The sequence below is a fragment of the Alosa pseudoharengus genome, unplaced genomic scaffold (assembly GCF_046254945.1).
Source record: "Alosa pseudoharengus isolate Yale_2024_CS ecotype anadromous, Long Island Sound unplaced genomic scaffold, YU_APseudo_1.1 YU_APseudo_1.1_scf_1, whole genome shotgun sequence".
Taxonomy (NCBI): domain Eukaryota; kingdom Metazoa; phylum Chordata; class Actinopteri; order Clupeiformes; family Clupeidae; genus Alosa; species Alosa pseudoharengus.
This window is the reverse complement of record NW_027468564.1, coordinates 46,202,699-46,262,678: the sequence shown is the minus strand read 5'-3', so window position 1 is coordinate 46,262,678 and position 59,980 is coordinate 46,202,699. Positions and strand designations below refer to the sequence as shown.

Here is a 59,980-nt window from a genome sequence, read left to right as displayed (position 1 = left end):
CTCACGAAGACCTGATTGGTCAAAACGTTATAACCTAGCCTACCTTTAAACTGGGAGCATATGAGGCAGTGAGCATCTTTTCTTTTTTACGTTGTTACTAAGATCCAGCACCTGACGAATTTGTATGTGCGCATCTCTGCGCTAGGATAACTTCCATTACCCCATTAAACAGGAAAACCAGCTTTTAGAAGGAATTGGGTGGCTCTTAAAAGAGCCTTTAGGTTTAGACGAAGGAGAGATCTGATCTTTAACCACCAAAACCGTACAGAGTACGTCCCTGGCGTTTCAAAGCATAGACAACATCCATAGCGGTCACGGTCTTTCTCTTGGCGTGTTCGGTGTAGGTGACGGCATCGCGAATCACGTTCTCCAGGAAAACCTTCAACACACCACGAGTCTCCTCGTAGATGAGACCAGAGATACGCTTCACACCACCACGGCGGGCCAGACGCCTGATTGCAGGCTTGGTGATACCCTGGATGTTATCACGAATGACTTTACGGTGACGCTTTGCGCCTCCTTTTCCAAGACCTTTGCCTCCTTTACCTCTGCCAGACATTTCTCAAACTTCCTATGACCGAAAGTTGCAAGAGTATGGATGCAACAATGTATAGCCACTCGTATTACAGTTTTTTTCAACTGCTTACACACAAAATCTTTGCTTGTCACACAATTTTCTAAACATGTCCTCCAAACATCATAACCCGACACCAAATCTGCAAAACCATATACTAATTCTCAGTGTTTGACTCAGTTTTCAATTGACTAAAGCACATTTTGCAAAACACCAAACACAATGTTCTACCTAACACACAAAAATCTAACAGGAAGTAACTTGATTTCGTTCTTCAAACACAACCCATCAAAATGCCACACTAAATCACCAGTGCTTCACTCTTTCTCTTCACATGTGCAAACACTCTTTACTTTACTGAACACCATCCAGTCATTGCCTTAGTACTGTATTAGGTCTATGAATAGATATACTCTCTATATAGGTATAGACCCTTTCAATCTGCTCCTAGAGGATTTCCGGTTGAAATATTCAGAACCAATGCAGATACTTTGAAAATTACAGTAATCGGACTTTAGCTTACAGTAATGTTCTACAAAAAGTTGACTTTATGTAAAATTTGTCTTTTTACTCTATTTTTGTTTGTCCCCATGTTACAGTACCATTAGCTCAATACATTTTTCTGTGCCTCCAGAAATGCCTTAGGAACGCTTACTGTAGAATTGTTTGCTTCTGCAGTTGAAAGGGTCTATAGGCCTATGAATACATACTGTACACGACCCCCCCCCCCCCCCCCCCCACACACACACACACACACACACACACACTTGTCTTTAGAAAAAAACTAAATCAGTGTTTTCAAAACTCCATGTACAGCTGGTGGTCACTGTATTCTTCTTTGCTTTTTTTCTTGTTTGCTGTAAAATACTGTATTCACAACAGCAAATTATTTGGGAAAAATCACTATTTTTGGTTTCAATATTGCTTGCATTTTTACTGTGTATTTCAACTTATCTTTGTTGATTCCATAACTTTCACTCTTGTATGGAAATACATATAGAAAGCCAAAGACAGAAGAGCTTTAGGTTTTGAGCAACAGTGTGTACATGATGTATCCAAAATGTCATATTATGACAAAAGTGTTTGTAATGTGAGGCGAATGTTTGCTTTAAACATGTGTTTTTGACATTTTGAATGTTGTGTGTCATTTTGCTGGAGATTTGGGGCATTTTGCATTTTTTGTGAGCAGTTGTGGGTTTTGTGTGTGGAGTTTTGAAAAATAGACACAGAGTTTTGAAAACGTGTGTAAACAATTGTAAAAAACTGTAACGTCCATAGAGAGGACGTTGGTGAAAACTACGAACCACTGCCCTTTCACGGTCGAAGACTGCGCGGACATGTAGGCGTATCACCAACCTCCCAGGATCACCCCACTTCACAACGAAGAAAAGTAGCACCGACATTGATCAACTTTTTTTTTTCAATAACAATTTTACATGGTTCAAAGGACAGTCACACGTAGCCTATTAACTGCAACTGCTATCCATTTGTTTAGAGTCAGCTACAGCTGTTTTGGAGAGAGTATCCAGATTATTCTGTTTGTTCTAAACTAAAAATATCTAAAAGGGAATTCTTGTGGGCTAGTGTTCCTGATCAACTTCCTAACACCATCAATCTAATGGAAATTGCGAAATGTATAATTATTAGGGGTCCAAACAATTTTGATAATCAATTTGATAATATCATTTTAATCTTTAGGCTACATCCAACTGGATTACTGGCACCTTTTGGAGCTGGCACCATTTTATTCAACCTTCAAGCACTATTTACAAAACCTCTGACTCCTCTTACAAAATCAAACTTATTTTTCCGTCATTGTCTTTTGATGAACGAAAACATTAAGTGCTTTGCTCTTTGCATTTTTTTTTTATCTTCCTCCTTCTACTGCACTTTTTACCCCCCCCCCCCCCCCCTACTTCCTTGTATCCTTGTATTGTTACAGTAGGCCTACCCTTCATCTCACAAACTTGTCCTTTGATTCTTGTTCTTTGTTGATATGAACTTGCACCCAGTCAAAATCTATTGAGCAGTCAGTACTGTAAACAAATGGAAAGCACAACGTTCATGTCATGCACAAATCATCAGACAATCTCCTTACACACCAACTAATTTCTGCACCTTTGCAGAGCTGTAAAGGCATCAGTTATAATTAAATTTCAGGTGTGACACACTCTCTTATTTACAGTTTTCTGAATGCTTAAACACAACTGTGATTCTTATAGCACAATTCCTAAAACTATTAATACTTATAGCAAAACCACTCACTGAGTTTGCAAAACTAAAAGCACAAACACTGCTTTGCACACAGTTTGCAATTTTGTAACACACACTTTGCACAACTGTAGGCACAATTCACTGCACAGCACTCTTTTTGCAGAACTGTAAACACAACTCATGCTTTACACTCAATTTCCAAATGATCGACACACTCCTAGGAAATCTATACACATGTATGGCTATTATTTTCACTATTTTGCCAACTCTCTGGCACACTTTCTCATGTGAAAACTGTTTTAGATAATTAGTTCACTTTGCAATCAGCCTAAGCACTATAAATAAGCCACAGGTAATGTACAATGGGTACAATAGAGGGAGCAGGAAGAGTGAGAAAAGTAAGAATAAGAGGAGGCTGAAGAATAGGACGTGGAGGTGAAGATGTAGGAGGAAGAAGAGGAGGAAGAGGATGCAGAGGTGAAGAAGTGAGAGGGAGAGAATGACAAGGACAAGGCGGGGAAGTTAGAGGAAGAGGACAAGAAGGAGCAAGAGGAGGATGGGGAGGGGGAAGAGGAAGGGTAAGAAGAATAAGAAATAGCCCTTTACAGGCAAAAAAATCAGTCTACATGTGGGGATATTGTCATGTCAGGCCTGGATACGGCATTCCGGAATATATTTTCCCCGGTGCCTTGGACTAGGACATTGCATGTGATGTAGACGAAATTTTGAGAGAGACGACCCGATGTATACTGATTTGTTTTGTCTCAGTGAAATGCTATTTTGTGTTTTGACTTGGAAAAACACACTTGTGTTTGTTTTGATGTGTGTAAATAAACACTAATACTTGAAGTTTGGATCCCTGTATGTTTACAGAACTATGACAAAAGTATGGCCTCAAACTGACATACCTTGTGCACAGAGAAAGCAAAAGCAAGATGTGTTTTTTATTCATATCATCAGTGTGTTGTTGGAACATTGTGTGCTTACTATTGTGATGGCTTGTGTTTACTGTTAGATATAAAAACACAACTTTTACGAAGGTGTGAAGAGTTAAGCAAGGTGTGTTAGCTTTTGCAAGAGAACTACAATGTTTTGCTGATTGGGTGAGAAGTTTTGCCATTTGTGTGTAGAGTTTTGCAAAAAAAGCCATAGTTACAAAAAATGTGCTTAAGCAATCAGAAAAAATGTAATCAGCCTTCAAATATTGCCACATAACTTCCGTTTACCACAACTTGGTCCTGTAACATTTCGACCTATAGCCTGGGTGGCGCATGTTTGTCAATTGTGTTTCGCTGTGTCCACAAACCACCCGTGTGTAAAGTACACATTCGCAAAAACTACATTGGCACTGCTTACACGTCTTATTGAGGCTCATCTCTTGGTCTGTGCCACTTTTTGGTTGATGCATTGCACGGTTTTACTATCATTATGTGCATGTTTTCCTCACAAAAACAAGACTGACTGCAACCTCTCCACCTAGACGTCAAACGTTCCCATTTCTTTGCAAACGGAATAAGGGACAACCATAACACTTCATATATTCAGTTTAAAGTGCATGCTGTGCTCTTCATAACATATATCGTCTTTTTAGTTAATGTCGTATCGCCACTCATATATGTTACAAACAGTGCTAGGAGAAAACACAAGTGATCTCTTCGCCACAGACAGGTCGGGAGAGCTCTCGGTCTACTGAGACTAAATGGTCCTCATGTGTATTATAAGGCCAGACAGTAGGGTACTAACAGCCATTCATTTGTCTCTGGTCTATCGAATACTACGCGCGTGAAAACTTAAACGATACAATGGCAGAAGCTGCTCCAGCCCCTGCTGCGGCCCCAGCAAAGGCCCCCAAGAAGAAGGCGCCCCGACCCAAAAAAACTGGCCCAAGTGTGGGAGAGCTCGTTGTCAAGGCTGTCTCTGCTTCTAAAGAGAAGAAAGGAGTATCGCTGGCTGCCCTGAAGAAGGCTCTAGCGGCTGGTGGATACGATGTGGAGAAGAAAAACGCTCGTGTCAAGGTGGCTATAAAGAGTTTGGTCACAAAGGGAACTTTGGTTCAGATTAAAGGAACCGGCGCTTCTGGCTCCTTCAAGCTGAACAAGGAAAAGGCGGTGGAAAAGAAGCCCGCTAAAAAGACAGCACCTAAAGCGAAGAAGCCAGCAGCGAAAAAACCTGCCGTGGCTAAGAAGCCCAAGAAGGCATTAGCAAAGAAGCCAGCGGCCGCCAAAAAGTCTCCAAAGAAGGCAGCCAAGAAGCCTGCCACACCGAAAAAAGCAACGAAGAGCCCAAAGAAAGCCAAGAAGCCTGCTGCACCCAAGAAGGCAGCGAAGAGCCCCAAGAAAGTCAAGGCAACGAAACCCAAGGTGGCTAAGCCTAAAGCTGCCAAACCCAAAAAGGCTGCAACCAAGAAGAAGTAAATGTGCAGATTTTTCATGTCGATAAACAAAAAGGTTCTTTTAAGAGCCAACCAAAGCTTCTTTGAAAGCATTTATTATTGATTGTGCCTTTCCCAAACATCCACGCCCACAATAATTGATTTGTCTTCTATAACCATAAACTGCCACAAAATATTCCCAAACCTCAGTGGCATTACGCAGTGCGTAGGCAATGAACTAAGGGATCATAATATGAATTTCATTAGGCATATTATCATAAAACGTGCTCTCTTACAATGTAGTTTTTATTTTTTTCAAAATGGAAAAAAGCATTTGCCTCATTCTGTTCACTAGCTTCCAAGCATGTTACAAAGTATCCAGAATCATGCATCACACAAGCACTTCAGTTTGTTACACATATCCAATATAAGTATCCAAAATATTGCAACACAACCATTTTAGTTTGCTACATTGTAACAGTGTTCGGGAAACTATTTGAATCACCACCGGAAGTTTCGTTGCTTTATTGTGACCATTCAAATGAACCTTTCATCCAGAAACGTTATAATTTAATCTGGTATATTACTTCTCTACTATGCCACGCATTTAATTTAATGATTGGAGATAATGTGCTGAGAGAGGTGCTACAATCGCCAAATGGAACTGATATTGACGTATAGCAGCGAACTACACGTTGATTGGCTCTCAGCATTATTTTCTTAGCCACTGGGGCACGGAGTACCCCTGCGCTGGTGTGTGATATTAGGACATGCCTGGCCATTACAGAGCACTAGAGTTAACTCCAAACACGTACTGCAGATATGAGCGGCAGAGGCAAAACCGGTGGACGAATCTGATGAAGAGTCGGAAAGTAGTGATCTTATTGACCTGGAGACTTCTTTGGCGAAGGACAATCAGGTGAATGAAGATCAACAGGGACAGGTGAAAGAAAGCACACCTACAAAAAGCTCACAAGAACAAGTATATGATACGGAGTTCCCTCCTTTACAAATAAGCCCACCAAATAACTCGAAGATCCCTGATAAAGTAAAGAAGAGACAATTATCCCTAACACCACCACAAAGTAAAAAAAAGAAAGATCAAACCAGTCTGGATGATAGGCCAAAGTCTAACTAAAACTTTTTTTGCCTTTTTTTCCCCTCAATGTTTTTATTATCTTACAATGTACGTGGAGTTAAGTCAGTGGAAAACATGAAAAAGAAGATGCAATTACTCAAGCAACAAAACATTGACATTTCCTGTTTACAAGAATTACGAATAACTAATGATAAGGACATTCAGGATATGCAAAATCAATGGTCACATGGACATTGCATCATTTCATATGGCGAAGACAAAGCGGACGGTGTAGGAATTCTTTTAAAATCAAAGAGTTTTGCTGTTTTAAAAGTGAGACAAATCATTCCAGGGAGACTTCTCTTAGTCGATTTTTTTTTTTAAAGGGAAAAAAATTCGAGTGATTAATATATACACTCCACCCGACAGGCATAAAAAAATTTCGATCTTTAGAAAATTGCAAACACTTTGTATGGTGGGCTACAATGTTTTCGTGTGTGGTGATTTTAATACAGTAACAGAAGAAAATGACAGAGTAGCTATAAAACCTTTTAAGTTAACAAGAGAAGGGAAAATCCTTCGAGATATATGTGAACACATGAACCTGAAAGACTGTTATCGTGTAATTTTTCCTACACAGGTAGGTTACACGAGAATGGATTCGAATACTAAAACTCGGATCGACCGAATTTATGTGTCAAGCCATGTTTTTGTTAAGTCTTATGAGACAAAATACATCGTAGATTCGGATCATTTAGCTGTAATCACCCAATGTGAACTTGAGAAACGAAACTCTCAGAGATTATGGAGGTTAAATACTCGATACTTAAAGGATTATTCAGTCGTTGATGCTCTTCAGAAGGAATTTCAAAACCTGGAAAACTTACGTCCTCTCTGGAAATCAGAATGCAATTTTTGGGAATCAGTCAAAACTCGTCTACAGATTTTTTTTCGTTCCAAGTGTAAAGCTTTAAACCAAGAAAAAGAAAGTCAATATCGAGACCTAACAAGAAAATATATTGAACTAAAACTAGCGAAGGATAATGAACATGAACTGGAAAAACTAAAAAAGAAATTGGATGTATTCAATGAAGAATCAAAAACGAACTTGAAACTTTATAGTGGGCACGTTTATGAATCTACACCAACCATTTACTCCTTATTGGATAGTTTTAAAAAGAGAAAAGAAGAAACCTGGATTGAAAAAATTAAAACTGCAAATGGTTATGTCCATCTAATTGACGAAATCAAATCTGAAACAAAGGCCCAGCTAGAAGACATGTACAGCTCAATCACCATCAACAGAGATGAAATTAATCCATTTTTAGGAAGTAGAACCATCAAGAATAACCATCTGCAGGAGCAAATTGCAAACCCGATATCTTCTGGTGAGGTAGAAAATGCAATCAACTGCCTGAATAAAGGTAAGACTCCTGGACCAGATGGGTTTCCGGTAGAATTTTACCAAATGTCTATTTCCACACTGGCAGAAATCCTCAAGAAAGTTTTCAACGAAGGTATCAAATCAGGACTTTTTCACCAATCTTTCTATCATGGCACTATGTCCCTCCTGTATAAGAAAGGAGACAAGTCTGATATTAACAATTATAGGCATTTAACAATTATGAATGTTGATTACAAGATTTTTGCGAAAATATTAATGAAAAGGCTTGAACCCTTATTACAAGAAATTGAAAAAGAACAAACCTGTGCAATTAAGGGCCGAAATATATGGGATAACCTAAGCACCCTGAGAGAACTTTGCGATGGGAGATCAATCATAGGTTTTTATATTGTGGGTTTAGACCAAAAAAAAGCATTTGACTTTATATCAAGAGAATACGTGTGGAAAGTGTTAGAATGGTTTGGTCTTCCTGAGAGTTTTATTAGTCTTATTAAACTTCTGTACCATACATCAATAGTACAAGCTAAAATGAATGGTGAATTGACAGACCCCTTTCTAGTTAATAGAGGAGTGAAACAAGGATGCCCACTTAGCGCAGCTTTGTATATAATTGCAATCAGCCCTCTAATAAGAAACATTAAGCAGGATACCCGGTTAAATGGGGTGAATTTAAATCCGAAAAACAAAATTAAGATATTGGCATATGCTGATGATTTGACTGTTCTAGTTACATCTCGAAATGAAATGGACATAATAAACGAACATTTTAAAAAGTATGAAGAGGTATCAGGAGCTAAATTAAATGATGCTAAAACAGAAGCTGTATGGATTGGTCGACCTGAAGGGAAATTTCCAATAAATGTTATTGTAAAGGAAGAAATAAAGATTTTAGGAATGTTTTTTAGTAATCAAAATAGTGCAGAAAATAATTGGAAGAAGAAAGAGTATGAGATTAAGGAAGAAATAGAAAAATGGACCAACAAAAGTACAACATATAAGACAAGGATTGATCTGATTAAAATATACATTTTATCAAAATTATCTTTTTTAAGCATTATATTCCCACCTATGGATAAGAATATTCAAATGATAGAACGTGAATGTACTAAACTAATATGGTCTTCAACACGAGAAGTAGCAAAAAGAGAATTAATGTACAAACCACGGAAATATGGAGGACTTGGAGCAATATGCATAGGTCTTTATTTAAAAGTCAAATTCTGTGCCTATGTTTGCAGAGCTTTGATGAGGAAAGCACCATGGGCTAATCATGCAGAATGGAACAAAAAGAAAGGAAGACAAAGGACCAATGTTCCATATTATAAACTAATGTTTGGAGACTTTATAAATAAATTTAACAATTTGAATTGGCATAGTCTATCAGCAAAAGCTATATATAATAGTGTCATAGAATCTTTGTACGGAGGCCTTATTAACTATAGAGATCTAAATTTGAAAGAATGTGAAAAATTTGCCAAGTTCCTATGGTCAAAGAATTTACCTGAGAAAATCAGAGACACAACCTGGTTAATTTCTGTAAGGAGGCTCCCTGTTAGAGCAGTGGTGAGGTGGAGCTGTTATGTAACCACCACAGAATGCCCTATGAGAAACTGTAGTGAAGAAGAAACTCTTGAACATTTATTATTAGGTTGTAGAAGATCAAAAGAAATATGGACAAAAATGATCTCAATTGGTGTACAGATAGATTTAGATAGTAAGACAATATTTTTTGGTGAAAGTAAAAGAAATATGTCAAACAAACAAAGGAAATTGTACAAACAAATTATTTTCTTAGTAAATGCACAAATTTGGAAAACTAGATGCCGAATGACAATTGATCATATATATGTCTCCAGCCAGATTGTATGTAAACAATTAATTAAAGAATTAAAGCGGAGGAAAAATATAGATATGAAGAGAGGGTTGGACATACCATGGGATACCTTAAATCTTTGATTTTCTTGTATGTTGTTGATGTTCTTGTATGTCTTGTTCTTATTTCTTGATTTTTTTTTTTTTTTTTTTTTTTTTTTTTTTTTTTTTTTTTTTGGTGATAGTGGGTGAATATTACTCTTCACATATATCTGCATGTACCCATGTATTTTATTGAAAAAAAGGAAAAGAAGAAAGAAAAAAAAGAGAAAAATATGGGGTTCTGAATTTGGTAAAAAAAATATATATATATGTAGCCTATGTATCAAAATGATGAATGGTTTGCTTTGAGATTGTGAATTTATTCTCGCTATGATCCCATTCTGATTGAAAAAAAAAAAAAAAAAAAGAAAGCAAAACCGGTGGCAAGGCCAGAGCGAAGGCCAAAACTCGTTCATCTAGAGCTGGACTGCAGTTCCCCGTAGGCCGTGTGCACAGGCTGCTGCGCAAAGGCAACTATGCTCAGCGTGTTGGCGCTGGTGCTCCGGTTTACTTAGCTGCCGTCCTCGAGTATCTGACGGCTGAGATTCTGGAGTTGGCCGGTAATGCTGCCCGTGACAACAAGAAGACTCGTATCATTCCCCGCCATCTGCAGCTGGCTGTGCGTAATGACGAGGAGTTGAACAAGTTGCTCGGCGGTGTGACTATCGCTCAGGGTGGTGTGTTGCCTAACATTCAGGCTGTACTTCTGCCCAAGAAGACCGAGAAGTCCAAGTAAATCTACTCCTTTTATAAACCTCTGAAACAAAGGCTCTTTTAAGAGCCACCCAAATATCTAGAAAAGTAAATTCCAGGTTGCCCTTGACATTATTTCTTCACTTACGTGTGAAAATTCATTTCGAAATATGAGCCCTTTAACTCGGAATCATTGCTGGCCATCCATCTCCTAAAATGCCAGCCACTAAGTAATTCTTAGTTCAGCTAACTTAAATATTTACTTTCCTTTTAATTAAATTAAACTTATTACTCCAGACCAGAATCAGAATATCTTGTCGTTACGGAGGGTAAAAATACATTGTTTGCCGTCTTAACGGTGCATTCAATAAATAACTTTAAATGTTAATATGTATATATTGACATATTGACACCCAGTCCCACATACAAGAATAAAATCAGGAAGTAGTGAGATGATAAATACATAAATATGAATATGCAGTCTTTCACTCGCATTTCTTTCCTTTCAGTAATATATGTTTAACATATTAATGGTAGTTTGGCTTTTTCATTTAAACACGTAGGTATCTGAATGGGGGGGGGTCGTGGGGTCGTTTTGAATTTTAGGCGCCACTCGGAGGGAACTTGGAAGACCAATCAGCGGAGATCAAAAACCTGACGTAAACAGGGGGCAGGCTTCGGTCGTATGCCTTATATACCCACGTTCCGCAAAAGCATTCATACTCGAAGACTAAGTAAAAATGGCAAGAACTAAGCAGACTGCCCGCAAATCTACCGGAGGTAAGGCTCCGAGGAAGCAGCTCGCCACCAAGGCTGCGCGTAAAAGCGCACCAGCAACTGGTGGAGTGAAGAAGCCTCATCGTTACAGGCCTGGTACTGTGGCTCTGAGAGAAATCCGTCGTTACCAGAAGTCTACTGAGCTGCTGATCCGCAAACTGCCCTTCCAGCGTCTGGTCAGAGAAATTGCTCAGGACTTCAAGACTGATCTGCGTTTCCAGAGTTCTGCTGTCATGGCTCTTCAGGAGGCTAGCGAGGCTTACCTCGTCGGCCTGTTCGAGGACACTAACCTGTGCGCGATCCACGCCAAGAGGGTTACCATCATGCCCAAAGACATCCAGCTGGCTCGTCGTATCCGTGGGGAGCGTGCTTAAATCAATCCAAGTCAGGACCCAATTCAAAGGCTCTTTTAAGAGCCACCCAAATATTTAGAAAAGCTATTTTTCAAACTGCTTTAACGTTTACTGTTTATAACTTAACTTGCCTAAAAGGACTTTGCTCAATGCAAAGTGTGTAATGTTTAGCGTGCTAGCATTACAATCACCGATGTCAGTGTGTAGTCGTGTGTCCAGTTAATGTTTGGGTCTAAGGCCAGACTACTACTCTTGAAAAACTGACATGACAAGGTTCGTAGTTTCTTATTTGTCGACGTTAGTCTCAACCAGCACTACAAACCAGCATTCACCGTTATCATTTTCTCCAATTAGTCCTCTACCAAACACTTATGTAGTTTAATAAAGATCACCTGCCAATCTTTTGTATTGTAACAGTAACACAACAGTAAAGAGTAATTTTTTCGTTTTATATCAAAATCCTACACATATCCTTTTGATCAGATTATATCCATTCTTTATTAGTGAGAATGGCAGGATCACGACCGTTTAGCTATAGCTAGGTTTGACTACATTGGAATTATTTTTTAAAGAGAATGTGAGTGGCTCTTAAAAGAGCCTTTGGGTTGTAAAGCGTTAGATGAACACTTTACTTGGAGCTGGTGTATTTTGTGACGGCCTTGGTTCCCTCGGACACGGCGTGCTTGGCCAGTTCACCGGGCAGAAGCAGACGCACTGCAGTCTGGATCTCCCTGGAAGAGATGGTGGAACGCTTGTTGTAGTGGGCCAAGCGGGAGGACTCTCCAGCGATGCGCTCGAAGATGTCGTTCACAAAGGAGTTCATAATACCCATCGCCTTGGAAGAGATACCAGTGTCGGGGTGGACCTGTTTCAGGACCTTGTACACGTAGATGGCATAGCTCTCCTTCCTGGACTTTCTGCGTTTCTTTCCTCCTTTACCAGCCGTCTTTGTCACGGCTTTCTTGGAACCCTTCTTGGGTGCAGGCTTAGCTGGATCTGGCATGTTGACTTCTCTACAACAATAAATTGAGAATACATGACTATCGAAGTTATCTCGCATATATGCCAGATGATATGCAAATAGAGGACTGCGACACTTCACCCCCAAACCACCAGAATGACTGTAATTTCCCTCCAAAACGAAATACCCAGACACGGTTGGTTATTTTGTATCGATGGGGGCAGTCAGTGATAGGTTAGCACCACCCACAGATCATCGGTTTACACAACCTTTTGTTCTTTTCCCGCACTTTTCTTCTAAAGGAAAGGACTTCTTTGAAATCTGCCAAATAGTTTTTTTTTTTTTTCATTTCGCGTTGCAGTTCATGCTTGGAGTTTTTCTCAGTCATTTTTGTGTGACTTTCACGTTTGAAACGCGACATAACCGTAAAAATCGTTATTTATTGAACTGTTGCCACTGCAATTTGTTGACAGACATTTTCAGTTTGAAGAAAACACGCTTTTACAGCACCGTGCAAAACAGATAGGATAGATTAGTAAAATATAGGAAACACCCTATTGATTTACATTCTTACGCTCCTGTCTGTGAGGCCAAATTTATGCATTTGCTTTATTGATTATATAAGAAGTTATGGCAAAGAAGTTATGGCAAAAAGTGCATGTAATGACTCAAACGATGAAAGAAGGTCTGATTTGATTTATGGGGTAGGACTATTCAGCATGGAACCAGCATACATGTGTTTTTCTTTTTTTTTTTGCTTTATATTTGGTATTGTTGAGTATTGTTTGTATATCTGAACCCTTTTAAGCTCATGGCGTCGGACCTTATTGGAGAAGTTATCATAGGACTTTTCATATCATTAACATTGGCATGTGAATACGTAGCTTACACGGGCTACGTGCATGTTAAGCCTTCCCATTGGCTCGCAACGCCCTAGTCGACCCAAAATTGCCATACTGAATGAAAGTCGGTGTTTATAATTCACATTACCCAATTCATGGGTTTCAGCAGATCCATTTCTACAGGTGTGTAAGTAAACTCAATCACCCAGATTATCAGTACAGACTGCATGGTGCTTGATTAAAACACCTGTGGAACGGGACCTGATGAAAGCCATATAAGTAAGTATAGTATGTAAGTATACTCTTTTGATCCCGTGAGGGAAATTTGACCTCTGCATTTATCCCAATTAGTGAAAAACACTCAGCACACAGTGAGGTGAAACACACTAATCCCGGCGCAGTGAGCTGCCTGCAACAACAGCGGCGCTCGGGGAGCAGTGAGGGGTTAGGTGCCTTGCTCAAGGCAAAGTCCTTTTAGGCAAGTCCCTCCACTCGGCGGCCATATACCAACGTTTTATGGGCACTCATCGGGCACAGTCTTTGGGTCGAACTGCGCGTGCGCAAGGCTTTACGACACCAATCTTGCTCCAGCGGCGAGATCACAACACATGATTGGCACGATGTCTTCACAACACACCATATGATTGGCTCAATGTATTCACATCACACCACATGATTGGCTCAATGTATTCACATGTCGACGTTTTGCCGAGGAAGGGGTGGGATATGTGTACAACGGCCATATTGGCGTGACAAACTAGCCCCATGCATTTCTATGGAGTAGTGCTGTGTCTCCACATTAGAAAGTCTCTGATTGAACCTCTTATCCGGAAACTTTGCTATAATGTACTACTAATGTAATCTACTATGCCACGTGTTAAATGTAATGATTGAAGACGATGTGCTGTTATGGAGGTGGAAGTGCTACAAACCACCACCAAATGAAACTGAAATTGACGTGCAGCAGCGAGCTACACGCTGATTGGCTCTCAGTATTCCTTTCTCAGCCACTGAGGCACTGAGTAGCCCGTGCTGGTGTGGTATAATAAGACATGCCTGGCTATAGCTGACCATCTAAGTCAGTAGACGAGCTCTTAATACTTAAAAAAAAATGAGCGGCAGAGGCAAAACCGGCGGTAAGGCCAGAGCAAAGGCCAAGACTCGTTCATCCAGGGCTGGACTTCAGTTCCCCGTCGGCCGTGTGCACAGGCTGCTGCGGAAAGGTAACTACGCTCAGCGTGTCGGCGCTGGTGCACCAGTGTACTTGGCTGCTGTGCTCGAGTACCTGACTGCTGAGATTCTGGAGTTGGCCGGCAATGCTGCTCGTGACAACAAGAAGACCCGTATCATTCCCCGCCATTTGCAGCTAGCTGTGCGTAACGACGAGGAGTTGAACAAATTGCTCGGCGGTGTAACCATCGCTCAGGGTGGTGTGCTGCCTAACATCCAGGCTGTGCTGCTGCCCAAGAAGACCGAGAAGTCCAAGTAATCCTGCTTTCTTTAAGTCTCTGATACAAAGGCTCTTTTCAGAGCCACCCAAATAACTTGAAACGTACTTTCCAAGTTACCTTTTAGTTCTGTAAAGTCATCGCATACGTCTGGAAAATAATTAATAAATACGACCCCTTTATACTATGGATCAATACCCATTCTTCTCTAATGCAGAATTCAGAAACAATTCCTTTCTTGCCATTGCGTAGGAGTTAAACATTGGTTAGTCTTTCAACGGTGCATTCAATAAATGTAAAGGCAATATATCCAAGCCACAGACATATTCTCACCCACTCCCCACGTGTACACAAACACAAGCATAAAATAAGGAAGTACTGAGGGATGATGCATACAAGTTATTATGCAGGACTGCGGAGCCTCTAATTCAACATAATGTAGTTATCAGTAACTAGTTTCATTTTTTCATTTTATACCTTAGGCAATAATTTGTGTTCATGCTATTAGTTATTTTTTTGAGTTTATATGCACTGGCCGATGGAATGTTTAAGTGAAATTATTTATTTAGATTTTTGAATGGTGAATCAAAGCAACGATAAAGGCATTTAGGGGGTGGGCTTTGTATTTTGAATTTCAGGCGCCACTCGGAGGAAACTTAGAAGACCAATCAGCGGAGACAATAAACCTGACGTAAACAGGGGGGCAGGCTGCTGTCGTAGGCTTTATATACCCAGGTTCCGCATGTGTGTTCATACTCCTCCAACCCGAAGAATAAATAGAAATGGCAAGAACCAAGCAGACAGCCCGTAAGTCTACCGGGGGTAAGGCTCCGAGGAAGCAGCTCGCCACCAAGGCTGCGCGTAAAAGCGCACCAGCAACCGGTGGCGTGAAAAAGCCTCACCGTTACAGGCCTGGTACAGTGGCTCTGAGAGAAATCCGCCGTTACCAGAAGTCTACTGAGCTGCTGATCCGTAAGCTGCCCTTCCAGCGTCTGGTCAGAGAAATTGCTCAGGACTTCAAGACTGATCTGCGTTTCCAGAGCTCTGCTGTTATGGCTCTTCAGGAGGCTAGCGAGGCTTACCTCGTCGGCCTGTTCGAGGACACTAACCTGTGCGCGATCCACGCCAAGAGGGTCACAATCATGCCCAAAGACATCCAGCTGGCTCGTCGTATCCGTGGGGAGCGTGCTTAAATGAATCCAAGTCAGGACCCAATAATTCAAAGGCTCTTTTAAGAGCCACCCAAACATTCAGAAAAGCTATTTTCCAAACTGCCTGCAGAAACCCGCTTAGTGCTCTTTTAGAAACACGTACTGTTATGTTTAACTTGTGTAATGCACGCTAAACATTACACAATCACCGATGCCAGTGTAGACGCAAACAAACTGGACACGACTAAGACCAGACGATAAATGCATGTCAGCTCTTGTGAATAGCTGACATGTGACAATATGCTCTCTTGGACCCTGCAAGTTTTGTAGGTTTTCCCGTTTGTCTTATTTTTCGACGTCAGCGTCTCACCCAGCACTAGAACTGTGTTTGGTCAACTGTTTATTTTCTCCCACTTGCGCGGTTCCTCTACTTTTATTAACCTACATAAAAGGTCACCTGCTAGGCTTTTGTATTGTAACGCAACGCAACAGTAGAGTATTTTTTTACGTTTTATATCAAAATATCCTATATATACACGCACATCCTATTGATTAGATTATATCCATTCTTTATTAGAAAGAATGGCGGCATCACGACTGTTTAGCTGTAGCTAGGCATGTATGACTAAAGTGGAATTACTTTTCAAAGAGAATGTGGGTGGCTCTTAAAAGAGCCTTTGGGTTGTAAAGCGTTAGATTAACTCTTTACTTGGAGCTGGTATACTTGGTGACGGCCTTTGTTCCCTCAGACACGGCGTGCTTGGCCAACTCTCCGGGTAGAAGCAGACGCACTGCAGTCTGGATCTCTCTGGAAGAGATGGTGGAACGCTTGTTGTAGTGGGCCAAGCGGGAGGACTCTCCAGCGATGCGCTCGAAGATGTCGTTCACGAAGGAATTCATGATACCCATCGCCTTGGAAGAGATACCAGTGTCGGGGTGGACCTGCTTCAGGACCTTGTACACATATATAGCATAGCTCTCCTTCCTGGACTTTCTGCGTTTCTTTCCTCCTTTACCAGCCGTCTTGGTCACGGCTTTCTTGGAACCCTTCTTCGGTGCAGGCTTAGCTGGATCGGGCATGATGATTTCTCTACAATAACAAATTGAGAGTACACGACTATCGACGTTATCTAGTATATATTCCAGGTTATATGCAAATAGCGGACTGCGTCAATGCGTCACACCCTCAACGACCAGAATGGCTGTAATTTCCCTCCTAAACCAAATACCCAGACACGGTTGGTCATTTTGTGTCGTAGGGGGCAGTCAGTGAGAGAAGGTTAGCACCACCCACAGATCATCAGTTTACACCATCTTTTGTTATTTTCCCGCACTTTTCTTCTAAAGGAAGAGAATCCTTCAAAATCTATACTTCCCCCGCCATATCGCTCCAAGACATGTAGCCTCAAGCTGCAAATGTCATGCTCTCCATGTCGCTGAAATTAGCTGACATACACACTCATATTGACCTACACTAGACTCAAGCACTGCCCATGGTTAGCCTACATTCGGTCTTGTTCAGTAGTCAGCTGTGCGCGCGGTCTCCTCGTGAGCCTACCAATAGCCTATTCACTTCTAACATTTAACTTAACTACCAAGATAACATAGCCTATGTCAGATAATATTTCCCCCCTTTGTAATTTAGGATATGAATTTCAATGAACAATTCCAAGATGCACGAAACATAAAGGCTTTCAACTTACCAAGAACCTAGACACCCGTTTGATTACTCATGCATTAGCACGGTTACGGTCTCTAACCTGTTGTACAGTCCTCGTGACAGCCTACCAACAAACATCTCATTTAACAACTACCAAGATAACATGACGTGTATTTGTATTTTATATCCATCGGTAATGTAGCCTATGAACCTCTATGTAGGCTACATAATCACCTAAGATGCACGAGAAATAAATAGGTTTCTGCGATCGGTTATAACTCAAACTTGCGATAACACCCGTTTGATTAGACTCATACCCTCGGTTACGGTCTCCTTCAGTAGCCTGGCGCGCGGTCACTTCGTGAACCTACTATGAAGCCAGCAACATTCACCTCTCTAACATTTAACTTTCTAACTACAAAGATAACATGACGTGTATTTGAAGGCTATGTGATGAACTTCCCCATCGATATATGAATGGCCATGAACACAAGCATCTACGATGCACTAAATAAAACAAGGCATGGTTAATAACTTGCCGCGAACCTAGACAACCGTTTTGATTACATAGACTCATAGCCTATACCTCGGTTACGGTCTCGTTTAGTAGGCGAAGTAGCCTGATGCGCGGTCTCTTCGTGAAAAACGAAGCCAGCAACATTTAACTTTATAACTAGGCTACCCAGGTAGCCTATTTGAAGCTTATGTGATGTAGGCTACTTCCCCATCAATAATGTGTAAATTGAACACAATCATCTACGATACTAAGGCTTGGTTAATAACTAACTTGTCGAGAACCTAGACCGTTTGATAACATTAGACTCACCCTCGACTACGGTCTTGCTCAGCCTGGCACGGTCTTCGTGAGGCTAAGCAACATTCACTTCTCTAACATTTAACTTTATAACTTTAAGATAATATGACGTGTAGGCTAATATGAGATGTAGGCCTACTTCCCCATCGATAATGTGTGAATTGCCATGAATAAATAATCTAGGCTACGATGCACTAAGGCTGGTATGAATCAAACTTGCCGAGAACCAGATAAAGGGTACAGCGGTTGTTGCACGGTTACATTCGGTCTCATTCTGTCTCCTCGTGACAGCCTGCAGCCTACAGTCATTCACTTCTAAGCATTTATTTAACATGACTAGGCTACTAAGATAACATTAGGCCTATGTGTATTTGTAGGTATGTGATATAATACTTTCCCATCGATAAAATGTCCATGAACATAAGCATCTAGTTTGCACTAGAAAGGCTTATGTGATCGCTTGATTACAACTTGCCGAGAACTGTTTGACTCGTGTGGCAGCCACGGTTACGAGGCCCGGAGAATCTAGCGAACTGTTTGACTCGTTTGACAGCCACGGTTATGAGGCCCAGAGCCTTACAGGCTCATCATATTTTGACTGATTATACTACCACTCCAGTAGAGGCGCTAATACGCGATACGATGAAAGAGTAGCGACGAGAACACTCGAGCACAGCCAATCAAGCCAGTGTTGCTCTGTATGTGAAAATGGATGTTAGGAACACTGAGTCGGTTTTTGACGTTTGGCACTCGATTCTCCCGGCTCAGTGACACGAACCGGGTTATTTAACCGACACTTCGGTCAGTTCGTCAACACTAATTTCTATGGAGGATTTTTTGGAACCATGGAACCAGCATACATGTGGTTTTTATTCCTTTTGCTTAATATTTGGTATTGTTTGTGTATCTGAACAAAGCTTACGCTCATGGCGTCGGACATTATTAGAGTGATCATGGGATTTTTCATATTATGAATACGTAGTTTACATGGACTACGTGTATGCCTTCCATTGGATCGCAACGCCCTAGTCTCCCTAAAATTGCCATCGAGACCGAGCACAAGTGGGGCTTCTCACACAAATTGTAATACTGCCTTTTAAAAGAAATTGGGTGGCTCTTAGAAGAGCCTTTTGGTTTAGTCGGGAGAGATATCTGATCCTTTATCCACCAAAACCGTACAAAGTACGACCCTGGCGTTTCAGAGCATAGACGACGTCCATGGCGGTCACGGTCTTTCTCTTGGCGTGCTCGGTGTAGGTGACGGCATCACGAATCACGTTCTCCAGGAACACCTTTAGTACACCACGGGTCTCTTCGTAGATGAGACCAGAGATACGCTTCACACCACCACGGCGAGCCAGACGCCTGATTGCAGGCTTGGTGATCCCCTGGATGTTATCACGAAGAACTTTGCGGTGACGCTTTGCGCCCCCTTTTCCAAGACCTTTGCCTCCTTTGCCTCTGCCGGACATTTTCAAACTCCTTACGAAATGCGCGAATGTGTCGAAATTGTGACTCGCAACTCTTAGTAATTTCCACAGAGAGGACGTTGGTGAAAACTAGTAAGAACTGCCCCTTCACAGTCCCTCCTTTAGACTGTCCGGGCATTTAGGCGAATATACGTCACCAAAAACGCCCACAATAGAGCTTCATCCAACTTCACAACAAAACAAAGAAGGACCATTGATAGCCTACTTTTTACAACGCCAGACAAAAAGTCTACATTCTGAATGCTTAAACACAACCGTGATTCTTATAGTACAATTTCTAAAACTATTAATACTTATAGCAAAACCACTCACTGAGTTCGCAAAACTAAAAGCACAAACACTGCTTTGCACTCAGTTTGCAATTTTGTAACACACACTGTAGGCACAATTCACTGCACAGCACTCTTTTTGCGGAACTGTAAACACAACTCATGCTTTACACTCAATTTCCAAATGATCAACACACTCCTAGGAAATCTATACACATGTATGGCTATTATTTACACTATTTTGCCAACTCTCTGGCACACTTTCTCATGTGAAAACTGTTTTAGATAATTAGTTTACTTTGCAATCAGCCTAAGCACTATAGATAAGCCACAGGTAATGTACAATGGGTACAATGGAGGGAGCAGGAAGAGTGAGAAGAGTAAGAATTAGAGGAGGCCTAAGAATAGGACGTGGAGGTGAAGAAGTAGGAGGAAGAAGAGGAGGAAGAGGACGTGGAGGTGAAGAAGTGAGAGGGAGAGGATGACAAGGACAAGGAGGTGAAGTTAGAGGATAAGGACAAGGAGGAGCAAGAGGAGGACGAGGAGGGGGAAGAGGAAGGGTAAGAAGAGAAAGAAATAGCCCTTTTACAGGCAAAAAAAAAATCAGTCTACCTGTGGGGATATTGTCATGTCAGGCCTGGATACGGCATTCCAGAATATATTTTCCCCGGTGCCTTGGACTAGGACATTGCATGTGATGTAGACAAAATTTTGAGAGAGACGACCTGTGGGGTGTACTACGAATCTCGATTAGTGAGTTAGCGAGGTATGTTGCGCTCAAAGCCAGGCTATGCTGTGACACGAAAGTGGATCTGTTTTAGTGTCGCTATATCACCATGGTGTCTTATGCTGTCAACCAAACCTGGTCGGGAGGAGGTTATGTGCTAAGTTATAGCTCAAATCGTGTAATCTACCGCACACTGACCAATCAATTGTCTTAAAAACGAGGTTATCTCACGTGTAGGATTCTGTCATATATCTTACAGGTGGAGCTCCGCCTCTACTAACATTTTGGATCTCGAATGCGCTTTAATAGGGCGGTGCGTGCAAATATCCCACTATGGACGTGCATACCATACAACAACTGATGACAATTGATTTATTTGATGTTATAGGTTAGACACAAAAAATCACCGCAGTGTAGATTAAGCTATCGCTCATGAATGCGGAAGTAATTGTTTTTAAATAGAGGCGGTCTTGTGCGTCTCCACGTTTCACGATTGACCAAAGTCATCCCAACACCGAGAACGCGCACAGATCTGAGCTGAAAGCCTAGTTTGACAAATATATCATATAACGGCAATCGTAGTATCACTTAACGTATACCCCTGAGTCAAGGCTTTGTCAAGCCTCGATATGTCTACATAGCCTAGATATGTCTAACGTGCTTCGTAGTATACCCCACCGATGTAGACTGATTTGTTTTGTCTCAGTGAAATTGCTATTTTGTGTTTTGACTTGGAAAAACACACTTGTGTTTGTTTTGATGTGTGTAAATAAACACCAATACTTGACGTTTGGATCCTTGTATGTTTACAGATCTATGACAAAAGTATGACCAAAGTCCTTTTAGGCAAGTCCCTCCTCTCGGCGGCCATATTGCAACGCTTTTTGGGCACTTGTCGGGCATCCTATTCAGCAGAAATGCGCGTGCACAAGGCTTCACGACACCAATCTTGCTCCAGCAGCGAGTTCACAACACATGATTGGGAAGATGTCTTCACAACACACCTTATGATTGGCTCAATGTATTCACATCACACCACATGATTGGCTCAATGTATTCATATGTCGACGTTTTGCCGAGGAAGGGGTGGGATATGTGTAGACAACGGCCATATTGGCGTTACAAACTACTAACCCCATGCACTTCTATGGAGGATTTTTTGAGTGATGTGTCTCCTCATTAGAAAGTCTCTGGCTATACTGCAATGCTTGTGGGCTATAACACTTTCTTGCCCTCTAGTGGAGGACAAGGGTGAAAATAAGCTTCCAAATATGTTATTGTCTTTCCATACAAAGGTTGGCTACATCACTATCAAATTCGTATTTATTTCCTTGTTAGTTTAGCTAGGTTACAGACCTAGCAAACCAAGGCAGTTTGAATCACTAGGTCTCTAAAACACTCACTCACTCACTTACTCACTCATTCAATAATTTATTAGCTGGATATGGCCAGAGACTTTCTAATGTGGAGACACAGCACTCAAAAAATACTCCATAGAAATGCATGGGGCTAGTTTGTCACGCCAATATGGCCGTTGTGTACACATATCCCACCCCTTCCTCGGCAAAACGTCGACATGTGAATACATTGAGCCAATCATGTGGTGTGATGTGAATACATTGAGCCAATCATGTGTTTTGATCTCGCCGCTGGCTGGAGCAAGATTGGTGTCGTGAAGCCTTGCGCACGCGCAGTTCGACCCAAAGACTGTGCCCGATGAGTGTCCATAAAACGTTGGTATATGGCCGCCGAGTGGAGGGACTTGCCTAAAAGGACTTTGATATGGCTGGCTTGATTGTCTCAGGGAATTGCTTGGTAGAAGCAGGCTTCACTCATTCTCTTTTTTGTCTTTGAGAGTGCTAGGACAAAAAAGCCTAGGCTACTGTTGATTACTGCATTGGGTACTGCACTGGGTACATACGGTACACATCTGTATTGAACCTAACGTCCTAAACAGTTCAGTATGAATGCATGTACCTTTACACCCCTATTATAAACATTTTTGCATGCAGAGTGCGGCCTTGTTCCTCCTTTCTTGCTTGATTGTCTGTTGTGAGTCAGATGAAATACTGACATAACATCAGTGAAAAAGTCAGATTAATATAGTATAGTGTTTTAACACACATAATTACTCCCTTTTTCATGACAGTAAGAAACATAGGAAAATATAGTAAAAATATAGAAAAAAATATCTTCTTTATATACCTGCCTTGCAATTACTAAGGACATTATGTAATTTCCATTTGAAATGTCAGAATGGAATTCTGAAGTCACATTTTAATGAAATATTGTTGTGAGTGTGTAAAGAATCCTTGCCAAAATCTGCCAATTACATTAATACACAGGATTAGATGTTATAATCCCTTGTGCCAAAATCCAAGGTAAAAACACATTCAGAAGCCCCTACCCAAATTAATTTTTAAAAAAGCACGCTAACCACCAAATGACAAATGGCCCATTTAACAGCAGTATACAGTATGCAGCACATCATTGGGGTTATCAAGTAGGCACCCTCATTCACCGATGTTTCGTTAAATTAGGCCCACGACACCTCATGAAGGCTTAACACTGAAACCACTCCCCTCCATGCTGCCACCATATTACCACATTGAAATATCCAATATCCAGGCGCGGCTCGTTCACTTGGGCAGGAGGGGCAGAGCCCTACTAAAGATTCATCCACTAGAAAAGTAGATCCACAAAATATTTTTTTTTAATAAAATGTTGTTTGTTTATTATTGCAATCAGTGGCAAAGTACTCAATCCTGTTACATTTTTGTATGATTTGCAAAGAAATTTTGAAAAGATCGCAAAGATCTCATTGATCATATCCGTAGTTGTTGTAGGCCTACTGTAACATTACATTTCATTTCTGGTAGGGCAGTGACGTCACTGCCCTGAAGAAATTGAACAGCGCCTGCTGTTTGTCTATGTAAATCTGTCAACCGATAATGGAACTTCAGCTAGAGCGTGGTTAGTAGAAGGTCGGGTCGGCAGATCATGCCACTGTCTCTTCAGCTCATTGGCCTCTTCCACTCTGTCTTCCCAAGGAACAGTAAGTTCAATGATATAAACTATCTTCTTGAATCTGACCACACAAGTAAATCGGGTCTTAACCTAGTACTCACTATATGTTGAGGTACCGCCATCTGCTGGCCAAGATCAACCTTCATTTCCCAGCCCGCTCCATTTTCCAACTGCCCGGTTTTATCAGAGACTTTCTAATGAGGAGACACAGCACTCCATAGAAATGCATGGGCTTAGTTTGTAACACCAAAATGGCAGTTGTCTACACCCAGCCCTTCCGCGGCAAAACGTCGACATGTGAATACATTCACAATCATGTGGTGTGTTGTGAATACATTGAGCCAATAATGTGGTGTGCTGTGAAGACATCGTGCCAATCATGTGTTGTGATATCACTGCTGGAGCAAGATTGGTGTCGTGAAGATAGATAGATAGATAGATAGATAGATAGATAGATAGATAGATACTTTATTGATCCCCAGGGAAAATTCAAGGTCTCAGCAGCATACAGACAACACAAACACATTCTTTAACAGCAGAAAGAGTAATTAAAGTATATAATATAAAAACACAACTAAGCAATAAGGACAGTAGAAGATAAAGAATATGCTAAATATACTAAAATACAAATTATACTAACTAACACTTAATCTAAATCAATTGTAAAAACAGTATCCACATAGTGGTGATTAATCAATCAGAGGCGCTTGCAATGACTGAGGCAGGGACTGAGCCTGTGATTCTCTGTGCATAGTAAGGTAGGGTGACCAGATTTGGGTTTGTGAAAAAGAGGACACTTCAGTGGGGGGGGGAGAGGGGGGGGGGCATGTGTCAACAGACATGGTGACTATGTATGATAATGAGCTTGATTGGCCGGCCCAACGCTAACAGAAAAACACTGCCTCAAAAGACTATTTTGAACACTTGAAAGTTTTCAATGTGCAAAAACAATAATTACAATAAAAGTGAGCTCTATACGCGCAAGATATATTTGGATGGCAACCCATCTTTAATGTTGCATATCTCTAAATTTGATCCAAGGTGTTTCTGAAAATACAAACTGAATCTTTTACAGTAGCCTAGCTCTATAATTTTGAACAATCTGTTTTAGAGCTTAATAAGTTGTGTTGATGGGGACTGATATGGATATGTTGTCCATTTTCTTATATCTATTCAATCATGTCTGGTCTATTACAGTTTTTCTCAGTCGCTTTGGTGCTTTTTTCAGATCAGAATGAAAATTCTCATAACTATTAGTTCAACCTCCACAACATTTAGTCATTTGTGCACATCATAGTAGCAATTTCTCCTTCCTCTGAACAAATTGCAAATACTTTTGGACATGTATCAGTTGCTTTCATACAATTCTCTGCTGTTTTTTAACATTATCATTTGCTTATGTCATGTCAGTCAAAATGAACTATACTTATGAATGCTGAATAGTAGTTCCCAATAAAACTAATAGTCTTCATTTCATTGCTTGAGTCATTACATACAAAAATGTTGAACTAGTTATCAAATTCTGTCACAATGCTGTAGAATTGCAAAGAGCATACAGTAAAAATGTACGTATTCAGTGTCTTGTACTCACTTACTCACCTAACTACAGCAATGTGTAACTTTACTGTAGTTTTTCAAATGGCTGTACAAGTACTGTATAGTGCTGTCTTGAGCGTGTTCAGGTAGTGTCACCGAGTTCTGACCTTTTTTTGCATTGGAAAACACTGGGAGAACTGTCATAATGAAAACATGACAAAGCCATTTGACTATCTTGTTCATAAACGATGGTGTCAAGACTTCTCATTTTGATGACACTGACAGTTTCATTGACATGAATACCTGCTTTTGAGAAATGGACTATCCATTTTGAGCAAGTGACGTGCTTTTGCAGGTCATCCACTAGGTTTTGCAGTTTGCACTAATTGTTTTGAAAATTGCACTAACTGCTGTCCAAATGTTAATAGTGATGTGAGAAAAGCACCAAAGCGACTGAGAAAAACTGTATTAGGCCTACCTCTTTTCAATCCATTATTATTAGATTTTTTGTTGTTGTAAAGAAATAGGCCTACATCTATCCCTTATGTTATGCCAACATATTTAATTCACCTGCATATAGGCTACAGTAGCCTAGATAGAGGATTATTGACATCTGCTGTTGTCAGTGTGCAGGCTATCCCTTAAAGGCAGTTTAAAGGGATAACCAAAGTGCAGTTTCCTACCCAAAGCTAGAAAGTTGCTAGGTCGGCAATCGTCCAGAGAAGGCCGCTCAGACAATGGCGGAAGTGTTCGTCATGTTATATTTTTTACAGTCTATGGTTATGAGTTGATGTGCCATCAAAATGTTTTTGGAGACGTAATGTTAAGGTCATGTAAAAACTCTGTCACTTTAGCTGATGAGCTCTCACCCCTCGCTGCCGTTCGATGCTTTGCTGAATATTGTGTAGCCTACCTGTAGGTCGGTCGTTGCCACCTTTATTTGCGACCGACATGTAAGTGCCTGCTTTGCAGGTCAGGCACTCAGCTTCATGTTGATATCGACCGAGACAAAAACATGGAAATTTACGTTTTAATTCGTCAGTGAACTTAAACTACACAAGGAAGTTTGCGCTATTGAGGTGCTGACTGACCATTTAATTGTTTGAGATTACTATCGACCAATGACGGTAGGTCAGGCTCAACACCCTACACTTTCCACTCAATGCAAAGCGAACTGTAGGGGGAGGGCTTGACTAGTATGTGAATGAAAGACATATAGGCTATCCATGAATGAAACATGAATGAAAGAGAGAGCAATGCAAATTCGCTGTCCAAATTCGCTGTACGCGCAAACACGTTTGAGGCTATAAACAAAATCCCGGACGACTTTGAAATTCCGCCCGGACACATTTTTAGGTTTCAAAAAGAGGACATGTCCGGGCAAAAGAGGTAAGGTATGGTAAGGTGCTCTAAGGTGCTCTGTGTGAATGAGTGTCATGGTGGTAGTGCAATGGTGATAGTGGTCATGGTGATAGTGCAAAGTCTTGCGCACGTGCATTTCTGCCGAAATAGATGCCCGACAAGTGCCCAAAAAGCGTTGCAATATGGCCGCCGAGTGGAGGGACTTGCCTAAAAAGACTTTGGACACCTGGCCTTCGCAGAACGAGGTTTATCCCCCTGACGTACAAAGTTCATTTGCCTAACCCCTTTACTAGCTGACTTCTCTCCTTTTATCCTCAATAGCCGCTGCCAAACATTTCAATACCTGGTGGTGACGCCATGTATACCGCCCCTGGGTGAGACTGACCTTGCACCCTGATAGGATATGGTGGAGGCTGCCCACACACAAACAAAGTGTGCATTTATCATCCTCACCAAACCATTGACTTAAGTTCTTGGGAGATGGGAGCACATCATACGTAGCACCTAAAATAAAATCTGATCCTACCAGCTTCCATGCCTCATAGATCTTTCCATTTTATCCATCTTCTTTGCACCCCTTCCCAGTTCACCCACTGGCCTTGTTTTGCCTGCGACACTGCCTTAGTACATTTTACAGTCTCCTCCTGTCTATGCATTTTTCTCTTTTCTCTTGCAGAAGCCTTGCTCCACAAGGGTTTACTTGCATCCAACCCTAGACCCCCCCTAAATGCCATGTGATTGAGAAAAAGAAAGACAAAACTCCCCATTCTCAATAGTGAACCAAGACAGACGTGTGTGGTCAATGTCTGGTCACTAGTAATAGGCGTAATGAGCTGTTAAAGCAACACTGTTTGACTCTCAGAATGAAGATAATGTGATGCTGTCTGATTCCATCCTTCTTTCATGCTACAAATATCCTGTGTTTGTTATTTTTATTGTCATAAATACATATGATAGATGTCAACTTATTTTTCAAAATAGACATAAAAACAAGTGTGAAGGAGATGGATAGAAAGAGAGCGGAAATGAGGATGAACAAGAACATGAGTGAAAGAGAGAGAGACAGAGAGAGAGAGGGGGGGGGACCAAGAAGAAGAGGGGGGAGGCAAAGAGAGTCAGAGACTAAAGTGAGAGAGAGAGAAAGAGGACAAAGAGAGTCAGAGACTAAAGTGAGAGAGAGAGAAAGAGGACAAAGAGAGTCAGAGACTAAAGTAAAAGAGAGAGAGATAGAGAGAGAGGACAAAGAGAGTCAGAGACTAAAGTGAAAGAGAGAGAGAGAGAAATAGAGAGAGAGAGGACAAAGCGAGTCAGAGACTAAAGTAAAAGGGAGAGAGAGAGAGAGGGAGAGAGAGAGATAGAGAGAGGACAAAGACAGTCTAAAGAGAGACTAAAGTGAAAGAGGGTGACAAAAAATTTCTCCCACACCCAGCCGTGTGCTCTGGCCCTCTCTAATGTGGCAGGCTGACGGCGAAGGCTATATATATCCCAGGTTGCTTTGGCACCGCAAACGAGATAAGCAGAGACCTGGTGCTCGTTAGGTCCAGGCACAGGGGTCCTCTTGTGTCCGGCTGCGGGAGTCCTTGTCCTTCGCTCACTCCGTTCAGTCTCGTCCGCATCCGCATGGCAACGCGCAACAACTGTCCCTCGAAGGTATTTGTCACCTCTCGCGGTAATCACATTAGAGGCCCATCTGGGAAGCATTTCTCTTCTTCTTCTTTTCTTTCTTCTCGTTTTCTTCTTCCTTGGACCAAACGCGTGGCCGGGCTAAGTGAATCAGTGCTGTCATAAAGCAGGCTTCCTTGAGGCAACCACATGGTGATGACACGCAGCCGAGGGGGTGGGGTGGGGGGGGTAAGGGGTAAGGGGGGTGTGTAGGGGCAGCAGTTGAGCAGAGAGCCAACCTTGATCTTAAATCAGATTTCTACTAACGTGCTGGGAAGTCGTGGATTTTAGCCATCCCTTGCATACGGTGACAGGAAGGCGAAAGAGAGAGAGAGAGAGAGAGAGAGAGAGAGAGTGATACAGTCACTGAAACAGTCATTAAAAAAATCGTCTTGAATCGAATTTTGCGTGAGGATGGCAAGGATTTGAGGAACTTTTTGGGATAGATCAATGGCAACCATGATGGTAAGCTTGAATGCTCTAAACTCTGTTCAAGTGTGAATCAATCTGAATCAGTGAATGCGTCAAATGTGTCAGTCATGATGTTGATGGAGCTGCTGTGTTCTGCACAGTGATAGGCCTCGTCCTGACCGGACATCATGTGGGAGGTGAGGAGGGATACGGAAAGCTCTGGTCATTTTTTCTGGTTAACATGCAGCGCTTCCTGGAAGCCAGGGGTCTCCTCGCGTGGAGGTGGGTGGTTGGTTAATCCCTGATGACGGTAGTTTCTCATGGGGGAGCTCCGGATAATCCCCCCTCCCCTCAGGGGCATGGTGCTGGGGCATGTGATACAGCGGACCACTATGGGAGGCCTCAGGCCCCAGCAGAGGAGAGGAGAAAAGGAGAGGGGAGGAGGGGAGAGGAGAGGAGAGGAGGGGGAGAGGACAAGGGGGGAGAGGAGAGAGGAGGAGAGGAGAGGACAAGAGGAGGAGAGGTGATGAGAAAACATGAAGAGAGTAAATAGGTCCATAGGTGCATCATATACACTAGTGTGTTTACTTCATTTTGGTCAGCTGAGTGTGACATTTCTTGCACTGCATATGGAGTCCAACATTCTTCAAGGATGCACATGGGTTGTGCAAATGCCAGTTGTCCCTGTGTTTGTGTACATGCTTGTGTGCTTGCTATGCAGGGACACATTTCATTTGTGTGTGTATGCTATATTATGTGTGTGTGAGAAAGAATGAATGAATCCGGATGGCTGTGTGTGTGTGTGTGTGTGTGTGTGTGTGTGTGTGTGTGTGTGTGTGTGCGTCTGTGTGTGTTTGTGTTTGTGTTTGTGTGTGTGTGTGCGCGCGCGCGTATACGTGTGTGTCTGTATGTTTCTTTGTGTGTGCGTGTGTGTCTGTATGTTTATGTGTGTACGTGTGTGAACGTGTATAATGCGTGTGTATGTTTATGTGCTTGCTATGCAGGCCCACACATTTCATTTGTGTATATGCTATGTATATTGGCTGTGTGTGTGCGTGTGTGCGTGCCTGCGCGTGTGTGTGTGTATCTTTATGTGAGGACAGGAGGAGACACCTACTCCTTTGTCCTCCCCCTCTCATCCTCCCTTCTCTCTCTTACTCTCCTCTTCTCCTCACACACGTGAATGGGGCTTTATGTGAACCACAGGAATCGATTCTCCACAAAAGCACTGCGGCACCACACATGCCCAGCGTGCCCTGATGGGAGTCATATGACCTGTAGCACATGAGCCCCGGGGGCCGGGGGCATTCGAGGGTTGTGCACCCGAGGGAGAGGGGTTCTGGGTCAGCCACAGCCCCTCTGCTGTCTGGGCCTCAGCAGCTGGGAGGTAGCAGTAGCCTAATCTACTTTATAATTCTTTTGGAATTCAAATGCTGGGCCCTGTGAGTTCATGCACTATAAGTAGTGACCATGAAGGGATATTCTTCATCTTTCTTCCTCTTGGTTTATGTTGGCCCTGAGCAAAACTTAGAGGTGTGTTGTGTGTGTGTGTGTGTGTGTGTGTGAGAGAGAGAGAGAGAGAGAGAGAGAGAGAGAGAGAGAGAGAGAGAGAGAGAGAGAGCATGTGTAAAGAGGAGGAGGCCTGTACCCTCCTCCATGTTGGGGCATCCTGTCAGCAGACTAATTTACTTCACTGAAAGGTCAGTCACAAGACTCAGCCCGCCATATGAAACCTGTGAAATTAAAATGTAATTCAAGCAAAAACTACTGAATTTCTGAGATTGCTTAGTCCATAATTCCTAACTCCTCTTGAGTCAGTGTGTGAGAGCGTGTGTGATGTTATTGCAATTCCTTCCCGCTCTTCTCCGTACTTTAAGGCAATAATCCGGCTTTTTTGTTGACCATGTCCACGTCAGCGACTTACCGAGCATGATATGCAGATTAACAGGGGAATATTTCCTTGACAGCAGAGCGGTTCTCAGCCCTACTCCTAAGTGCCACTCCACCTCCTCCTCTGCCTGTCTGCCTGGAGTCATTAGTCTGGTAATGACCTGAGCAAACCTGACTTTATCTGATCAACAGCTTTTTTTTCAACTGGCCGACTTCAAGATGTGTATGTCTACTGAGAAATATGCAGGATTGAGAGGTGTATCAGTGACTAGGAAGGACTATGCATGTATTTAAGAAGGTGTAATGTTTGCACTACTGACTGAAAGCCAGTGTAGGCCTACTCTAATATCAAGTTTCAAGTTTGGCAAGGCAAGGTTGTTTAAGCACGGCACATTTTGTATCAAGGCAGTTCAATGTCAAGGTCACAAAGTCATCATTAATAAACCAGGCCACAACAGCAAATCACAACAGTTAATGCTAACTCTTCAGCGCCACATCCGTGTCATGCATCAGTGTGTGTATTGCGCTCAGCAATTGTTTTAAAGATGCCCTGCCACACATATTTCATTACTTTGTGGTAATGTCTGAAATTCTACCATGGACTCTGTAACATTTTTTGTGGAAAACATGCTTTGGTTACCTTGTTTCAAGCCATTCTAGTGTGGTATTGAAAGCCTGCATGAAGACTCAGCTTGATTTGTGCCAGTTCTCATTAATATTCAAGGAGCTAAGCCGCTTGACTCTGATTGGCTAACAGCTAGTAGGTTTCGTCCATAACATGACAGCCATTACTAATTTTAGCTTCATGGCATGAACTTAGCTTGGCTAGCGAGTGCTAGCATTGTCCAAATGTACATGAATAAAACCTGCTAAGCTAGCGAGTTCATTAAACCTGTATAACATAGCACTTCCTTGAGTTCAGTTTTACTTACAGGCACTGGTCGTAGACTGCGATGGTAGCCTGCTCCAGGCTTCAACAGCAACCTTTTTGCAAAGTCTGTGGCATTGTTTCAAAAAATAAACTGAAGCCATTTGATCCTCAGGTCTGGGTTCTTGGGCAAAATGCATTGTTGAAGTTCTATTTGTGCATAGAGCACAAGTCCGTTGACATTCAGCCATCCTTGCATAGGCCTACGAAAACTGACACAGAGCTAAACGAATTTTGTGGGCAAGGTCTCAACTGGGCGAGCTCATGAATAGTAATGAGCCCATCAATTCCACGTCAATCTGAAGAGCTTTTGCAATTGGCCTAATTTCTCCACTTATTTCTTTTCAGTGGCTAGAGCTGACAGAGGAGTTAGCTGTTCATTTTCACATTCACGACATAGCACAAACACATATGGACCTAACATGTTTTAAAAAATACAAGTAAAAACGGTTTTGTGTGGCAGGGCACCTTTAAAGACATTTAATCTGTGCCATCATAATTCAACTCTGTATAATGAGGCAATGAGGGGTGTGAAGGGGCAGCAGTTGAGCAGAGAGCCAACCTTGATCTTAAATCAGATTTCTACTAACATGCTGGGAAGTCGTCGATTTTAGCCATCCCTTGCATACTGTGACAGAAAGGCGAGAGAGAGAAAGAGAGAGAGAGAGAGATACAGTCATTAAAACGGTCATAAAAAATCTTTTTGGTATAGATCAATGGCAGCCTAGCCTAGAAATCTAGACGCACCCTAGCGAAAGCAAATGTAATTTGGGTCTGGCTCATCAGGCTAATGGCAGCCATGGTGAATAAGCTTGAATGCTCTAAACTCTGTTCAAGTGTGAATCAATCTGAATCAGTGAATGCGTCAAATGTGTCAGTCATGATGTTGATGGAGCTGCTGTGTTCTGCACAGTGATAGGCCTCGTCCTGACCGGACATCATGTGGGAGGTGAGGAGGGATACGGAAAGCTCTGGTCATTTTTTCTAGTTACTGCAAAAAATCCTAGAATTCAAAATCTAAGTGAGATAAATCAGCTTAAATCAAGTGAATATGTACTTTTCTAATATTTGCTTATTACAAGACATTTTTGCACTTGATTTAATTTTTTTTTGCCTTGTACTTAGTGAAAATCTTCTTGTTCTGTTGGCAAATCTTGCCAGATAATTATGCTTATTTTATGTAGTATTTCCACAAAACAATACATTTCCACTTGCAAGATTTGCCAACAGAACAAGAAGAGTTTCACTTATAACAAGGTCAAAACGGTGCAAAAAAAGTTATAAGCTTATTGTTATAAGCAAATACTATAAAAAAATAAGTATATATTCCCTTGATTTAAGCTTATTTATCTCACTTAGATTTTGAATTCTAGGATTTTTTGCAGCACTTCCTGGAAGCCAGGGGCCCCCTCGTGTGCTTGTGATCAGCCATGGAGGTGGGTGGTTAATCCGTAATGACGGTAGTTTCTCATGGGGGAGCTCCGGATAATCCCCCCTCCCCTCAGGGGCATGGTGCTGGGGCATGTGATACAGCGGACCACTATGGGAGGCCTCAGGCCCCAGCAGAGGAGAGGAGGAGACGAGAAGGGGTGAAGAGGAGAGGAGGAGAGGAGAGGAGAAGATAGCAGACAGTGAGATGACGATGTGTGATGGGAAAACAAGAAGAGAGAGAGGGGAATGGAGAGGCAAAAAGAGGGAAGGATAGTGAGGCCCCCATAAGACAATAGTCTCTGAAAGTCGGTTCTGCCTTTTGTGTTTGTTTCTTTGTTCAAGCCAGGACGCTGTGAGCATTCCCTGATTGGTTCTCCTTACCAGGTACATCTTAAAGCAGCAGCAGCTGAGTGCCAACACTCTAGTTTTGCACCATGTGACAATGTCAATGACACGTTCTCTAGTCTCCCACACCCACAACAGTAATGGCAGCAGCAGTAGATTGTACAGCAATATTTCCAGGAGTGATGACAGATCTTTCTCATTCATTCATTCATTTGTTCAGTTTCATACTGTTTACTTCCTCCAGCCTCTCTTTTTGCCCCTAAATCATGATGTCTTGCTTGTATTATGAGTATGTGGTTGGGATATTATTATACTTTGTCTCCAGTAAATATGTCTATAGGTGCATATCCACTATGTACAATGTAGTGTGCTTACTACATTTATGTCAGCTGTGACATTTCTGTGTGTGTGTGTGTGTGTGAGCACAAGTATGTGTGAAGAGGAGGAGGCCTGTACCCTCCTCCATGTTGGGGCATCGTATCAGCAGACTAATTTACTTCACTGAAAGGTCAGTCACAAGACTCAGCCCGCCATATGAAACATGTGAAATTAAAATGCAATTCAAGCAAAAACTACTGAATTTCTGAGATTGCTAAATCCATAACTAAGGGGGGCAGCCGTGGCCTACTGGTTAGCGCTTCTGACTTGTAACCGGAGGATTGCCAGTTCGCACCCCGACCAGTAGGCACGGCATAAGTGTCCTTGAGCAAGGCACCTGTCCCCTCACTGCTCCCCGAGCGCCGCTGTTGTTGCAGGCAGCTCACTGCACCGGGATTAGTGTGTGCTTCACCTCACTGTGTGTTGTGTGCTGAGTGTGTTTCACTAATTCACGGATTGGGATAAATGCAGACACCAAATTTCCGCCAAACCAGACATGATCAAAAGAGTATATATACTTAATACTTACTTAATTAGTGCTAATTACAACAGGTGCTATGTGATTTGTTGATTTGAACAACAACACGCTCTGCTCCCACCTAAAGTGGAATAAAGTTGGAATACAGATATCTCTAACGTCATTTCGCCTAGTCAAAACTCTAATTCAAGATATCTATAATTACATTTTGATAGGCAGAATGAAAGTTATAGATATCTCCAATTTCAGATATCTCTAATCAAAACTCATTCAAGATATCTATAACTTGATAATAGATATCTACAATCAAATTATGACTATCCCAAACAGTTTGAGATATCTACAACATCATTTTGACTAGTCACAATTCCAGTTACAGATATCTACAATGTAATTTCGCCTAGTCAAAAGTTAATTCAAGATATCTGATAAGGAGCTGTAGATATCTTGAATTGAGGTGAATTAAAGATATCTTTATGACTAGTCAGAATCAAATTGTAGATATCTCTAACTGGAATTACAGATATCTACAATTTAATTGCAGATATCCGTAATTCACATAGTGAAAATCTGCAACTGAATTGTAGATATCCGTAATGATAAACCCCATAGAAATGAATGGCAAATGTGGCGTCATTTGTCCTAGGAAGAATGTCTTTGTGGATATCTGAAATGACAATTATGGATAGGAAGAATTCAGTTGCGGATATCTAAAATGTTCGTTTTGACTAGGCAAAACTGAATTACAGATATCTGTAATACATATCCAGTCTAGCGGTTAAATGTACTATATACTCACACAGTAGACATATGTACGCTTCCATGCACAGGCACATACGCAGGCACACACACAAGCACGCACACACACACACACACACACTCACACACACACACACCCACACACATAACATAAACATAACACAAACAATCAAGAATTTATCAGAATTATGAACAGGCAAGATGGAGGTGGGGTTGTATAAAATGAATTTTACATGTGAAATCTATGAACTAATCATGTTTTGGGACTTGTTGTCTAGCAGATACCAGTGAGAATTGAGTGTGGATAATGCAATTTAGTGAGACAGTTAGAATCATAAAGGCCTTTCAGCGTGATTTATTTTTGTGGAAAAAATGTGCTGGACTGGGCGGCGGTCATATTTTGTACCGCTCTGCGGTACATCTAGTTAGAGGTAGGCCTAGTAGTTTCTCGGTTTGTTTCTGGTCACCTGTGCACTGGGGACTTTGTTTACTGGAGTAAAGTGACAGTGGGGGCATTTGCGATATCCAAGGGGGTTGGCAGCGCAAACATTTCATCTCACAGGTAATGAATTAATGCATAATGTTATCCGCGAGTAATTGACACAGCTAACCACCAAAAACCCAGCTGTTCTAATATGAGCTTACCAGCTAAGGCTCTTAGGCTACATGCTGCTAACTGCGGATAACTGCCTGTTTAAAGAGTTTTGTCTCCGCGATTGGCTTTGTTGTGATATGAACTAACTAGTTAATTTGCATGCATGCGTATTGCGCTGCGGTGTTGATGATGCTAACCTTTAGTTAACACTGAACTGAACGGTCATTCGGCCGCATTTTGCGCTGCAACAATCTAGTTTGTTCCGATTCACGTGCAAGTAGCCTACAGGAGAGGAGCGGGTCTGTCTGTGTGTGTGTGTGTGTGCGTGCGCGTGTATGAATGAGAGCACAGGACAAGGAAGGAGAAGCCGTGTCAGTGCCACTGCATGTAGGCCTAACTTAACTAACGAAAGAAGATCGTATCTACATGAAATAGAAACAAAATAGAAACGTATAAGAATCATTAAATGTTTACAAGGCTGGAAGTTCAAGAAATATAGGCCTACTAATGTGATTAAAATAGTTTAAAATATTAATAAATAGTTAACATAGGCCTGGGCTCCATGAAATTAACAGTTTATGTTTATTTTTTGTTGTTGTTCATACTATATAATGATATACTAACAATGTAGAAATCAGCGAACTTTAGATTACATTGCACACATGTTTTTTTTTTTTTTTGTGGAGTGTTGGAGTGTGTACATTGATGAGAAAAAAGTGAAGTGCTGTGAATACTTTCCGTATGTACGGTATATTTCAGAAAATAAATGTATTCATGAAACAAAATAAATTATGGGTTATGGTAATTATTTCAACCTGAATGATGATGGGCAGCTACATAGCTCATAATCCAAAGCAGTAGCCTAAGGTCTGAGACCCCCAGAGAAGGTAGTGTGAACAGGAAGAAAACTAAGGCCCCATCAGAGCTGTGCACCAGAAGTGCACCAGATAGAGATCCAAGTCCTGTGAATGTGAATACAAAATTAACCCTTTTGTATTCACTTCTCTTTTGTTTTGGTCCACTTTCTGGTCCCCTTTTAGTGGACTGAGTTTGGTTATTAGGGACTATATATGAAAATACCCTTGAGAGAAATGTGTAGGATTGAGAGGTGTATCAGTGTGTGTGTGTGTGTGTGTGTGTGTGTGTGTGTGTGTGTGTGTAGTCTTCTACTGATATAGAACTGCTATATACAGGGTGCGATTTGTGTAAAAACCAGAGGGGGGGGGGTTGAATAAGTTTGTTAACCCCCCCCCCCAAAAAAAAATAAAAAAATATATACCCTATATTCTTTTTGCCACCTTTGTAACATTTTAGTTTTAGTTTACCGTGGTGTATGACTTTAAACAGCGAGTGTGCTTGGTATGATCAGCTCCTCTAATGCAGGGTAGGACTACGTTTTGACAAGCATACAAATTCACCTTGTTCTTGCCCCATCTGAAAGGACTCCTACTTTTGCTGCCTCCATCCTTTCTGTATTTGTTATGTAAAAAAACGTTGTATATGATGGCACGAAGTCTTAAGTTAGTGAATTGGCTAACAGTGTTGGTAACCAAATGGCCTACACATTGCGCTACACACTGCGTAGGCTACGTGCATTCTCTCTCCTGCTGATTTGCGTTCAGTAGCCAAGTGCGTAATATTGCAAAAGTTGAAAAAATAAATGTGTTTATTGTAGCCTACAGAAAATAAATAGCCTATCATACTGTCAGTTAATTGCCTACAGTGCAGTGAAGAGTTTGGAGAATAAAGTTATAGGGCAACTTGAAGTTTTATGAAAATAATTTACGAACCAGAACATAAACACCATGAAGCTTCTATTTCTTGCAGCTGTTAAAACACCCGCTAGATAGTTTAAATACCCACCAACATTCGTTTTTGCAGTACAGATTATTTCTAAAAGTTATTTGTCTACTAGGGCTAGCCTACTGGCTGATTTATCAAACGAGTGCTTTCTCGTTCGTCCTCCGCAAACTACAGGTGTTTCGGTAGAGAGCCATTGAATAAGCGATGCCAAGTAATTTCTGTAACACTTTTTGTGACATTCAGCAAATATCTCCTCATTTAATGTAAGTTCCTTCGGACAATAGGCCTACGTTCTACTCTACGTGCAGTTGTCCTCCATCTCAGTTGCATCAGTTTTCTAATTTTGAAGGTTCTAAAACATTATTATGCTTCACTGAATCCTTCTCGTTTTCTTTCATTTGTCCAGCTAACTTTTCCATTGAAACCAGCCATTTATGATGGATTACACACTGAACATTCTGAAATGTCCTGCACGATCAAGGCCAAATTAAGTTATCACGCAGCCACTGTGTCAGCAGCATGAGTGCTGACGGTGACGGTGCGTTTCTGATGTCAGATTATTATGTAGGCTAGCCGACACGTTGCAGCGTTTTACTTATATGAAGTAGCATTAATCAATATGAGGGGCAGAGGGGGATAAATGTTGTCCCCACCGGGGATAAAAAATAATTTAGCAGAGGTAGGGATAGGACAACCAGAGGGGGGGGGCCTACAAATCGCACCCTGGCTATATATATTACAGTATATAGACATTAACCTTTCACACAGGGACCCTAAAAAACGGTGTAGGTGTGAATGTTTGAAGTACTATTAGTGAGGATCACAGGCATTAGCAAATTACTTAGGCGACATTTAGCATGGCACAACGTTTCCCGCAAATCACACAAAAGTTTGCCACAAACATTTAATTTTTGTAAGGGAATGCTTAGGAACTGTTGATCCACACGGCGCGGAAACGCAGTGAAGTCAATGAGGGCAGGATCATTCCCTCGGGAACTACAACGATTGGTAGGAATCCCTGCTGTCTCAGTCGTTGCTCTTAGTTTAAACTCCTGTCAGTCACAACAAAACACGCCCTCCCTTCTACCAGCGCAACATGGACCGTGAAGCGATGAAATAAACTTTTACAGTGTTTTCAGCCTCTTCACTCAGCTGCTCTGCGTAACGGGGAGCCGCTGTCTATGTATCCATAAATGGCGGAAGAGGTCTTGATTGATTCTTCTGGGAAAATCTCTGGGGTAAGAGATAGTCATAGTTTTTCCCCCTTTTAACTACCTAGAAGTGCACTTTGTTTATTCGCTTAGTTGACTTCATGTTGTAGTCTGTAGACAGTAAGTAGCAGTGAGAGAGATGGACACAGGGCAGGCAGGTTGCACCGTTGAATTGTAGCATGTATCGTCACCTGACGTTGTCTGACACTTCGTTGCATTTTGTGATGTTTGTTTGTCTTGAAATCTTGAGTGTCATCCGTTTGGGTCTTTCTTTTGTCACAGCAAGATTTTAGCAAAAGGATAGTTAATTGAACTGATTTCGTGTACATTTATTACCACATTGCACACACAGAGAGAAGAGGAAGGCTCGAAGAATATCTTTAAAATTAGCCGACATATAAAAAGGCTAGTCCGACTGGCTGCAGTGTAGTGCTCATAGCGTGGATATGAAATGTGACTTGAAATCCGTCTAAAACAACTTGCTTGTGGATGTCTGACGACTCCTGCAAAGCTCTGTGGTGAGCAACGCGAGCACGCGCAAGGAAACCAGTAGGTGGAAAAACCAGAAGGCACGCAGCGGGATCCGACTCCTGTGTGCACTAATTTTCAAAGAAGGGCTGAATTGCCATTTATTTGATAAACAAGACACCATTGTTTTGGCGGCCTTTCTCACGTGTAATTGCATAAGTTTATTCATCTGACTGTTCAGTCTCTAAATTAAACTTCTGGTCATATGTAAGCTATTACTGCATTGTAGCCCACTTACAAGCAGACACGCATTGCTTTGACAGAACACAAGAACATAGACCATTTAAGATGTTTAGCATCGGTCTGTCAAATAATACCCCAATTGTCAGACAGTTGTTTTTCTGTGACACTTGTAACCTTGATGTAAACATCATGTCTAATATACGCAGTGGTCAAGCCTGCCGTAGTCTCACAAAGAAAGTCATCTTAGGCTAGTTAGAAGTTCTGAAAGTCATCCTCTCCAGCTCATACAAATTGTTTTGAACGTGCTGTGCCCCCCGCACTGTATTAGCTGTGTGCAAGGAGGGACCTCTGGGTAAAATCCTCAGTAACCCTGAGCCTGTGTTCTTATACAGCGGGTTAAGCCTTGAGCGTTGCAATCATGTGTGGGGCCTGAGTCCAAGACACAAGCATCAGCAGCAGTTTTTTTAGTTTTTTTTTTATTGGATCTTGTGTTCAGCTTCTTTTGAATGTGACCATGCAAGTTTTTTTGTCTAGTATAGCGTTAAAAAGTTCAGTGATCTAAATGCACACAAATGTCCCTGTTTTTATACATTTGTTTTACATTTAGAATGGCATTGATTTTATGTGTTTTTTATGTGGGCTATAACCAGTGGGAACTATGGAACTGCCACTTCAGAATTGGTCACATTTTTTAATAGGTTGGATATGACGGTAGTCTGTAGGCTTTATGAGGCACTGTGTTTATTATTCAGATCATTCCGTTGTAGGCCACACCCAAAAATGCAAATGAGCTATGTCTCCAGTCATTTTTGGAATCTAAATTCCTTTTGCAAATGCCACACTTTTAGTGCTGATTTAAGCAAAAATCAGAAGATTTACCTCCACTGACTAGTTTGTGTGTGTGTGTGTGTGTGTGTGTGGGTGCATTCTTCTGGCAAGAGGCTTAACGTAACCCAAGTTGGCAAGGGAAATCTTCACCCGCTTTGGCATGAGTTCATTCAGCATCTGACGGAGTCATGTGCACTGTCCGGGTGGCCTGCTGCCAACAGCATAATCAGAGAGACTGCATGCAGGTTCTGCTTCATGCCCCATCTTATTTAAAGCAACACAATGCAGTTCTTTTACAATAATATAACATCTTCACACAAATGTTGAGGCCATACTGACTTAGAACAAGGAGAATAGAATCTCTGACATTGTCCATGTGAGATGGAGACAGATGGTATTGCCCTGTGTAATGTTGTTGCCACTGGTAGGAGCAAGACCCTTGTCGCCGGTTTTGGATGAACTGGGTGCCCCTTTAGTGCTATGGATATGCTGTGTAAAAAATGTACATTGTGTTACTCTGAAAATGAATGTGTTGAAAACAACATAACTTGCATTGTTTTTTTAAACACATCTCTGTGTCCAAATAGGGACAACACAGTTTGTGTTGTTTCCTTTTTTTATTTGTTGCAATATGTGTTGAAAATAACACAACTTACGTTGAAAACGACACAACTTGCATTGTGTGTTTTTTTTTAACACATCTCTGTGTCCCAATAGGGACAACACATTCGTTTTAAGAGTGTACTTTACTTTCCCACAGTATGCCGTTCTTGAACATACTCTGTATTGATAATGGCCTATATGGTGTTGATAATGGAGAATAAATGCTGCTGGCTTTGTGTGTTGTAACAGTACAGCTAGAGGGGCCACTGTTGAAGCAAAGTCGTACCCTGGCCTGGATGTAAATAGATTGACTGAAAGTGCCTGATTATTTCAATCATAGGTTTGAAGTAGGTTAAACAGTGTACATGGAGAGTCCATTCAGGTTAACCACTGGAAAAGCTCTTGGGTTAGATTACTGGTGCAGAAAGGAGCTTATGTCAAGATTCAAGGTTACTTTATTAGGTCTCCCAAGGGAGAAATTTGTTGAGAAAGCTGCCACAGCCACAATACAAAAGACATTACAGGACATATGTCATACATTGAGTAAATAAAAAATAAATAAAAGCGACCCAGTCACTTTATATATAAAACCCAGTGTTTTATATAATACATATATATTGGGATCATGTCCTCTGCGTTTGTACTCGTTTTAGCCCTTAGTGATGCTATTGGAAATGAGACATCTAGATAGGCTACATTTTGCTGTTGAGTAACTGAAAGATGATTAATCTCTTCTGAGCAACTGAAAGATGATTAATCTCTCAAAGTAAATGAAAGATGACTAATCTGTTCTGAGTAACTGAAAGATGTCTATCTAAGTTGTCAGTCTCTGCCTGTCTGTCTGCTTTTGCTCTTATCGGTGTATCTGTCTGTCTGTCTGCCTGCCTGTCTGTCTTCCGCCCTGCCTGTCTGTCTGCCTGTTTGACGCATCTCTTCTGTCTCCTCCCCAGCATCTGACCAAGTCCCTGTTAGCGGTAGCTTTTCTCTCGTCCTTCGGCAGCTCCATGTTGTATGGCTACAACCTGGCCGTAGTCAACTCTCCTGCTGAGGTGAGTGCCTTGGGGATCAAAGACCTGGATGGTCTGAATTCACACACACATACACACACAATCATTCACTTCATGTCAGTATAATCCCACACATAAAACCTTATTCAGCAAAACATGCCAGACTTACTTTGGCATGTTGACCAGATTGTATTGCTTTGTCAAAGTATCGGCAGGTTATGAAACATCCTTGTTAACTTTGTGTGAACAGGTAAGTGACTAGCTGTAGGTGTGCTAGCTGAGGTCCTGTGTCAGTGACCAACACACTCTCCAGTGAACATTCCCTCAAGTGACAAATAAACCTTGTGCTCCCAACCATGTGCGGTAGCATGCTGTAATTGGACTGGCTTCATTTTTTTAACAAAGAGAGTCTGGTGGCGGAGAGGAGGATGAGGAGAAGGAGGAAGAAGGAGGAGTAGGAGGAAAAGGGAGGAGGAAGATGAAGAGGGGGAGGAGGAGGAAGATGAGGAGGGTGGAGGCTCTGTTGGTCAGCACGGGCAGCCGGTGCAGGCTCCAATGTGGAAATTGGTTGGCCACCGTGGTGTTAATGGGCTGTAATGTGGAGAATGGGCGTTAAGTGGCCCCTGCCTGTCCTTTGAGGAGTCACGAGAGCCAAAGTGTGTGTGTGTGTGTGTTTGTGTGTGTGTGTGTGTGTGTGTGTGTGTGTGGAGGAAGGGAGTGGGTGGTAGGTTAGTCTTTAAAGCACATGAACTGACAGATGAGGAATTCCATGCTGCTGTTAGGAAAGCTGATGAAACCACAGAATCACAGCCAGATGAGTTAAGTTATCAACCGTGACCTGAGATGACCAAACAAAACAGGAGAGAGATAGTGAGAGAGAGAGAGAGGAGTGGAGTCACCTGACTTGAGAGAGAGATTGATAGAGATAGAGGAGAGGACAGGAGTCACCTGACTTGTAGATAGACAAGAGTGGCGCATATAGTCCAAAAAATAACCTCTCCTTTTATTCTCCTCCTCATCTCTCTTCTTTTCTTCTCCTCCTCCTCCCTCCTTTTCTCCTCCTTTTCCCTCTTCTGTCTCTTTTCCTCTTCCAACTTCTTCACACATAATACGCAACCACAATTCCCCCTTGACCACATTTCTGGGAACGATACAGCGTGATGGAATGTGTGGTGGTCATGCCTGTTAAAAAGTCACTGATAGGCATCGCCTCGCTTCTGCGTTCGTCTCACGTGAGGGGATTAAATGCCCCAGATGGACCAGACAATGCCCCCGACATTGAAAAAGCTAGCCAAGTTCTCTGGCCAGTGGGAGTCACAGGCTGTGGTCAAGCACTGCCTTAATATTGCAGAGTATTGGCAGGTTTTCACTCTGAATGATTGGAGCTTATTTGGTTATTCACTTTACCTTGCATCAACGTCCAATTGAATGAGAGTCTAAATGAGATTTTAATGACCATTCATTAGGAGGCAAGTTATGGGGTGACCTTCTTTCCCCAGTGTGGTCAGATGACAAGCTAGCAGCTCCATGTTAGTAATTACATTACGCATTGTGTAGCAAGCCTCCGAAATTTGCAGTGGCATGGGGACTAGAATTTTCTCTAAATGCCACACGCGCTCCCGAAGATGTTATTTTACAGTAACTCTTCAACCCTATAAAATTTGGTCCGTTGTCCCGTTTTGTCAGCTGACTTTACCCAGGGCAAGTTCAAGTATGTGGGCTTGTAAATAAAATAAAAGATCCATTTTATTTATTCACGCGTTCTCAAAGAACTACCTCGTCACAGTGTATGCACAGTGTAAACGAGACTCAACAAGACCATAGCAGTGTATCTTTAAAACACAACAGTCAACATTGACAGCCATCCTGGTTTAACAGCCTGTAGGGCACCGGAGAGTGAGGGAGCAATAGAGAGAGAGGTGGAGAGAAAATGAGAGGAAATGGGGAAGAGTAGAGAGACCATAGGAGAGGCCATGGCATAATGTCATATCCATTCCATTCATTTCCTTCCCCGTTTGTTTCAGAAACAATAGACATGTTGTCATGTGATGGAAATGACTAATTACCCAACATCATTTGATTTATTGAAATTGAATGGAATATTTAACTTATTAGTTCGTCTGACGCTTCGATCCAGAGCAACGTCCAGATGTCAATCATTACAGGGCCAGTCTCCCTGGAGCACATTATTGTTCAGTGCCTTACTCGAAAGCGCAACAGCCGCAGCCGGGATCTGAACCCACAGCTGCTAGGCTGCTGCACGCTAACTCAGCTCCTTGGCCACTACACTACCGCCAGCTTTCACAAATTAATCCCTGAAATGGATTAATTAAAAGAAATAAAACTTGATCATGGTGAAGCATGAACAAATAGGCAGAAAGCAACCACTGAATATTAATCCTCATAAAGCCTATTCTTTGTTTTGAGCACAACCTCGTGGCACAGACTGATTCCTAACTTGATACATTTGATAGATTTTATACAGACTTAAACTTTAACTTATTAAGCAGAAATGTGTCATTCTGTGAAACGGGTGCCATTAAATGAGATGCAGAAGTCACAATCTAGAGGCAATGTGTGTTTCTAAAACATAAAGATAATAATTCAACAATTCTTGCAACATTTGATGAAGAAGAAAGTACTATTTTAAAAAGTATCACACTATTTTTAACCATTTTTCACAAATGCATGGCCATTTACATGTGTCCGGATTGACCACCACGACATATACATCTAAAATATCAGCACATAAATGTTATATTCTTATCAAACTTTTGTTATTTTCAGAATTAAATAAACTTTCCTAATGACATTAGACATAATACTCAGAATTAAATTATGTTTTTTGGTAAATATTTAATGATTCTTTTGCGTCCCCTGGTTTGACCACCCCGTCACATTAACTTGTTTTGTCTGTTAATAGCATACTGTCACTTGAAATGAATAGGAAGACATTAGCTCTATTAGGCTGTAGTATGAAAAAGCTGTGATTTTTTTTTTCAAAGGACCCTCCCATTCAATTTCTATGAACCTCTACCAAACAGTTGAAGTGCCAGTTTATGGTAAAAGTCAGTTATCTGACTTTGGCATGAGATTATTGTGTTTTACTGAAAGAAAAAAGTTTTTTCCCCAAAAAAGTGGTATTATCTTGTAGCCCTGGTCCCAGAGTTTAAGAAAATCATGTTAACAAGAAATTAACTCATTCCCACTGTACCTGCAGACCACTTAAGTAAATTTATTATTGAAATGAATGAGATTCTATGGATTTAGGTGAAGAACGTGTACACATAATACATTTTGGTCTGTACTATGAAGAGAGAACTGATTCAACTATATAATAAACCATATATTTTCTGAAAGCTTAGACCCTCAGGATGTGATCTAACATGACATGAGACATGTCCCACCCTCCTCATTAGTATGCAGCCCATGCATAACACATTGGGTATTGGTAAATCGGGTATATGGCTGATACCTTTGGGTCTGTGCCATTTAGGAAAAACTGGTTCAACTATATAAACCATATATTTTCTGAAAGCTTAGACCCTCAGGATGTGATCTAACATGACATGAGACATGTTCCACCCTCCTCATTAGTATGCTGCCAATGCATTACACATTGTGTATCCAGATGCTGAAAAAGCATTTGACCGTTTAGAATGGAGTTACCTGTATGAAGTTTTAGCTGCATATAACTTCCCAAATGAAGTTATAAAAATGATTAAAACTGTTTACAAATCTGCTGTGGTATATGTTTATTCAAATGGTAGGCTACTCTATCAGAGGCAATTCAAATAACTAGGGGCACAAGGCAGGGATGCCCACTATCCCCATCACTCTTTGCCTTGGCTATAGAGACGATGGCTCAAAAAATTTGCCAATCAGATATGATAAGTGGTATTAATATTGGAAGACAATGTTATAAACTTAGTTTGTATGCAGACGATCTGATGTTGTATTTGACTAACGCAGAAAAATCCATCCCATATCTAATGAGAATTATTGAGCAGTACTCAAAAATATCTGGTTACAAAATGAACATAGAAAAGACAGAACTTCTATCAACAACAGGACTTTTACCTAAAAATCATAACTTATTAAAATGCAACTTTAAATGGCAGAAGGAAAGGATTAAATATCTAGGGTGTTATATCAGTTCAGATAAAGCTAAATTATATAAAGATAATTATTTACCATTAATTAAGGAACTTAAGACAAGTCTAGATAAATGGGCAGACTTGCCTATTAACTTAATTGGCAGAATTAATATGCTTAAAATGATATGGCTTCCTGAATTCCTATTCATCTTTCAGACAATACCAGTGATCCCCCTAAGGATTTTTTAAAAACCATAAATAAGTTATTTAGCTCTTTCATCTGGTCAAATAAGGAATAAGTAGGAAATTACTTCAGAATAAGAGAAAAGAAGGGGGGCTAAATTTCCCAAATCTTGAGTTATACTATTATTCTGCTCAGTCTTTTTATATTAACAAAATCATTAACAGATCAGAAGGAGATATGTGGGTAAACATAGAGGACCATCAGCTTGAGGAAAAAACATGTTTTTAGCCTTATTTACAAAGCAGAAAATTTAAAATGTCAGTTTTGTCACAAATAGCACACTAAGAACATGAGAGAGATTAAAACATGTTTTAGATATAGAAATCACTGTCCCAAAGAATACAAGCTTGTGGAATAACCCATCCATCACCATACAGAAGGAGGAGCTGAAGTGGAGATCATGGTGCGACAAAGGAATAACAACTATTGGAGATATTATTTCTCATAATATAAAGTCATTTGAACAATTGGCCTAAAATGCCTAAAATGCCTAAAATGACTTTGGTAGGCCCTCCTCTCGACACATAGCCCAGGGCCACTGCTGTTGGGTGGCTATATGTAAACCAATTTGTTCATGTACACTTCCAACTCTTTTCTGGCAACGCCTTGATGAAAACACACACACATACATACACACACACACATACACATATTAAGTTGTTCTGTGTTGAAAGGAGACTGCTGTGCACACACACACACACGTATTAAGTCGTTCTGTGTTGAGAGGAGACTGCTGTGCATGCACACACACACAAACCCACACATGCGCGTTATTGGCAGACTGGCAAGTCATGGCAGTTGCAGGCTGGCTTCCTCTAGATATATTTAGTTCATTTGGGTGTATTCTTCAGTAGCTCTGAAGCTTTCTCTTGTTTTTATTGTTAATTTTATTTTCTTATTTGGGCTCCACTTCCATGTCTCCTATGGCCAGACATTTTGGCAGGTTCTTTGTAAACTACTATTTTTCTTACGCTTACTTGACAATGCAACATCAGGTCCCCTAGTAAATGTGTGTCTAAAAAAATCCAAATGATATTGACCATGATTCAATTTATAAAATCAATAAAAGGGGAAATATCCAAGAGTGTGAATACGGTTGAATATAAATGTGCATTGTGCATGTTGTTGTTCTTTGTCTCTTCCTCAGCATGAGAAAGTTTTAAAGAGTTGTCTGATGCTTTTCTAGATCTGTTTCATGTAGTGTCTCTCTCTCTCTCTCTCTCTCTCTCTCTCATTCATCTGTGCAGTACATTAAGGAATTCTACAACAGCACGCTGATCAGGAGAAATGGCGAGGGCGTGGATGAGCAGACCCTCACGCTTATGTACTCAGTCACCGTCTCCATCTTTGCCATCGGCGGCCTTATCGGTTCCTTCATGGTGGGAATTCTCGTCAGCAGATTCGGGAGGTACGGACGGAACGCCACGATTGTTCTGCTTCGCCCACATGTACAGCACAGGGCAATATTCCTGCGCATGCAGCTTCGCGTGCGGCACGTGAATGCGCACTATTGTGAGCACCAATCGAAAGGATTTTGTTCACCTTAATTGTATCCACGTAGTTTGAACTAGAACTGAACCTGTCGTAAGCCCAGTGGTAGGGTTTTAGAGTTCACAGACGTGAGATAATGTACAGCAGAACGACATTTGAAGGAGACATTTGTATAAGTAAACAGACCTGTATTGATCAAACCCTTAGTCATGCTTGAGTTTTCCACTAACAGCACTAACACTAACAGCCCCTTGTTCACACGAGTCACAGGGTCAAGTAAAGATAAGAGGGTGGATTGAGGCCTTGTGACGTGTCATGCCAACATTCCATTTACCTTATTGCCCTGTATGCTTTTGACATGCATATTCTAAACATGCATATCTGATGTAGTACAGATGTATTTGAATTATATACTGAGCAATCAAAATAAAAAAAGCAAAATAAGTTTGAATGAAAGTAAATGATGAACACCTATATCCTAACCAGGCCCGGGGTGGGTAATCGGGAGAATCGGGAGAATTCCCGATGGGCCGCTTCACTTTTGGGCCGGTCGAGGAAAAAAAATATTGACATTTGTCACGTTAGTCTAACTTCTCTTAAAGTAGGCTACGTTCCGCATTCTGTGCATGGCACCGTTGCCTCTGCATGGGTTGTAGCCTACCGTGTGAGGGAGTTCTCCCCTCCCAAAAAGAGTTGGTTGGGTCCATATAGCCCGTCTTTTCCAAAAAGTTTTCTCAGATACGGATAGCCGGGCCGGCCCTACAGTAGCCATAAGCGTCTGGAAGGATGGATGGTAGAAAGAGGCCAGGAGGGACTGAAACGGCCAGGTAGATGCTGCTAAATGTGCCAAGCTTCTAGATTAGGCCTACAGACAAAAGTGGCAACTGGTAAAGAGAGATAGCCTTTAGGCAATGCTTATTAGCAGTTATTGGGCTAATATTGGACGTTTTTAGCGTTGTCAAGCTATTTGCAAGCAACATATTACATTTCTTAAAATATTAGCCTTTTGTATCCGATTCATAGACTTTGCAGTAGGCCTATGCAAATATTAATAACAAAACTGAAGTTTGATCTGTGTAGGCCTATGCGGTAAAAATTGTAACCTCTGAGCAGCAGATCAACCAGTCGACCACTGAAAATGATGAGCCCGAAATTAGTGATGAGGAGGCCATGACTACAGGGACAAGTAGAGAGGATAAATTAAAGTTATTTAATGTAAGAAAGAGCAAAATATTTATGCTACATGATGAACCTAAATGCCTTGTTTGCTTAGAAGAGGGTGTAGTAAAGGAGTAGGCTAAATCACCAAACAACAATATAGCCTACCCATGCAAAAAACATGTAGCCTAAACATTAGTTCAATATGCCTCTAGGCTACATTTCAAAGGCTTTCTTTCTTTCTTTCTTTCTTTCTTTCTTTCTGTTTTTGTTAACTTGTGGAATATTTTTTGTTAACTTCTCAGTTGAAGTGAATTAATATAACCTTTACACATTTGTTGAACCATGGTACTAATAAAAACTACAGGATAGTAAGAGCTGAAATGTTGCTTCATTTATCCAATTTCCACCACTATGAAAAACGTGGGCCGGTCTTGGGCCTGAAACTCCCGGGCTGAAAAGTGGCCCCACTCCGGCCCTGATCCTAACCCATACTGTACAACCCGTTTCTGGTGTTTGTGTGTGTGTGTATGTCCATGAACGTGTGTGTGTGTGTGTGTGTGTGTGTGTGTGTGTGTGTGTGTGTGTGTGTGTGTGTGTGTGCGCGCGCGTGTGTGTGTGTGTGTGTGTGTGCGTGCGTATGTGTCTGTTTATCACAGAAAAGGGACACTGGTGTACAGCACGGTGCTGGTGTTCATAGGGGGCGCTCTCATGGGCTCCAGTAGGATGTGTGGCTCACCTGAGATGATCATCGTTGGGAGGTTTATCACCGGGATACACTCAGGTACTAGGGCAGCCTCTTACCTAACACACACACTCACTCACTCACTCACTCACCAAACAGTCTCACTCACGATTCAACACTCTGAGGGCCAGATGTACGTACATTTGCGAACGTAACGTTATCAGCGCCATGGACAAACCGCAGACTGCGAACGCTGACAGACCAAGTTTCCGTCGTATTTATCAATCGTTCAATCCTTGGTGTAAACTGTGCCTTTCTCTGCCTCTCTCCACCCATAAACGCAATTTACGAACGTCCACAACTGAATGGCAGAGCCTACAAGCGCAGTTGAATGAAGTTAACTGATGACAACATTAAAAAGAATCAAACGTTTAGCGATCATGAAATAATACCATAGATGATAAGATGTCAACGAGCAGGGAGATAATGAAGATCAGTAGTTCTACTCAAACTACTTGTGAACGTAGGCTATGGAAAATTGGTCAAATCTAGCAAGTAGGAAAGTTTAAGTGAATGACGTGAAAGTAAAAGTAAGACATTCGAAAGGCCAACGAAAGTTAATGTTGCTTTTGATAGTAGCCTACAAAGACTTGCAAAACTGGTGCTCTAAATAGCGATTCTGTTGTCTTTGAAAGGTTCTCTTATTGAAGCATTGAACTTCAATTTGGATTAACACCTGCTTTTACAAGGCGCAAGTATTTAGGCGCAGAATAGACGTGCGCTTTCAGGTGCAGTCTTTGTACATACCGCGGAATACATAATAAGGCGCTCTTTACTCTTCCCCTCCCATCTTTTTACGCTAAACTCCCACTTTCCCCTGGATCCTCCCATGAATGCATATGCATGACATGACAATCGCAATCTGCCACTTTCAGCTCCCGCGACAGGCAGTTTGCGCTTTTACATCATTGCGGCCTGTTTGTACATACCTCGCAATGATTTTACACGCACGTTGCGAAACAAATACGCCTGAAGTGGGCGCAAAAGCGTTAGTACATCTGGCCCTGAGAGTCAGACTGTCAAGCATTTATTGTGTATTGTTAAGTGGAAACGTCTAATGTACTGTTGTGACACTGAGTTCACTTTTAGAAGACCCTAACTGAATGATTAAGAGCCTACACACATACACACACACACACACACACACACACACACACACACACACACACACACAAATATAGTATGGTGTAAAGTATATCACACTGTTTTGTCTGCATTCAGTTTTTATATAGTTTCAGTCATTTTGCTGTGGATATTCCAGCAATGAATGCACTGGTCAGTGGTCATGGTTGTATGGGAAAAGTGCTCTACATTGAGTAGCTTAATATAGAAGGATTATATAGAAGGATTTGAGTGTTTGAGACTGACCTAATCTACATCTAAGCCTCCGATCACAGTTCTCATGTTCCGTTAACATTCTGTGCTGTTCTGCAGGGATCTCGCTCAGCGTTGTGCCCATGTACTTGGGGGAGATTGCGCCGAAGAACCTGCGAGGGTTCCTAGGACTCGTGCCCAGCATCTTTATCTGCATCGGAGTCTTCATCGCTCAGATCCTGGGTCTGCACGAGCTGATGGGGAAGGTGTGTGGCATACAACATGTGTAAACAATAAACAAGTAAACACAGATGAGTAAACAAGCATGTGTGCCTCAGCCAGGTCACTGGGTCACCATCAGCACAAGTTTCAGGGTCAAGTCCCAGATGAGGATTTAGAAAATGAGTCCGAACATGAGTCTAAATGTGGTTACTATGGTTAACATTGTGGTGGTGACCTTGCTAAAAGAAAGCATATACGAAGGGCTTTCAAAAGCTTTTAGACACTATGTGTATGTCTGTATGCAGGCATGGGCTAGGCCTAATAATATATAATTATTATATAATGGCTTCAAAAGTTTCTAAATAACTTTAATAAGTTCTGGTAACAATTAGAAGTTTTCCACTAGTGGCAAATGTGTTCGCCAGTGATTTGCCAACACACAATAATGGTAAACTTCCAATGAACTTCTGATGACAAACCTAATTTGCATGTGACCTTGAGCTACTAACTGAACTTCATAAACATTAAATGATTGTATAGTATAGTATAGTATATATACTTTTTTGATCCCGTGAGGGAAATTTGGTCTCTGCGTGTCTCTGCATTTAACCCAATCGGTGAATTAGTGAAACACAAACAGCACACAGTGTACACACAGTGAGGTGAAGCACACACTAATCCCGGCGCAGTGAGCTGCCTGCTTAAATGGCGGTGCTCGGTGAGGGGTTAGGTGCCTTGCTCAAGGGCACTTCAGCCGCGGCCCACTGGTCGGGCCTCGAACCGGCAACCCTCCGGTTACAAGTCCAGAGTGCTAACCAGTGGGCCACGGCTGCCCCTCAAGACTGTACTGTAAGAACAGTACAGTGATTAGGTGACTAAGGAAGTCAGAAGCGCTACTAACTCTACTGGTTAGGGCTTCGGGCTTGAAACCGAAGGGTCGCTGTTTCGATCCCCGAGCAGTAGGCACGGCCCTTGAGTACCCTTGAGCAAGGCACCTAACGCCTCACTGCTTCCCTGAGCACCACTGTAGCAAGGCAGCTCACTGCTCCGGGTTAGTGTGTGCTTCACTTCACTGTGTGTTCACTGTGTGCTCTGTGTGTTCACTAATTCACAGATGGGATAAATGCAGAGACCAAATTTCTTCTATACGCAAGTACACTTGGCCTAGAAACCTGATTTAAAAAAATAAATGAATACATTTTGAGTACATCATTTATTATACATTTAGAATACATTTTGAGTACATTTTAACTGAACTGAGTTCACTCAGGTATACAAACAAGGTGTGTTCAAGCATGGCTGCCCATGAGTTCAAGATTTTGACACGATGATGACGGTGGTGGTGGTAGTGATGACCTCATTTCCTTCACCCAGGAGGAGTACTGGCCCGTGTTCCTCTCTCTGGTCGTGGTGCCCACCTTCATCCAACTCATGCTGTTGCCATGGTTTCCAGAAAGTCCACGGTACCTGCTGATAGAGAAGCGAAACATCCACGCCACCATCACAGGTGAGCTAGACAAGCCCCTCCCACTTACCCAGGCACCCTTGTCTCTCCACTTATGCTTGTTTGTCCTGCTATCTTCGCTGTGGTTATTTCACACATTAAATGGAAGGGTATATAAATATATTTTTTTGTTGTTTAATCATTCTAAATATCTTGCATGCTCAATCAATCATCCCTTATATGGCTGTCACTCCCCTGTGTTCTGTGACAGAGCCAATAAGCCTGTAACCCAGAGAGTCTTTTTCAGGCTAAGCAGACAAATGAGTCAAATCATGTATTAAACTCTTTAGCTGTGAAAACATCAGCGTAATCTTAATCCTCAACACCCCTTCTGTGACATCCTGCATATTTCATATTGAATTTCCATTAAAAATAAGTTTTAATTCCAGGGTTGTGCAAAATTTGAATTGCAATTCTGCTTCCTGTTTGCTACCTCAATTGAAATGCAAGTGAAATTCAAGAATTCAATTGGAATTTAAGAGCCAGTGTAAATTCAATTCTGGAATTTTGCACAAGCCTGCCTAATCCGTATCACCACCCTCAAAGATGAGAACAACACATCTCACATTAGGTCCGTCTCCTAACAAGGAGCTCCTTCAACGGGGTACACCCCCCCCCCCCCACACACACACACACTAACCAAGCTGTCCAGGACACAGGCAAAGCTTGGCAATCAATGTGTGATTTTGGCCCAGTTTTAGCCCTGACTCTGTCAGACAGGGCAAACTATAGAATTGGGACAAATTGCTGCTGATTTTCTGTGCAGTTTTGAGCAGGCATGCTCACAACACCCGATTACATGTAACAATCAGTAACAATCAATGTTCCAATCCTGGACTAAACAGGTTGAACTTCTGCCATGATTTTTGGAGCAGTTTGAACATGTAATGCAAGCACAGAAATCGCAAATAAAAAACAAAGTGTCTACCTGGCTTATAGGTGATCAGCTACCTGTTATTGCCCCTTCCAACACACACGCACACACACTACACACACACACACACACACACACACACACAAAGGCTCCAGCACTGTCTCCCAAGGCCTCTGGACCTTAAAGTCTCTCACATCAAAGAGCAGCCAGGAGCTACCCACACGCGCAGCTTTGGCAAGCCAGCCAACTGGGACTAATACTCTGAAGTATGCAGGGAGAGGCAGAGGCAGGCAGGCAGTCTTGGAGGTAAAGAGGGTAGCAGGGCAATTAATATAGATTGTGGGCTTGTGGAAGTACCATTTATATCTATCACGGGTGTATTTAACCACAACCTTCTGGGGGCAAAGCTAGGATAAGAAAAGCTTGTGATGTGTCTATTTTTTATGATATTTGAGGTTTCATAAAAAGTTGGGATGAAGCCAAAAAAAAGGCTGCCCCAGAAGCAGCCATGTCGGGCTGGACCGAGCTTCTTGGTGCAACACACAGAATTGGCCCTGTGGGGGAATAGTATCATGTGTTTCTTTTTAAAAAATAAATAAATAAATAAAAGAGCTAATGAAGAACTTCCTCTTCAGTGAAACACAAATAAAATGTTGCTACATCATGTAGAGTATAGTGGTGTCTCATCACAATGAGTTTGTTTGTATGTAAGTTTCAGGAATATAGGTGCGCTCACTCAAACACTTTATAAAGTATTTTGGGTGTGAGTTAAAAATGTCAGTCTTGAGGAAACCGCACTCTCTTGTGTATTATACTTTGTTTGTATGTACTTCCTCTTCAGTGAAACACAAAGGAAATGTTGCTACATCATGTAGGGTCTAGTGGTGTCCCATCACAATGAACTTCCATGAGTTTGTTTGTATGTACTCATAAGCCCATCTCAGTGTTTGTGAATATTGTCGCATACAAGCACAGTGTGAGCAATTACTGTCCATGCACTATTGGGTGTGTTTATAAAGCTATGCGTTCATGTGTATGATTTAAACTGTATGAAATGTGTAATGTTGCCACTTATTAAAGTAACTAATGCATTTTATATCATAGGCAATAATTAAGATGTTAGGTTGTTAGGAAGAGGGCCATTATACCTGGTTGTTCTCTGAAGAGCTGTGTCGCCCCCTGCAGCCCTGAAGTGGTATCGCAGGCGGAGCAACATCCAGGCGGAGGTGGAGGAGATGCAGGAGGAGCAGCGGTCGCTCTCGTCCGTCCAAACCCTGTCCGTGCTCGAGCTGCTACAGGACCGCACCGTCCGCTGGCAGGTGCTGACTGTCATGGTGGTCAACGCCGGCATGCAGCTCTCCGGCATCGACGCGGTGAGCCATATGTGTGTTTGTGTCGGGGTGTACAGTATGTGGAACTGTGTGCGTGCGTGTGTGTGTTTAAGAAACTTTAGAGGATGATTCCGTGTGAGTATATGTCTGGATCTGTGGTTTGATTGTGACTAAGCCCACATATTGTTCTTTGGGCAAAATCAAATATTAGCTTGGGCTGTGTCTGTGTGCAGTGTTTGCAGATTCCCTCTTGTAATATCATTTCTATCATGCATCATCTTTTTGTTGTACCGTCACTGTTCCATGTTCTCACGTATAATGTCTTTCGGACTCCAGATCTGGTTCTACACCAACGACATCTTTGAGAACGCAGGCATCCCCCCGTCCCAGATCCAGTACACCACGGTGGGCACCGGGGCCATCGAGGTCATCGCGGGCCTAGTCGGGGTGAGAACTCACCGACCACCTTCACAGCACACTAGTGCCTTCACCATATGCAGTGGTGTAGTCTAGTTAGCTGTAGTGGATATACTGTGATGTAGTAGTTAGCTGTAGTGGGTATACTGTGGTGTAGTCTAGTTAGCTGTAGTGGGTATACTGTGGTGTAGTCTATTTAGCTGTAGTGGGTATACTGTGATGTAGTAGTTAGCTGTAGTGGGTATACTGTGATCAATCCCAAATGTTAATACCTATCCTTGCCTTTTTTAAGTGGGTATACTGAGATGGTGATGCGTTTTAAGTGGTTATGCGTAGTCCTGCATATCACGTAGACTACACCAGTGGTTCTTAAACTGGGGGTCGGGACCCCCAGGGGGGTCGTCAAAAATATTGGATGGGTCGCGAAATGATTTGCATTTTCTAAAGGTTTTTAGTCAAAGGCTGCCATTGATATACAGTAATGCCTTTGGTGTTGACATAGCCTACCGATGAGAGAACAGTAATGAATACAGTAATGCCTTTGGTGTTGACATAGCCTACCGATGAGAGAAGACATTTTATGCCTCTGTTTCCAATGCCCATCTCGCCACATTTTGAAACCAAATTCCGCCAGTTAGAGAGAAGGAGGTCGCGAGACTTGGCCCATGTTTTTTGGGGGGTTGTCAGACAAAAAGTTTAAGAACCACTGGACTACACCACTGACCATATGGTAGTTATGGCCAGTTCGGCTATTTAGCTGGAGTGCAGCCTGGGCAGGTGCGTAAACAATCCCAGCCTATTACAAACACAATGCTTCAGGGGCATGGAAGGGAGGAGTGCCATTTTCATTGACTGTAGAGCTCAAATGTCTTTTGAGGGTCTCATAAAACCCAAATGCAGACCCTGCCTCTAAATCTCCACTGGAGGTGCTAAAGGCCTTTTGAATGGTGATTTATAATTGCAGTTCTAAAATGAATGACTGAATAGAACAGAACAGAAATAAAGATTTTTTTTTAACCGGTGCTGTTCTCCATGTATCACCCTGTTAGTGCTTCACCATTGAGAGACTGGGCAGAAGACCCCTCATGATTGGTGGATTCAGCTTCATGGGATTCTGCTGTGCTGGAATCACGCTGTCACTTATCCTTCAGGTCTTTGTCAACTCACTCTATTCTCATAAGAAGCCCACTCTAAACAGCACACTGGCTGCACATTTTACATGACTTTTTTTTTTAATAGTTTTTTAGTTGTTTTTTTTTTTTTACTAATTTAACTATTTTTACCATTTTCAGCTGTGCTATTCATTTACTTTATAATAATTCTCATCCTTTGTGTTGATGTTTCCTTAGCCAATTTTATTTGAACTATTTCACTGGTAAATGTACTTGTACTCAATGTAAATGTACTTTACATACTTGCACTGTATGTAAAGGCCATGTGTTTTTTAACTGGCATCCTTCCCAATCTGCTCTCTGTCTGAAACCACCTCCAGGCCCGTGCGCCCTTCATGCACTACATTAGTGTGGCCTGTGTGGTGGGAATCATCGCTGGCTTCTGCATAGGACCAGGTATGTACGGCTCTGTGCTCTCCACAGCACTCAGCTGTCTCAGGGAATTTCAGTGTTGTACTGTGCTGTCAACATCTGTGGTTATCGTGCTATAAGCAAGTGTGTATAAGTGTGTGTGTGTGTGTGTGTGTGTGTGTGTGTGTGTGTGTGTGTAGCCGGTGTGCCTTTCTTGATGACGGGGGAGCTCTTTAAGCAGTCCCACAGACCTGCTGCCTTCATAGTGGGAGGGTCACTCAACTGGCTGTCCAACTTTACCGTAGGATTCATCTTCCCTTTCCTGCAGGTGAGTCAGATTATAGGAGAGGTGGCTGCAGTACCATAGAATTACAAAAATAATTCATGACAATCCATCATGGCTTGTGAGTGAGAGCTGCCGTATTAGGGTACACAGTACAAATGAAACTGAAGGTAAATTGAAGTGAGTGGGATTAAGCAGATATTTTTAGAACAAGCTCACTAATGTTCTTTAACTCTAACAATCTTTAACATTCTTTATTATACGGCTCTTCAGAGTGCTGCAGTGCTGCAGTTCCATTCACATGAATGGGCCTTCCCAACGTTCGGAGGTCTGTTAAATATAATCACCACTGCAAAGTGTATAATGGCCGCTATCAATGGCAACAGGTTTTGTGCCTTGAATTCACATCTTTCATATCACTCCGCAAAAAGTCCATTCGCTTATTGCAATGGAATTTCAATGAAAGTGAAAGTCAGCTATTAATACGTTGCCACGCAACACCTAAACTCTCAAGTTCTATCTGTGTGGCAAACTATTTATTTTGTCAGCGGAAGACACGAAACGGTAGCAAAATCATTTTTAAAGACCCATTGTGTTAAGTTTCTTTTCTCGTTTTGGCAAGTTGCCGAATAGTAAGCGGGATAATGTATTGTCTGCCGGTAATTATGCGAAAATAAGTCCCTTCAGGTCGAAGCAAAACCCCTCCGCTGCGCGTCGGGGTTCTGTTCTCCCTGTCGGGACTTATTTTCGGATAATTACCGGCAGACAATACATTATCCCTTACTTAGCATTCTTTATATCATTAACATTGTTTAATTATTTAACATTCTCTAACTTACTAACATTCTTTAACTCTAACGTTCTTCTTACTAACATTCTTTAACTCTTTAACATTCCTTAACTGGCAAGGACTCTTTTAATGCTTGGGTGTAGGTATATGAGCCGACCATTTATTAGGTGATGATGCTACCACTGTTTTACTACACTTCAAGCATTATATTATATTGTTGTATAAGTAAGGGATAACAGCTGCCGAGGTGTCCCGATATGCGGAATTAATGGATGAGGCGGAAGCAAAGAACTCCCCGACGCACAGGACGCATTTCCTCAGCCAAATCTAAAAAATATGAAGGACACCTGGTGTCACAACACAAGATCATTAAATTAGATATAATTATGGGAGAATGTAGAAGAATTGTTGTTCAACATATAGGTACAATATAATAGTTTCAAAGAACAATAATACATATTTCAGATATTTTCTCTCTGCAGCCACAGCAAATACCTAAAGAAAGAATCTGCCATTTTTCCCCCACATGTCTCACCTATAAGCTCTCTCTCTCCTGTCCTGTCTTTATGCTGGTGTAGATGTCCGCCGGGGCCTACTGCTACCTGGTCTTCTTCGGCGTGTGCGCAGGGGTGTCGGCCTACGTCTACTTCATCATCCCCGAGACCAAGAACAAGACGTTTGTGGAGATCAGCCAGATGTTCAACACCAAGGACAACTCCATGGAGATCCACGCCCTGGGCATCACGGCGCACGGCAGCAAGATGAACGGCTACGGCGCCCTGGATGAGGAGAGGGAGAAATAAAGGGAGAGGGGAAGGAATAGAGGAGTGGTGGATGAAGAGAAAGAGAAACAGAGGATAAGAAAATTTCAGTCAGAGGGAGAGGAAGGGTAGATTTAGCTGGCTGCTAGCTGGCTGTGGGGTGGTGTGTGTGTGTGTGTGGGGGGGGGGTCGGTTAGGAATATGTTGCACAAAACTCTGTACTGTCTGTTTTGCCTGTGGGGGTTTTAGCATAATGGATTGGAGTTCAATGAGTACTCTTAACAGTTCGGTACAATCATCTGTTGTCGTTCGTTGTATTTAAAAATGTCATTTGGTTTTGTGCCAGAGTTTTACAGAAGAGGTTCTTTGGCACATCCCTCAAAAAGTGCCGCAGAGAGCCTGGTGTACTACTGCTGTGGTGGGATGAATGGCCTCTGCATATGAATGTATATGAATACGTCTTTAAATGCAGTTTCTCACCTTTCTCCATCCTCTGTGTCTGTATGAGGATTGTGAGTGACAAGTGTACATTTACCAGGCACCTGTGGTACCTATATGTGAACCATGTACATGTGTTACATCATTGGAAATGATTGAGCTGTTTCATAATTTAAATCATCATTCTTTTCATCCATTTACTCAAAATGTTACTGATGAGTTAGTTGCAGAGTCATGCTGAGCACCAAGTCATGTGTTGTAATTTGTACTTTCTTAAGTTATAGTTTCTGTTTTATATCCAGACTTCACATGGTTCCTATTTTCCAGTGTTATCAGTGAATGGAACCAGTCATAAATACCTGTATTCATTCATTCATCTGCATTTCAACATGGTGCCTACGTAACGTTTGCCTCCTCCTTAAAGGTTGTATCAGCGATCGCAGACCCAAAAAAGGTCCAAACATAAATGATCACATTCATTTAATCTTCCCTAACGAACCGCTAGCTGCCTGCCCCATAAGCAGGCCGTCAAAAAAAAACACGTCTCTGTAGGCAGCCTAGGCTCTGAGATCTGCACAAAAAAACAATTGCTACCAACAAGTGTTGCCAACCACTCAAAGGCAAAATAAAGTGTTCCAATCAATAACCAACGAGATGCGCGTTCAGGAGAGTTTCAATTTCACGGGAGGGAGGGGGAGGGAGTAGCGAGCTATCTCTCTGTTTTGTTTGAACGTCAACAGAAGTGACGTTACTTCGCCATCGCTGATACAACCTTTAAATTGTCGAGTGGCCCTCACCAGGACAGGGGTCCTCTCTCGTGCACAGATGTCGTGACGGAGTGCTAATCGAGCAACACAGTTCTGGCCTCAGTTTCAGGGACAACCTCACACTTGAGCGTTTGTGTTTTGTTTTCTTCTGTGTGCAAATAATAATTACTATAATTATATAATTCTTATTAATTAATGATGATAATAATATAATTGTTAATAATAAATTATAAGAACTTTAATGACCTTGACCTTTTCTCCTTGCACAAGGGAGTTGTTGAACATGACTACTGTGGTAGCCATTCTATATCCCAA

The 59,980-nt window shown here is 41.8% G+C and overlaps 9 protein-coding genes across 9 annotated transcripts; 5 read left to right on the top strand and 4 right to left on the bottom strand.

Annotated features, from left to right (window-relative positions):
- Positions 1-247: 247 nt before the first annotated feature.
- On the bottom strand, positions 248-559 carry LOC143119124 (histone H4-like). The gene has a single exon (XM_076280412.1). The coding sequence runs from the start codon at positions 557-559 to the stop codon at positions 248-250; it is 312 nt and encodes a 103-aa protein (XP_076136527.1).
- Positions 560-4,590: 4,031 nt separating this feature from the next.
- On the top strand, positions 4,591-5,202 carry LOC143105054 (histone H1-like). Its single transcript, XM_076269391.1, has one exon. The coding sequence runs from the start codon at positions 4,591-4,593 to the stop codon at positions 5,200-5,202; it is 612 nt and encodes a 203-aa protein (XP_076125506.1).
- A 5,787-nt stretch (positions 5,203-10,989) lies between these two features.
- On the top strand, positions 10,990-11,412 carry LOC143104784 (histone H3). Its single transcript, XM_076269123.1, has one exon. It carries the CDS (start codon positions 10,990-10,992, stop codon positions 11,398-11,400), a length of 411 nt encoding a protein of 136 aa, XP_076125238.1. The 3' UTR covers positions 11,401-11,412.
- Positions 11,413-12,007: 595 nt separating this feature from the next.
- On the bottom strand, positions 12,008-12,382 carry LOC143104955 (histone H2B-like). Its single transcript, XM_076269344.1, has one exon. It carries the CDS (start codon positions 12,380-12,382, stop codon positions 12,008-12,010), a length of 375 nt encoding a protein of 124 aa, XP_076125459.1.
- Positions 12,383-14,293: 1,911 nt separating this feature from the next.
- On the top strand, positions 14,294-14,671 carry LOC143104863 (histone H2A). Its single transcript, XM_076269231.1, has one exon. The coding sequence runs from the start codon at positions 14,294-14,296 to the stop codon at positions 14,669-14,671; it is 378 nt and encodes a 125-aa protein (XP_076125346.1).
- A 741-nt stretch (positions 14,672-15,412) lies between these two features.
- Positions 15,413-15,833, top strand: LOC143104709 (histone H3). The gene has a single exon (XM_076268998.1). It carries the CDS (start codon positions 15,413-15,415, stop codon positions 15,821-15,823), a length of 411 nt encoding a protein of 136 aa, XP_076125113.1. The 3' UTR covers positions 15,824-15,833.
- Positions 15,834-16,478: 645 nt separating this feature from the next.
- On the bottom strand, positions 16,479-16,861 carry LOC143104662 (histone H2B-like). The gene has a single exon (XM_076268866.1). The coding sequence runs from the start codon at positions 16,859-16,861 to the stop codon at positions 16,487-16,489; it is 375 nt and encodes a 124-aa protein (XP_076124981.1). The 3' UTR covers positions 16,479-16,486.
- A 2,512-nt stretch (positions 16,862-19,373) lies between these two features.
- LOC143104589 (histone H4) lies at positions 19,374-19,727 on the bottom strand. Its single transcript, XM_076268743.1, has one exon. The coding sequence runs from the start codon at positions 19,725-19,727 to the stop codon at positions 19,416-19,418; it is 312 nt and encodes a 103-aa protein (XP_076124858.1). The 3' UTR covers positions 19,374-19,415.
- Positions 19,728-38,539: 18,812 nt separating this feature from the next.
- Positions 38,540-58,502, top strand: slc2a15b (solute carrier family 2 member 15b). The gene is made up of 12 exons (XM_076280403.1): positions 38,540-38,584; positions 41,650-41,748; positions 47,295-47,455; positions 49,356-49,480; positions 50,876-51,021; positions 52,352-52,484; positions 54,541-54,728; positions 55,023-55,133; positions 56,153-56,254; positions 56,596-56,671; positions 56,827-56,954; positions 58,278-58,502. Exons 1-12 carry the CDS (start codon positions 38,540-38,542, stop codon positions 58,500-58,502), a joined length of 1,539 nt encoding a protein of 512 aa, XP_076136518.1.
- Positions 58,503-59,980: the final 1,478 nt, after the last annotated feature.

Excerpts from the sequence above, each read along its gene's own strand:
- LOC143119124 (XM_076280412.1), bottom strand. The coding sequence starts at position 559 with ATGTCTGGCAGAGGTAAAGGAGGCAAAGGTCTTGGAAAAGGAGGCGCA.
- LOC143105054 (XM_076269391.1), top strand. The coding sequence starts at position 4,591 with ATGGCAGAAGCTGCTCCAGCCCCTGCTGCGGCCCCAGCAAAGGCCCCC.
- LOC143104784 (XM_076269123.1), top strand. The coding sequence starts at position 10,990 with ATGGCAAGAACTAAGCAGACTGCCCGCAAATCTACCGGAGGTAAGGCT.
- LOC143104955 (XM_076269344.1), bottom strand. The coding sequence starts at position 12,382 with ATGCCAGATCCAGCTAAGCCTGCACCCAAGAAGGGTTCCAAGAAAGCC.
- LOC143104863 (XM_076269231.1), top strand. The coding sequence starts at position 14,294 with ATGAGCGGCAGAGGCAAAACCGGCGGTAAGGCCAGAGCAAAGGCCAAG.
- LOC143104709 (XM_076268998.1), top strand. The coding sequence starts at position 15,413 with ATGGCAAGAACCAAGCAGACAGCCCGTAAGTCTACCGGGGGTAAGGCT.
- LOC143104662 (XM_076268866.1), bottom strand. The coding sequence starts at position 16,861 with ATGCCCGATCCAGCTAAGCCTGCACCGAAGAAGGGTTCCAAGAAAGCC.
- LOC143104589 (XM_076268743.1), bottom strand. The coding sequence starts at position 19,727 with ATGTCCGGCAGAGGCAAAGGAGGCAAAGGTCTTGGAAAAGGGGGCGCA.
- slc2a15b (XM_076280403.1), top strand. The coding sequence starts at position 38,540 with ATGGCGGAAGAGGTCTTGATTGATTCTTCTGGGAAAATCTCTGGG. Across the intron at positions 49,481-50,875 it reads TATCACCGGGATACACTCAG|GGATCTCGCTCAGCGTTGTG; the intron begins GTACTAGGGCAG and ends GCTGTTCTGCAG. Across the intron at positions 55,134-56,152 it reads TCATCGCGGGCCTAGTCGGG|TGCTTCACCATTGAGAGACT; the intron begins GTGAGAACTCAC and ends TCACCCTGTTAG.